This window comes from Gossypium arboreum, chromosome 5 (assembly GCF_025698485.1).
Source record: "Gossypium arboreum isolate Shixiya-1 chromosome 5, ASM2569848v2, whole genome shotgun sequence".
Classification (NCBI taxonomy): domain Eukaryota; kingdom Viridiplantae; phylum Streptophyta; class Magnoliopsida; order Malvales; family Malvaceae; genus Gossypium; species Gossypium arboreum.
Window position 1 is genome coordinate 52,914,640 of NC_069074.1, and position 72,089 is coordinate 52,986,728.

The following is a 72,089-nucleotide window of genomic DNA, read 5'->3' on the forward strand; positions in this document are numbered from 1 at the left end:
GAAGTCGATTGTGTGTTCCAAGAAATTCGAAACTTATTTCGATGATTTTGAGCAAGGCTCATAGCAATTAATGTCGGTTCACCCGTAGTAAGAAAGTGTATAACGATCCGTGTCGAGATTGGTGGCACGGTATGAAACTAGACATTTCTGACTTTGTCTCGAAGTGTTTGATATGTCAACAAGTGAAAGCGGAACATCAAGTGTCTTCGGGATTACTTCAGCCGATTATGAAAACCGAATGGAAATGGGATCGAGTCACGATGGATTTTGTATCTGGGTTGCCATTGTTACCAAGCAAGAAGGATGCGATCTGGGTTGTTATTGATAGATTGATAAAGTCGGCTCATTTTATTCCCGTACGTACGGATTATTCACTTGACAAGTTAGCCGAACTGTATGTTTCTCAGATTGTAAGGTTACACGGGGTACCTACTTTTATTGTATCGGATAGAGATCCGAGATTCACATCCCGATTTTGGAAGAAATTGCAAGAAGCACTGGGTACCAAGTTGCATTTTAGCACCGCTTTTCATCCCCAGACCGATGGTTAATCCGAACGGATAATTTAGGTACTCGAGGATATGTTGAGATGTTGCATCCTTGAGTTTAGTGGTTCATGGGAACGGTATTTGCCTTTGATTGAATTCGCTTACAACAATAGTTTTCAATCAAGCATTAAGATGGCACCTTACAAGGCTTTGTACGGTCGTAAATGCCGTACACCGTTGTTTTAGACCGAGCTCAGTGAAAGTAAAATTTTCGAGGTTGATTTAATTACAGATGCTGAACAGAAAGTAAAAGTGATTCGTGAAAGTCCGGAAACAGACTTAGATCGTCGAAGTCGATATGGATTTAAAATGAAAAGACATTGAGTATCGTGTCCTGAGACAAAGTATTTCTTAAAGTTTCACCTTGGAAAAGGTGCTCGATTTAACCCTAAGGGCAAATTGAGTCCGAGGTTCATCGGCCGTATGAAATATCTCGAACGAATTTGGCCACCGCATCTGATTAATTTTGCCCCGAACTTGAAAAGATTCACAACGCTTTGTCATGTCTCGATGCTTCGACGTTATAGATCCGATCCATCGCATATAATTAATCCATCCGAGGTTGAAATACAATATGATTTGAGTTATGAAGAAGAACCGATTCATATCCTGGCTCGCGAGGTGAAAGAGTCGCGAAACAAAAATGTTTTGTTAGTAAAGGTGTTATGGCTCAAGCACGGGATCGAAGAAGCTACTTGAGAACCTGAGAACTCTACGAAAGAACGATACCCAAATCTCTTTACTGGTAAGATTTTCGGGGACGAAAATTCCTTAAGTGGGGGAGAGTTGTGACAGCCCTAATTTGACCCCAATCGGAAAGTGGTTTCGGGACCACAAAATCGAGTCATAAAAATAATTAAACGTTATATTCTATGCTTATTATATGTGAAAGTGTATGTGTGAAAGTATCGTGTCTTAACTTTGTCATTTGAATGTGGAAATAGCTAAAAAGGACTTGTGTGTTAAAACCTAAAAATGTGATAGGAAGAATTTAGAGGGTCGAATAATGCATGGTATATAACAAAGAGGACTTGCATGTCAAATGGACCACTATTAAATTAGTGGACGACAATGACGAAAGTTGACAGGAAAAAATATGTATTTTGTATTGTAAAATAATAACCTAATGAATGTTATATGATTCCATGTTAGTAATATAATATTTAATGATATTATAAGAGGAATCATAGAAGGGAATAAAAGAAAAAGGGAGAGAAGAGAGCTTTATCTTCTTCTTTGTTTTTGCTGTTCATTCGAATGGAGGGAGAGACCATGACACCGGCTGGATGTAGGGAAAAACCATTGTTTTGGCTTGTTTAGAAGCTAAATTCTTCAAGCAATTATTAGTTCTTCAAGCAATTCGCTAAAGGAGAGGGAGACAACGGTAGTAAGAAGGGGAAAAAGCTTGCTTTAAGATAGGTACGGTTGGGAGAGAATTTGGGTAAGTCCTTGAGATTAATTTTTTTTTGTTTTATAATTTCATGCGCTATTTTAGATTTCTGTTGCAATTATGTTGTTAAAAAAAATGGATGGATTGAATGTGGTTTGGTAAGAATGATGGTTGCATTTTTTTTGCTAACTTATTTTTGGACAGATGTAATATGTTTTTCATGGATGCTTCACATGTTATATGTTGTCTCCAATATAGACATAAGGAAGGTAAATTAAAATCGAGCCACAAACTTGATTGATTTCTTATGTATTTAATGTTATTGATCTCCGAGTTGAGTAATTTCACGCTATTCGAACAAATAAGAATTTATTTCTATCCGATTTAATACTTTTTATCGCTGCCCAAATTTGTGCGTTCCTTTTCTGTCTGAATGAAATAATGTTCCATTTATGAGGTTTGAATACTAAAATACCGATGCTGGTTAGTTTGGTTAAGTCAATTTTGTTATTACACGTTAAACAATCAGTATATTGTCTCGATTAAATGTTGTCCAAAGTCGACAGTCTTATCATGTTTGTTAAATTAAATGCTTGAGATAATAGAGTGTAATGTCAGTCCGATGTGACATTTTGTTATCTGTTTCTAATTTAAATGCTTGCTTAATTAAAGATGCGATATTGTATAAAACATGAAAAAAAATTAAATTAGTACATTGCATGATCTTGAATGATTAATTAAATGCTTTTGATGGCTTTGATATATCATTATCAAACTATAAGACAATATATATACGAGTATTGTATGTATAAAATATTGAAATTTTATATGTAATGTGATGTTTGTTTGTGTGTTTAGAATGAAATGCTCTACTAGTGAGAACTCAATCATGTTTAATTGTGAGCCTTTCTTGGCCTTTGTCAAATTTTAATTGCTTAAATTTCTATATTTTCCTACTTATGGTTTCGGTTGAAGAGTTCATTCAATACAAGGGAAAAGGGAAAGTAGTTGAATAGCCGATCCGAGACTGTTCGAAAATATTCGAGGTAAGTTTTGAGTAGTCACCTTTAGTATATAATTGATGATGCCTTGATATGTGTATATTAGATGAATTGTGACCTTTCGGTTCTACTTGAATTAAGTGGTGTGATAAATAATTTATGTATATGACTTATAGTCCAATGGTCACTATGTGTTAAGCTTGAATGGCGAAATGGATATGTGATATTTATGTATGACTTTCGAATCGAAATGTAAATGATGATATTCATATGGAGCTTATATCCGAACGTAGCAAATGACTACTAATGTGATATGTTGAATAAATTGTGTTAATATATGATTAAATATGCATGATATTTGATGTGTATCCGGACTTAGGGTCCGCAGGCTATGTGCTGGAATTATATCCGGACTTAGGGTCTGCAGGCTTCGTGCTGGAAATGTATCCGGGTTAAACTCCCGCAGGCTTTGTGCTGATAATATAATTTCGGGTTTTATACCTAGTAGGCCAAGTGCCGATGAATTTGATAAAAGTATACAATTACAAGATCCTACACTAAGTTGACAAATTGAAAGTGCATTACATATTAAGTTGGCCAGGTATGTATCATGTACTCGTATGCGATTTTGATTTGAATTAAATTATAAATATATAAAGTGATGTGACATCCCTAAAGTGACCCTAGTCGGAAAGCGGTTTCGGGACCACTAAACCGAGTCACTAAATTATTTGAGTATGATAGTTACTGTCTAAATATGTGAAAATGCATGTGTGAATTTATTAAAATGGACTTATATGAAACATTGTTGAAAGGTGATAGGCTAATCTTTCAATGGTCTAATAGTATATGCATGCAAAAGAATGGTTTTGCATGTCAATTTACCCAAAGAAAAGGAAGTGGCCGGCCATGGTAATGAAGATGGGCAAAAGAAAACATGTCTTAAACATGTTTTGCTAGTGGTGGATGTTAGAAATAATAAAATAAGAGCATGGGTAAAGAAATGAAAAAAAATGAGTGTGGATGCTTCCCCCTTTGCAGTACATGAGAGAAACAAAACAAAGAAAGAAAGAAAAAAAAAGTGGTTGTTCATCCTTTGGTTTTCTTGGCGAATAGAAGAAAGGGAAGAAGGGGAAAGCTTGAGAAAATCAGCCATGGGAGTTTGCTAGACTAAGGTATGTTGAAGTTATCCATGAGATTCATGCATGTTTTAGTTGATAGTTTGAGTTCCACCTAACCCATGGTCTAAACCTTTACCATGAAATGGGGATGATATTCGCCATGGGTGTTGTCTTCTTGGTATCATTGATGTTTGATGTTTGATGTTGTGGTGGTGAGGCATGAAGATGAGTTAAGGTTCGCTAAGGTGGATTTGTGGATGTTATTTGCATGCTAAAAGTAAAGCTTGTAATGATGCATGGTATGGTGTTGTATGGCATTCGACCATGGTAGGAAATAAAAGGAAACTATGTTCGTTGTTCATGTCATTTGAATGAGAAGTGCTAGTAAGGTGAAGTACAAATGTTAGTGTTTGATTTACTAGTGTATATGTGCATATTAGCCTAGTTGTGAACTTGAATCAAATTGGTGTTTAGTCGATACAAGCGACCTTACTTGTAGAATGTATCAAGTGTGGAAATCGGCCTTAACATGGATGTATATGTTCGGCCACATGAACGAATACATATGTTGATGTGTATATTCGGCCTTAGGTAGCCTATTGATGGCCTTAGCTTTTCCTTGATGCTTGAATGAATTGTATTGAATTGCTTCATGTAATATAAAATGTGCATGACCATTGTGTATTCAAGCTAAAGGGTGGCCATATGACCATTTAAACTCCTTGTCATATTCGGCCATAAGCTAGCATAATGAGGTTTTAATAAGTTAAATTTGTGTGAACTAGCTCAAGAACTCAAAGGATCAAAGTTGGACAAGGGGAAAGACAAAGTAATTGAATAGCCGTTGAAAACATGCGACAACATCCGAGGTAAGTCATCAAGCACATATTTGATATTGCTTAAATGATTGTAAAATCTATGCAATTGTGTTTAATGGGATGATATACATATATAAATGAAAATGTATGTGTATGGAATGATGACATTTGTTGAATGTAAAAGAAATAGTGAAATGTGTAGAAAGTTTGCTTTCGGCACTAAGTGTCTTGGGCAATACGTGTGTACGGTGACTAGATTGGCACTAAGTGTGCATGCTGGAAATATATGGCACTAAGTGTGCATGCTGGAAATATATGGCACTAAGTGTGCATGCTGGAAATATATGGCACTAAGTGTGCGAGCTCGAAGGGTATGGCACTATGTGTGCGGGCTTAAATCGCATGGCACTGAGTGTGCGAAATCGAGTATTAAGCACTGTGTGTGCGTACTATATATATATATATATATATATATCTCCGATCGAACAATTATATGGAGGGTGTGTCTCCATCGAGTTGAGTATGGATAGCAGATCGGGTAAGTACCTTGAGCTCATGACGAATAGGAAATATGATCATGCTCGGGGTTGAGCTTGGTAAGCTTTAAATCTATGTGATGATTGCAATTGTATATTTGTGGTGTGAATGAGTTGGTGTGTAAAAATGCCTCAAATATCTCATTGTATAGAATATGAAATGTGGATGTATGACTTGGTATGAGATTGAACCGAAAGGTCCGAGGAATTATGGTATAGTTTTGATATGGATGAGTACCTAGCCTCGTATATTGTTTCATGTTGTGGTAACTTTATTAATGGATGGTTGTTGAATGCTTATGACTTACTGAGTTATAAACTCATTCGGTATTTTCTTGTCACCCATTTTAGGTCTCTTGGACTCATATTGTTTATGCGTTCGGAACCGTCGTTGAAGTCATCACACCGCTGGAAATCTCTTGGTATTGTCTTCGTAGTTGAAGAACATTTGGCATGTATAGGCTATTATGTTTTGTGAACTGGGTTGTAAACTTTAAGCCATGTGAAAATGGCCTATGTGGTCGTTGAGTGGGATGCGAGAACCTATAGCCACGAGTCTTAGAAACTTTAATTTTGATAAGGTGGCCATAATTTGTGTCATGTATGATGGATGATTAGTAAGGCCAAGGAAAGATTCATGAAATTGGCATAGTCATCTGCAGTAACTGTTGCGGACAGCAGCAGTGAGATGAGATTGAAAAATCATTAAAAATAGTAGAAGTAGAATTAAATAGTGAATAAATTATGAAATTGAACCTTGATGAATCTATTTTTATATGGATGAAACGAAACGACCATATGAGCAGTATACTGAGAGATAATAAAGTTCTCGTGAGACAGGGCCAGAACGGTTTCTGGGTCCCCTTTTGCGACTTTGAAAATTTACTATAAATTATCCAGAAAGAATTAGAAGTCATGCCTTATATGTTCAGATTCCATTTTGAGTCTAGTTTCATTAGAAACAAATGGAACCAGTATTAAAGCTCTGTACAGAGAGATATTCAAGTTGTAACGCGCAAAGGTCAGTGTAGTCGACTCCTGTAACATGGGTGACTTTAACTAATAAACTGTACCAATTGGATCGACCAAAAATTCTAGAAATAAATCCATGGATAGATATATGAGTCTAAATTCAGGGAAAATTTACGGAATCAGTTTCTGAGTTTTGAAACTCGAGATATGATTTTTAAGGCAACAGTGACGCAGTTAGCTAGCCTGCCTGGAACAGCAATCAGATATTACAAAGAGAGAAATAAGGGAAGTAAGCCCGGTAACACCACGTGTTCAAATCCGGTGACGGTCACGGGTTTGGGGTGTTACATTTCATTGGTATCAGAGCTATGGTTTAGTCGGTTCTAGGACTACCATAGCGCGTGTAAGTTTAGCTATACATGCCAAATTGTTAGTGCTAAAAAAATGTGATGACTTCTGACGGTTGAAATTTTTGTTTTGATTAGCAATGGAGCCCGGATAGAGACCCTTGGCGGATGACGTTGAAAGTGTAGCGGCTGCTCCGCGCAAGGGACACCGCTGTTGAGCCTCGATCATCCACGAATAATCAAAATGGAGGGCTAAACAAGCCTTCTTCACCATGATGAATGAGTGGGTCGCGAATATGCCCGAACCAATCCAATTGTCCAACCATTCCGAATTTAAATAATCCGCCCCAAGAGCCCGCAATGCCTCCGATTCATCGATCCTGTGAGGCTAAGCAAACCACCAGACCTGATTAGGAAGCGCTGGGCTGAGGAGTTCAAGGCCATAGTTACTTGATGATGCCGAAAAGGCCGAAGTTCGCTCGATAACACCATTCGGTGTTAGATGAACTGTCATGCACACCCAATGAATGTCTTAAGTGTGCTATATCCTTGTTATGAGACTCACTTACTATTGGTGGAGGACTTTAATTTCCATAGTCCCAAATGAACGAGTTACTTGGGATTTCTTTCAATCCAATTTCAAAGAAATACATTAGTCAACTGTTCATCGATCGAAGCGTAAGGAATTCTTGGAACTCAAGCAAGGCCGGATGTCCAGATTCAATACTGAACATGAGTTCGTAAGACTTAGTCGGTATGCCCGGAGTGTGTGGCTGATGAGGTTGCTATGTGCAAAAGATTTGAAGAAGGATTGAATGAAGAGTTAAAGTTACTAGTGGGAATTTTGGAGATAAAGGAGTTCGTGACACTAGTCGAACGAGCTCGCAAGGCGGAAGAACTTGGGAAGGGAAGAAGAAGGCTGAATTTGAAGCAAGAGATTATCGTAAAAGATCAACGAGTAAAGCTCCGTTATCGGCAAAGAGGTTCGTGGAGGACACCAGAAGTCGAGGCGACTACGGAATTTCCATTAGAGCCCGACTGTCGACAGACTCCCAAGCTACTTGTAGCTAGTGTGGGCAACAATCGTCAAGAGAGACTTGAATGCCCCCAATGTGGGAGACGACACCTAGGTGAATGTTGGGGTAAGTCTGTTAATAGGGCCTGTTATGAATGCGGTTCAAAGGACCACTTCATTAGAGATTGCACGGAGCTAGACGAGAAGAATAAGATGCAAGGTGCAAGACCTAGTGGAACAATGGCTAGAGGTAGGCCCCGAGAATTTCTAGAGGTAGGGTGGCAATCGAGAGGAGCCTCGATCACTACTGTTCGATCCGAGGCCCGCCCTCGCTAGAGCATATGCCATCCGCAAGACGAGAGGAGGCATCCTCCCCGACGTTATCACCCAGACTTTCACTCTTTTCGATACTAATGTGATTGCTTTGATTGACCCGGTTCTACTCATTCTTATATATGCGAAACCATAGCATCCAAGAAGACTTTGCCTATTGAGTCTCATCGAGTTTGTAATTCGGTGTCAAACCCTTGGGTCATTACGTGCTTGTCAACAAAGTGTGTAAGAAAAGTCCCTAGTGTTTCGAGGTTCTTGTTTTCCGGCGGACTTGATGCTTTTGCCGCTCGACGAATTCGACGTTATTCTTGGTTTGGATTGGTTGACCATGCACGATGCGGTTGTAAATTGCAAAAGCAAGACTATCGATCCGAGGTGCGCGAATAACGAGATAATTCGGGTTGAGTCTACGGACTTAAAGGGGTTGCCACCGTAATATCGCAATGTTGGCCCGTAAATATGTAAGAAAAGGGTGCGGCGTACCTTGCGTATGTGCTCGATGACAAGGAGTCGAAAAGAAACCCGAATCTGCGCGCTGGTTTGTGAATACCCGGATGTTTTCCTCAAGAATTGCCGGTTTGCCACTGCTCGGAAATAGAGTTTGGCATCGAATTGGTACCGGTACCACTCCAATTTCGATAGCTCCGTATCGTATGGCACCAACGAATTAAAGGAGTTGAAAGCTCGATTGCAAGAATTGGTGGATAGAGGTTTTGCTCGCCGAAGTTTTTCGCCTTGGGTGCGCCGGTGTTGTTTGTAAAAAGAAGGATGGAACCATGAGGTTGCAGATCGACTATCGTCGCCTTAATAAAGCGACGATAAAGAACAAATATCCGCTATCACAGATCGATGATTTGTTCGATCAACTGAAGGAGCCTCAAGTTTTCAAAATAGATCCGAGATCGGGCTATTATCGCTTCTAATTCGAGATTCGGACGTACCCAAGACCGCCTTCGAACTAGATATGGTCACTACGAGTTCCTAGTGATGCCGCTTTGGGCTTACTAATGCCCTGCGGTATTTATGGATTTGATGAATCGGATCTTCGCACCATATTTGGATCGGTTCGTAGTTGTCTTCATTGATGACATTTTGGTCTATTCACAAATGAGACCGAACACTGAACACCGAGGATAGTGTTGCGAATTTTACGGATAAGCGCTTATATGCTAAGTTCAGCAAGTGTGAGTTCGGTTGAGGAGGTTAGCTTCTTGGGTCATGTGATATTTGCATCGGGTATTCGAGTCAATTCAATAAAATTTCAGCCATACTTAATTGGAAGCCTCCAGAAATATTACCGAGGTTCGAGCTTTTTGGGGCTTGCTGGTTATTACCGACGATTTGTAAAAGGTTTCTTAACGATAGCCACGCCAATGACGGCTTACTCCAAAAGGATGTTAAGTTCGAATGGACGAGAAATGTCGAAGAGTTTCGATCAATCGAAAACTTATTTGACCGAAGCCCCAATCCTAGTGCAACCCGAATCGGGCAAAGAGTTTGTCATTTATAGTGACGCATCCCTACTTGGGTTGGGTTGCGATTGATGCAAGAAGGGCGAGTTGTGGCCTATGCGTCGAGACAATTAAAGCCACATGAGAAAAATTATCCGACCCATGATCTCGAATTGGTCGCCATTGTATTCGCTTTAAAGATATGGCGACATTACTTATTTGGTGAGAAGTGCCATGTGTATTCGGATCACAAAAGTCTCAAATATTTGATGACCCAAAGAGACTTAAATCTGCGACAAAGGCGATGGCTCGAGTTGTTAAAAGATTATGAGCTCGTCATTGATTATCACCCGAAAGGCTAATGTGGTTGCGGATGCCTTAAGCCGAAATCACCGTTTGCTTTACTGACGATGAATGTACACTTGTCTATCCTACCCGACAATGTGTTAGTAGTCGAATTAAAGGCCAAACCATTGTTGGCTCATCAAATTCGGAAGCTCGAAAAGTTGATGAGGAGTTGCTTGCAAAACGGCCGAGTGTGTTCGAACAAGGAATCGGAGTTTCAAATTGATGATGACGATTGTTTGAGGTTCGAAGTCGTCTGTGTGTTCCAAAGAATTGAACTTATTTCGATAATTCTGAACGAAGCCCATTGTAGCCGAATGGCAATCCACCCGGGGAGTACGAAGATGTACAACGATTTGAAACGTCGGTTTTGGTGGCATGGTATGAAACGAGACATCTCTGATTTTGTTTCGAGATGTTTAATATGTCAACAAGTGAAAGCGGAACATCAAGTGCCTTCAAGATTACTTCAGCCGATCACGATACCCGAGTGGAAATGGGATCGAGTCACAATGGACTTTGTATCCGGACTGCCATTGTCAGCAAGTAAAAAGGATGCGATTTGGGTCGTTGTAGATAGATTGACTAAGTCGGCTCACTTTGTCCCCGTGCGCATTAATTTTTAATGGACAAACTAGCCGAATTGTACGCTTCTCGATTGTGAGACTACACGGGTGCCTATTTCCATCGTGTCGGATAGAGATCCGAGATTTACCTCGCGATTTTGGAAGAAGTTGCAAGCTTTGGGTACCAAGTTGCATTTCAGCACCGCTTTCACCCCAAACCGATGGTCAATCCGAATGGATAATTCAAATACTCGAGGATATGTTGAGATGTTGCATCCTTGAGTTTAGTGGTTCATGGAACGGTATTTGCCTTTGATTGAATTCGCTACAACAATAGCTTTCAATCAAGTATTAAGATGGCGCCTTACGAGGCTTTATACGGTCGTAAATGCCGTACCCCATTATTCTGGATGAACTTAGTGAAGGTAAATTCTTCGGGTTGATTTGGTTAAGGATGCCGAGCAAAAGTTCGAGTAATTCGTGAAAGTTTGAAAGTCGCTTCGGATCACCAAAAGTCGATGCGAATTTGAAAAGAAAAGATATTGAATATCAGGTTGGAGACAAGGTCTTTCTCAAAGTTTCACCTTGGAAGAAGGTGCTTAGATTTGGTCGTAAGGGCAAATTGAGTCCGAGGTTCATCGGGCCATATGAAGTATCCGAACGAGTTGGGCCAGTCGCATATCGATTAATCCTGCCCCCTGAGCTCGAAAAAATTCACAACGTTTTCTATGTCTCGATGCTTCGACGATATAGATCCGACCCGTCGCACGTAATCGCTCCATCTGAGATTGAGATTCAGCCTAATTTGAGCTATGAAGAGGAGCCAGTTCGCATTCTGATGCATGAAGTAAAAGAGTTGCGAAATAAGAAAATCCCACTAGTGAAGGTGTTGTGGCATAAACACGGAATTGAAGAAGCCACTTGGGAACCCGAGAACTCTATGAAAGAGCGATACCCAAACCTATTTACCGGTAAGATTTTCGGGGACGAAAATTTCTTAAGTGGGGGAGAGATGTGACATCCCTAAAGTGACCCTAGTCGGAAAGCGGTTTCGGGACCGCTAAACCGAGTCACTAAATTATTTGAGTATGATAGTTACTGTCTAAATATGTGAAAATGCATGTGTGAATTTATTAAAATGGACTTATATGAAACATTGTTGAAAGGTGATAGGCTAATCTTTCAATGGTCTAATAGTATATGCATGCAAAAGAATGGTTTTGCATGTCAATTTACCCAAAGAAAAGGAAGTGGCCGGCCATGGTAATGAAGATGGGCAAAAGAAAACATGTCTTAAACATGTTTTGCTAGTGGTGGATGTTAGAAATAATAAAATAAGAGCATGGGTAAAGAAATGAAAAAAAAAATGAGTGTGGATGCTTCCCCCCCCCCTTTGCCGTACATGAGAGAAACAAAACAAAGAAAGAAAGAAAAAAAAGGTGGTTGTTCATCCTTTGGTTTTCTTTGCCGAATAGAAGAAAGGGAAGAAGGGGGAAAGCTTGAGAAAATCAGCCATGGGAGTTTGCTAGACTAAGGTATGTTGAAGTTATCCATGAGATTCATGCATGTTTTTAGTTGATAGTTTGAGTTCCACCTAACCCATGGTCTAAACCTTTACCATGAAATGGGGATGATATTCTGTAACACCCCGAACCCGAGACCGTTGCCCGTGTCGGACACGAGGGGTAACAAGCCAAAACCACTTATGGCACCGACTAATTTGACATTCCCAGGCAAGCTGGAAAACTGCGTCGCTGTCGCCTTAAAAAGTATATCTCGAGTTTCACAACTTGGAAACTGATTCCGTAAATTTTCTCTGAATTTAGACTCATATATCCATCCATGGATTTATTTCTAGAATTTTTGGTCGGGCAAATTGGTACAGTTTATTAGTTAAAGTCACCCATGTTACAGGGGTCGACTACACTGACCTTCGCGCGTTACAACTTGAATATCTCTCTGTACAGGGTTTCAATACTGATGCTGTTTGTTTCTTATGAAACTAGACTCAAAAAGGAATCTGCACATATAAGGCATGACTTCTAATTCATTCTGGATAATTTATGGTAAATTTTCAAAGTCGCGACAGGGGACCCAGAAACCGTTCTGGTCCTGTCTCACGAGAACTTTAATATCTCTCGGTATACTGTTCATATGATTGTTTCGTTACTTTCATATGAAAATAGACTCGTCAAGGTTCGATCACATAATTTATTCACTATTTAAAACAATTCCTACAAATTTTGGTGATTTTTCACATCCACGTCACTGCAGCTGGCAGCATCTGTTTTTAAGGTAGGATTTACCTATATTGTAGTTCCCATGGACCAACTATAGTCTAGTCATACTTAGGTCCACATATGATCATATTTAGCCATTCCAATGGCTGATCATGTGACCAACTCTCTCATTCCAAACCATAATCACATCATGAAACCAAATATAATTACAAACCACATATGGTCAAATTCCATACTCCACTTTTACGAACCATTTTCGCATGGCCGCACACATATACATCACAAAGTACTTAAAAACAACCGAGGGTAGTCCTATACATGCCATATCCAAAACTCAACTAAAGGAGTACCAAAAAGGGCTTTGATAGTGTGGTTGACTTCAACTTCTATGATCCCGAATCCGATCGCTAACGCAAAAAATCTATAAACAGAGAAACAAAGAAACGGAGTAAGCAATTTATGCTTAGTAAGTTTCGAGCCATAATATACACACAACCAAGCATAGCATTCAAGTAGCTAAACAATAATTCATATGCACAATTTCTCAAAGACATGCTTACTTCACAATCCCAACTCTTATATTCATACACTAATAACGGCTTAGTCAAGGTCGATAACTCATTTATCATCGGAGCGAATACGCACATACACTTACTCATAGTGTGCAAAGCACACACGAAACGTACCTTGTTGTTGGGAATTTCACAAGCGTATTAACTGAAAATTTTACAGCAAGTTCAAAGTTCTCGAATCACATACCTTCGGAGTTTATCAGGATATAGCTACTGCTCAAACGCCTTCGGACATAGCCCGGTTATGGTAACCCGCACAAATGCCTTCGGACTTAACCCGGATATCACAACTCGCACAATTGCCTTCCGCTTAGCCCGGATATCATAACTCGCACATTGCCTTCGGCTTAGCCCGATGTCACAATTTGCACAATTGCCTTCGGCTTAGCCCGGATATCACTCGAACATTTATACACATCTTTGTTTCAACTTCATAACACAACTTTTATGCACAATTCACTTAGCAATAATATCATTTCGGCTCAATGGCCACATACAAAGGCACAATTTCGATTGCTTATTACTTCATTCAATCGAATCAAAATCTAAGTTTCGATACTCGAAAACTTACCTCGGACGTGGTCGAACGATTTCGATGGCTATTCGATGACTTTTTCCTTCCCCTTATCGGATTTAGCTCCTCTTTGCTCTTGAGCTTAATCTTGATGCAAGTATAGCCAAATCTCCTTCTAGATCTCTTCTAAACCAAAAAATGGAGCAAAAATCCCTCCTTCTTCCTTAGTTTTGGCTCAAAGAAAGGATGAACAAATTTTTTCTTTCTTCCTTTACAACTCACGGCAATGGGGGAGATACCACACTCACACACATTTTTTTTCATTCTTTTCTTACCCATGCTTATTTGTTTATTATTTCTCCCTAATGCCCAACAAAACATGTTTCATGACATGTTTAGCCCATATTTCTTTGTCATGGCCGGCCACCACCTATAAAAAGGGGAATTTGACATGCAAGTCCATTGTTTTGCATGCATGCTTTAATTAGTCATCACACATTTCCCCTTCATACTTTCAAAGTTCACTACTAAGTCCTTTCTAGTGAAATTCACCTTTATAACACTAAATCAATCATCAAAAATGTCACACACAAATTAACACATATCATAGGCATCAAAATAAATTTTAAATTATTTTTATGCCTCGATTTTGTGGTCCCGAAACCACATTCTGACTAGGGTCAATTTTGGGCTGTCACATATTCGGCCATGGGTGTTGTCTGCTTGGTATCATTGATGTTTGATGTTTGATGTTGTGGTGGTGAGGCATGAAGATGAGTTAAGGTTCGGCTAAGGTGGATTTGTGGATGTTATTTGCATGCTAAAAGTAAAGCTTGTAATGATGCATGGTATGGTGTTGTATGGCATTCGACCATGGTAGGAAATAAAAGGAAACTATGTTCGTTGTTCATGTCATTTGAATGAGAAGTGCTAGTAAGGTGAAGTACAAATGTTAGTGTTTGATTTACTAGTGTATATGTGCATATTAGCCTAGTTGTGAACTTGAATCAAATTGGTGTTTAGTCGATACAAGCGACCTTACTTGTAGAATGTATCAAGTGTGGAAATCGGCCTTAACATGGATGTGTATGTTCGCCACATGAACGAATACATATGTTGATGTGTATATTCGGCCTTAGGTAGCCTATTGATGGCCTTAGCTTTTCCTTGATGCTTGAATGAATTGTATTGAATTGCTTGATGTAATATAAAATGTGCATGACCATTGTGTATTCAAGCTAAAGGGTGGCCATATGACCATTTAAACTCCTTGTCATATTCGCCATAAGCTAGCATAATGAGGTTTTAATAAGTTAAATTTGTGTGAACTAGCTCAAGAACTCAAAGGATCAAAGTTGGACAAGGGAAAGACAAAGTAATTGAATAGCCGTTGAAAACGCATGCACAACATCCGAGGTAAGTCATCAAGCACATATTTGATATTGCTTAAATGATTGTAAAATCTATGCAATTGTGTTTAATGGGATGATATACATATATAAATGAAAATGTATGTGTATGGAATGATGACATTTGTTGAATGTAAAAGAAATAGTGAAATGTGTAGAAAGTTTGCTTTCGGCACTAAGTGTGCGGGCAATACGTGTACGGTGACGAGATTGGCACTAAGTGTGCATGCTGGAAATATATGGCACTAAGTGAGCTTGCTGGAAATATATGGCACTAAGTGTGCGAGCTCAAGGGTATGGCACTATGTGTGCGTGCTTAAATCGCATGGCACCGAAAAGTGTAAATCGAGTATTAAGCACGTGTGTGCATTATTATATATATATATATATATATATATCCGATCGAACAATTATATGGAGGGTGTGTCTCCATCGGGTTGAGTATGGACAGCGGATCGGGTAAGTACCTTGAGCTCATGACGAATAGGAAATATGATCATGCTCGGGTTGAGCTTGGTAAGCTTTAAATCTATGTGATGATTGCAATTGTATGTTTGTGGTGTGAATGAGTTGGTGTGTAAAATGCCTCAAATATCTCATTGTATAGAATATGAAATGTGGATGTATGACTTGGTATGAGATTGAACCGAAAGGTCCGAGGAATTATGGTATAGTTTTGATATGGATGAGTACCTAGCCTCGCTTATTGTTTCATGTTGTGGTAACTTTATTAATGGATGGTTGTTGAATGCTTATGACTTACTGAGTTATAAACTCATTCGGTGTTTTCTTGTCACCCATTTTAGGTCTCTTGGACTCATATTGTTTATGCGTTTCGGAACCGTCGTTGAAGTCATCACACCGCTGGAAATCTCTTGGTATTGTCTTCGTAGTTGAAGAACATTTGGCATGTATAGGCTATTATGTTTTGTGAACTGTGGGTTGTAAACTTTAAGCCATGTGAAAATGGCCTATGTGGTCGTTGAGTGGGATGCGAGAACCTATAGCCACAAGTCTTAGAAACTTTAATTTTGATAAGGTGGCCATAATTTGTGTCATGTATGATGGATGATTAGTAAGGCCAAGGAAAGATTCATGAAATTGGCATAGTCTACTGCAGTAACTGTTGCGGACAGCAGCAGTGAGATGAGATTGAAAAATCACTAAAAATAGTAAAAGTAGAATTAAATAGTGAATAAATTATGAAATTGAACCTTGATGAATCTATTTTTATATGGACGAAACGAAACGACCATATGAGCAGTATACTGAGAGATAATAAAGTTCTCGTGAGAAAGGGCCAGAACGGTTTCTGGGTCCCCTTTCGCGACTTTGAAAATTTACTATAAATTATCCAGAAAGAATTAGAAGTCATGCCTTATATGTTCAGATTCCATTTTGAGTCTAGTTTCATTAGAAACAAACGGAACCAGTATTAAAGCTCTGTACAGAGAGATATTCAAGTTGTAACACGTGAAGGTCAGTGTAGTCGACTCCTGTAACATGGGTGAATTTAACTAATAAACTGTACCAATTGGCCCGACCAAAAATTCTAGAAATAAATCCATGGATAGATATATGAGTCTAAATTCAGGGAAAATTTACGGAATCAGTTTCCGAGTTTTGAAACTCGAGATATGATTTTTAAGGCGACAGTGACGCAGTTAGCTAGCCTGCCTGGAACAGCAATCAGATATTACAAAGAGAGAAATAAGGGAAGTAAGCCCGGTAACACCACGTGTTCAAATCCGGTGACGGTCACGGGTTTGGGGTGTTACAAGTGATGCATCTATGAATAAGTGTTATGATTATAAATGTGATTGTGATATATTCGGTAAATGTGTGAAGTTATGTGAAGTGATTCTATGTTTAAATTCAAATATAAACACTTGGTCCTTGTGGAAAGGTTTGTGGAAGTATATGATTTTATTTTTAGGTGATTACGATCTTGGAAAATTGAATGTGACTATGATATTGTATTTCATTCGTTTTAATTGAACTAAAGCTGATAGTGAAGCATTTTAATGCCTATGTTATATGAGTTCGATCTTGAATGACATGATATACATGTTTAGATAATTTGAATGTAAGGAATGTGTGAAAGAGCAAATTTGTAATAAATCTGCTTGGGACAGCAACTGTAGCGTGATTTTGGAAAATCACCATAAATTGTGGAAATTGAATTAGAAGGTAAATAAATTATGAAATTAAATCTTAATGAGTATAGTTTCTTATAAAAGAAACCGTGTAAGCAAAAGAATTTTTGATAATGAGATATTTGAAGTGGAGTGAGACAGAGTCAAAATGACTTTGAAATCCCCTATTCTGTCTTTAGAAAATCATTGTAAATTGTACAATGATGATTATAAGATAAAATTTATACTCTTAGACTCCTTAATGAGTCTAGTTTCAAATAAAGTAAACGATAACATATTTCAATTCTATATAATGAGAAAATTGATTTGTAGTGAAGAGTGGTCAGAATAGTCAAACAAAGGAAACAGGGAAACTTCAATAAAAATCTGGTATTGATTGGTCAAACCAAAATTCTGAAAATTTTATGGATGGATGATATATAGTCTATTTTCAGGAAAAATTAACGGCACTTTATTTGGAGTTTCTTATCTCCAGTTATAAATAATTTAGTGACTGTTGCTCAGGAAAACAGCTTGTAGTGAATTTGTGATTTTGTTGCAAACCTGGTTAAAACTAGTTAATGAGATACTTTTCGAGTTCTTATGATCTTATTTGTGATTTCAATATTTGGTTTTAATTGAGTTCAGATTGAAGTGAGGTGAATTTGCCAAATATGCATTATGTTCATGGATACTTGGCCGAAATGGCAATTACCTAGGAATGATTTCTTGAAAATTTGAAATAATCGATCTATAAGTAAATTAATTGTTTGCATTGCTTAAAACTTACTAAGCATTGAAGCTTACTCCGTGTTCTCTTTTCCATTCCTTATAGGTTTATCCTTTAGTTCGAGTTGGAAGAGCCGGAGATATCATCACACTATCGAGTCATTATGTGAGTTGAAAAGATGGTATATCATCATGATTTAAGGCATGTATAGGATAGACTATAGGTAGAATGATATTTTGACTTTGTATACATTATAGCCATGCGAAGATGGCTCACTTATTTTGTTTAGAGAAGCCTTATAATTGAACTAATGTGTTGAAATGTTTTAGTTAAAACTTGATAGTAGTTAATTTGTTATTAGATATTCGGTTATGTTTTGATAATTAGTCATTTTGGAAATTTATTAGAGCTCTTATGAAAAATCAATGAGACAGGTTGCATTGTTGATAATTTATGTCTGGTAAATATCTTTGACCTTATAGAAGTTTTCTTCAGTCAAGTAATACCTCATAACCTTATTCCGGCAACGGATACGGGTTAGGAGTGTTACATTTAGTGGTATAACGAACCTTCTTTCGTAGCTTAACTCGATATTCGCCGAAAAGCCAAAATGCCGAAATTCTGGCATTTCGAGGACTCTTGAGCATGCGAACGGTCATAGGTTCGTTAGATTCACTAGGTTCGACAATCGGGATCGTTGGAATAGGTAAGGGCACGGTTTGGTGCATGATGGTAAGTTGGGCCTCGAAGGGCTGAAATCGGGCCCAATGGGCTTCCGGGCCCATTTGGGTAAAGTTGGTAAAAAATGAAATCCTATTAAATTGCGTGTTAAGACTGTTAATACCGCTACGAAATATAGGCTAAATGGGCCTAGATGACTAAATCAGCTATATAGAGCCCATTAGGGGTTTTGGGCCCAAAAGGCCCGAATTTGATAAAGTGCGTTAAAATCATTGTTTAAACACTTGGAGTTATTGATAATTGTTAATGAACATGGGAACCCTGATATTTTGGTAAAATTACAAAATTACCCTTATAATATGAAAATGACTATTTTACCCCTAGGGTTTAATTATGAGTTTGATGCATGAGATTTTGATATACATGATTTGATATGATATGCACATGATATGTATGATATGCACATGATGTATTCATTTATGCATGGGTTGGGTTTTATATGAATGGAGGAAGTGCAAAAGGGCTTTGCCCCAGTTTACCGAAAAGGGCTTTGCCACAGTTTATCAAAAAGGGCTTTACCCCAATTATTAAAAGAGGCTAGGCCTCCAGTTATATGATAAAGCTATCTATGCCGCCAAAGGGAGAGTTTGGTTGGGTGGGTTGAGTTATTCCCCACATAGAGAGCTTGGTTGGTACGGGTGGAGAGTAACGGTTGGTGGGTTGAGTAGTCTCCCCAAATGGGCTTGCATATGTTCATTGATATTGTATGTATTATTGAAATGGGCCTATGGGCCATACCGTTTACAGTAAAGGCTTCGGTCTAGTGATATGAGTTGTGAATTATAAAATGCTTCGGCCCAGTAATGTGAATTATGAAGAGGCTTCGGCCTAGTATATGTTGAGATTGAATTTGGGCTTAGGCCCAGCAGGCTGATATTGTTTTGGGCTCTGAAAGGGGCTTGTTGCACGCTGAGTTTCCAAACTCACCCCTTCCTTAACCTTGCAGGTGAACCTTGATGGGGGGGACTTGGAGCCGGAGGGGATTCAAAGTGGCCACGGTGATCGCGTTTGGGCTTTTGAAGTAAATGACTAGTTTTCTTTAGTTTATCTTATTTACTATTTATCTTTGGGTTGTAATAAGGCCATTTTAACTTTATTTCTTTCTGGGATTATTTTATTTCCAATAAGTCTAAATTTTTGCTGATAATAAGTAAAATGTGCTAGACTTAGGGCGCGTTTTCAAAATGATACTCGTTTTCAAAATAACGTAACAACACGATTAATCGATTTATCAAAGGTATCTACCCAAATGAATTTTCAACTCGGTTATCAAAGTATGGCAATGGTTGTGGGCATGTCTAAGATTGGATCCAATCGAAGAGCTTGGTACTTAAGCAGCCTTCATGGCTCACCTCCTCTGTTTCGGATACCTACCTGGTGCACAGCTTCCATTCACTTTGTTAACTTAAGAAGGTTATTTTAAAATGCTAAAATGAAACGTGGGTTTTTAACTTCAATGTGGCACGTCGGATTCGGCCATAACGTCTGGGCCGGGTTTGGGGTGTTACAGAAGATTCCTATGAGGATGAGGTTCGTCAACTTTGGGAACTTAGTAAGGGAATTGTACCTTAGCGAATTAAGTTCTGGGATTGTGGTTTGAAGGAATGGGCAAATAGGATACGGAAGGAGAAGGGCAGAAGGAGGAGATTTTTTAGCAGAAGAAAAGAGGAGTTTAACTTAGGGGAAAGAAATGATGAAAATATTTTCAATCTTCTGCCAAGTAAGGTTGACTTGCATTTAGAGTTGGAAAATGAATAAATTTATAGGGAACAAAGGCACGTGTAAATCGGCTTAAGCAAAGGGATCAAAACACAATTTTTCTCCATAGAACTACGTCCCAAAAAAAATAGACGAACAAAGTAAAGGAGTTTTTTCAATAACCTCGCAATGGAGTATTTCATGGAGCTTTTTACTTCAAAAGGAGTTAGTACTTCTACCCATATATTGGAAAGGGTAAATAGGTTCATTTTAGATTAGATGAATAAGTTCCTCACAGACCGTTATGAAAGTGATGAGATCAGTTTTGCTTTGAAATCAATGGCGCTCACTAAAGCTTCAATTCTAATGGTTTTCTTACGTTATTTTTCCAATCCTACTGGCATATTGTGTGACACAATGTGGGAAATTTTTATCTTGATGTACTTAATAGAGGTATGTCATTAAAGGATATTAATCATACTTGTGTTAATTCTAAAAACCTCCAACCTCACTAGCATGAAGTTTTTTCATCCTATTAGTCTTTGCTCAGTTTTGTATAAGATTATCTCTAAAATATGGTTGCTTGTTTTCAGAAGGTGCTAAATTGTTGTATTGATGAGGCGCAAAGCGCTTTTGTTCCTGGTAGGCTAATCATAGATAATATATTACTTGCTTACGGAATTTTGGAGGTTTTCAAAAGGAAAAGATATGGTATGAAGGGGCAGTTCACCCTCAAGCCTGATATGAGTATGGCATACGACAGGGTGGAATGGGACTTCTTAAAGAAGATGCTCTTGAATATGGGCTGTGCAGCGAGTTGGGTGGACTTTATTTATCACTGTGTTAGTACAGTGTCTTATTCTTTAATTCTTAATGGAGAGGCAAGGAGTAAGCTCTACCCAGGGTGGGGACTTAGATAGGGTAACCCGCTCAATCTGTACTTATTTTTTAATTTGTAGTGAGGGTCTTTCTTTTTTTATGCGCATGGCCAATTAGAATAGAGTGATAAAGGATGCAAAAATTTGTAGGAGAGACCCTAAGGTTTCTTATCTCTTATTTGCAAATGATTGCATACTTTTCGGGAGGTGACAATAAGGGGAAGCTGTGACCCTCATACGGATCTTCAAGGAGTATGAGGAGTCATCGGGCCAATGTGTAAATTTTGAACAGTTTGCCACTTATTTCAGTGCTAATGTAAATGAGGAAGTGAGGTAAGGGATTTTACGATGTCTGAAGGTATGGGTTTCTACTGATCCTAAGTGCTATTTGGGTTTTTCTAGATATGATGGGCCGGAGTAGGAAAAGGCCTTTTTAAGGATTGAAGGATCAAATGAGATACTGCACTATTAATTAATGTAACATCCCGAATTAGGGCCTGTCGAAACAATGGTTTTGGGACCACAAATTCGATGTAAGAAAATTTTTTTTATTATATTTTTATGGTCTACGATTTTACGAAATGATTTCATGAAAATTTCGTTCGAAAATTTCGACGTTTGGGCACTCAATTTGGTCAAAAGGACTAAATTGTAAAAAGTGCAAAAGTTAAGTTCTACATGTTAGAGGTATCAAATTCTTATGAAATTTTAAATGGGAGGTCCCTAAATGGTAATTATACCATTTTATAACTTGTTGGACAAAAATGGTCTTGGATGGATAAAATTTCAAAGAAAGGCAAAAAGGGCATTTTGGTCATTTAGGGGAAAAATACATTAAAAGACAAATTTTAAAACCCAAATGTGTCCCTTTCTTCTTGCTTCAGCTGAATTTACCTAGGGCAGCCATGGTTAGGGTTTGTTCAAGCATCCAAGCTCAATAGTAAATGATTCCGAGCCCCGTTTTTAATGTTCTTTACATTTTTGAAATCCCGGTAACATGCTCTAGCTATTTCTACCATTATTTTGAGCTAGGGTTTGTGTTTAAAAATTTACCCATGAATGACATGCTTGTATTTTGATGTCTAATGGTAGAAAATGAGTGTTGGGTGTTTAATAAACGACTTTTACTAAGCGGTTTTCGATGAAAATGTCTGAAAGGACCGTTTTGTAAAAGTTATAAAATTGGCCATAAATGGGTGATTTAGTAGAAACTGGGGGCTGTCATAGTTATGAAAAATGATCAGCGTGTCATAAAACTTAAGAAAATAGGATGAAGTTTAATTTTCGAGCATTGGGGCAAAAGTGCAAATATGCAAAAGTTTAAGGGTCAAAATAAAAATTTGTAAAATATGATTTTTGGACCCCTATGAATAATGTGACTAATTAGTAGGCTAAATGTGATATTATAGATTAAGGAAAACAAGATTCGGGCTTAGAACGAGGTTAAACAAGGATAAGCACAAACACAAAATAAATAGTCGTACTCGAAACCGAGGTAAGTTCATATGTCAATGATAATGCAATGATGTTATTATTGTTCATACTTGAACTTAAATTGATGTGTTAACATTGTGTGATGGATATTTATTTAATTGATATGAAGACTATATATTGTAACAAATGCCAAATTATAATTACATGCAATACCATGTTTATCTTATGGACTAATGTCTAAATAAACATGGAAATGTGTTGAATTTGATTTACAATGCATGAGCGGCTATGCATAATGAGATACTTGATGAAAATAGAAAACTCTTGGTTGAATAAAAAGGGAAATTCGATGGATAAACCATGGCTTACATGACTTGAGATCCTGCATGTGTTGTAGAAAAGGATTTAGCCCGGACGGATAATCCGTTGATCTCAAATATAGAAAGGATCTAGCCCGGATGGGTGTTCCTTAAGTGATCGAGCCTCCCGAATAATATGTGTGCATTAAGGATTTAGCCCGGATGGGTAATCCAATTGGGGTCTGAATTTAGCCTGGATTGGTAATTCAAATCCGAGCTCATTGAGAGTGCTTGTCTTTACAAGGGATTTAGCCTGGACTGGTAATCCCGCCGTAAGATGTGAGGTTCGCAGGAGTGCACATATGAAATGATCACTTGTATGATTTGACAGTGAATAGGATATCCATTGAGATTCCGAGAAATTCAACGAGATTAATATGAGAAATGAAGTAAAAGGTTCTTGCCATGATACATAATGTATGTTATATGATAATATTACGATGCATGTGAGTTGTCATGTTTGGATGAGTGTAGTGCTAAATGATAGCACAGGTAAGTACTCGAAACCCATGAGCACGTGTTTGACATGTGAAATGAAATGGACTTATTACGATGGTGCAAATGAATGAATGATATTTATGAGAATAATTTCTATGACAAATTTGTGATGGTTATTATCTTGTTGCACTAAGACAGATTTGGTACAGCAGCATTGGTCTGACTTTGAAAATCCACCAAAAATTTTGGAAATTGAATTAAAGACTGAATAAAATATGGAATTAAAGCTTAATGAGTCTAGTTTCACATTCTGTATCATCAGATATTTGAATTATTGCGAGACAGAGTCGGAGTGATTCCAGACTCCCCTGTCTCAACTTTCGAAAATCACTATAAATTGTAAAAAAATAATTATGAGTTAAAATTCAAATGATTGAAATCCTTAATGAGTCTACTTTCAGGATAAAAAGACAAGAACATTATCCGAGTCTCGTACTAGGAGATAAATAAATTTTAGTGAAGAATGGTCGAAGCTGTCAAATAGTGAAACAGAGTAGAATTTGAATAATAAACTGTACTTATTGGCTAAACCAAAAATTCTAAAAATTTTATGATAAGAATAGATATGAGTCTAGTTTCTGGGAAAATTAACAGATATTAATTTGGAGTTCCTTGGCTCAAGTTATAATAATTTATCGACTATGACTCGAGTAGACAGCTTGACCAGAATATGAATAAAAGCATAATTATAGTTATTTTACCTAAGGAAACATGTTATTATAATGCTTATTATTTTCATATGGACTTACTAAGCGTAAAGCTTAGTCCCCCTTTCCATTTTTTTTTAGTTTTGATAGGTCAGCTCAGGGTTGGAGTCATCGGAGGCAGCATCACACTATCGAGCCTTTACCCTTGGAGTATTGACATGTATATGTTAAACGTGTTCAAGTGAGTGGCATGTATAGGGACTTAGTTTTTCTATGATCGATGTTGTTTTGATTTGCCAAATGTATTTTCTTATAATGATTTGTCATATGTATCCATGAGATGTGGCTTATAATGATTTTAGCTTGTATGCCTATTCATCCATGATATGTGTAAATGTCTTATGATGTGGGTATGTGTTTATGCTTGTTCACTATGTATAAGAAGTATATGACATATGTACATGGTGAATGCCTTAGGACCATTCGAGGTGGTCATGGCCATGGAATAAATGAGTGATATGGTAATAAGTTGTCAGCGCCCTGAACATGGATGTTTAATTTTAAGTTAGCATAGGACACGGGTAGGTCACACGGGCGTGTCCCATAGCCGTGTCCCAAAGTCAGTATTGAATAGGGGCAGACCACACGGGCATGTGCCATGGCCATGTTTAAAAGTCAGTGTTGCCCACGGATTAAGGACATGGGCGTGTCCCAAGCCACACGGGCATGTGAGTCCACATGGCCCATCTACACGGGCGTATGACACTTTGTGATAAGGAAAATTTTCTGAGGAGCCCAAAGTTTACCGAATGTTTTCAGTTTTGTCCCGAACCACCCTAATGTAGGTTATAGGCCTGGATGACTATATAAGGGACGATATGCATATATTCTAAAAGTTTTAATTTTGGGCAAAATTTGGTGACTCGGTTTTGTAGGTTTATGAATGTTTAAGTCTGGTAATGCCTCGAACCCTGTCCTGGTGTTGGATACGGATGAGGGGTGTCACAACTAGTGTGTGAGATCACTGTCCCAAAGGGGTAATAAGGTATTCATTAAAAATGTTTTACAAGCTATTCCCACTTTTAGAATGTCATGTTTCTTATTACTAGTTCCTTTTTGTATAGAATTAGAGCATATTATCTCTCATTTTTTGTGGAAGAAATTTGGGAGGAAACATGGGATTCACTGGCATGAGTGGTTAAAAATGTGCAAATCTAAGGACTATGATGGTATGGGCATTCGCAATCTTAGTTAGTTAATACTTGGCCTTCTGGCCAAGCAGGGATGGTGCCTTGCTAATGATCATTATTAGTTATTAGCTAAGTCACTTAAGGCAAAGTATTATCCTAATTTGGATTTCTTGTAAGCTAATTTAAGAGCTTACCCTTCATATACCTAGAAAAGTATCTAGTCTGCGAAGGGATTGCTTTTGGAAGGATTGGGATGGCAGGTAGGAATAGGGTCTAAAATTAACATAAGGGACGATTCTTGGGTCCTTGAGTTACAAACACAAAAAATTCAGGTTCCTGGTTCTATTGTGCCTTACAAAACAATTTTAGAATTAATATTACAGCATGACAGAATGTGGGATGTGGATAAAGTTACCAGTTGTTTTGATCCATTGGTGGCAAGGAAAATTCATTGTATTCCCTTGCTTCGCAAGCACAGTCAGATATGGTTGTTTGGCAAGCAGGGTCCTTAGGATTTTATACTGTTCGGAGTGGATGTAGAATATTACAAGAAATCAAGGAAGTAAATACAAATTATGTGGCTAATCGCCATACACTGTTTTACAAGAAAAATGTGGAAACTAAATTTGCTAGAGAAGGTAAAAATTACAGTCTGGTGTATTTTTCATAATCTAATTACTAATATGTACAATCTTTACAATAGAATATTGGTTGGTTCTGTAACTTGCCCAAAATGTTTGAGGGGAGTTGAGAATCTAGAACATGGGTTCGCGATTGCCCTTTTGTTGTCAAGGTATGGAATCTGTTAGACATTAAATGGGAGGGTCAGAGGGGTGATCAAAGTTTCCAAGCATGGATCCAATATATGTTTAATGTTTTTCCAAATGCTACCTGTAAAATGTTCACATGTGGGATTTGGTCATTCTAGTCTGCGAGAAACAAATGGGCTCACAACAGATTGTTTACCTCGCCACGACAAATCTCTAGTCAAATTGCAGCTTATTTGATGAACTAAATGAGATAGAAAAGAGGTTACTTGTATCGAAGGTAGGGTGCGAAAGGTGGAGACCACCAAAGGTTCCTTTCATAAAGATTAATTTTGACGCAGCATTCTAGGCTTAAACTTTAAAATCGTGTTCAGGGTTAATTGTCAAGGATGATAGACTTATATGCACCAAAGTAGTTACAAATGAGTGTGTACCTTAGTCCATTGCGGTTGAAGCCCTTACATGTCTCCAAGCTCTCAAGTTGGGGGTAGATCTGGGGTTGAGAGAGGTGGTGGTCGAAGGGGATTCTGTAGCTGTGATAATGAAAGCAAGTTCAATTAGTTGGAGAGATCGGTCATTGGTGCATATATTTTGGACATAAAAGCTTAAACAAAGAGATTTAGGGAGGTTCGCTTTACCTATGTTCCCCCTGATTAGCGAATAGATTCGTGCATTTTTTTAGCAAAGGAAGGACAGAATTTCGAGCAAAGTTCTTAAGCATTGCTAGTGGATCTAGTGAGTTGGGATGTTTACACAAGCACCGAAGAAGAAGATGAAAAGGTGCTTGCCTAGAAGATTTCATCTTCGATGCACGATAGAAAATGGAAAGGTTTTTTTATACAATTGGGTTCTTCCTTGGGGCAGGGATAAAAGGAAAGTTTAATTTCCAAGGTTTGTTGTTGACCTGCTCCTATCTGTTGGAGTTGTAACAGCCTGTTCTTCAGTAGTGTCAGTAATAGTGGTTTCGGGGCCAAAAATCCAACGAATAAGTTCGTAAATACTATTATTTAATATTTAAAATTCAAATCTTGAATTAAAATAAATTTTTAATTGGCAATTTATGCTATTCGAACGAACAATTAAGTTTAAGTGGTAAGACCCTTTAGTCAAGCGGTTTTAGAAAATGAGGTATCGGAACCTCGTTTCTATAAACTGAGCCGTAAATATTTTTATAAATATTTATGTAATGTTATTAAGGTTGTATTAAAATTTAGTTAAGAAATTTTAATGTTTAGATAGTTAATTAATTAAAAAGGACTAAATCATAAAGCATGTAAAGTTTGATCACTATTAGATTTGAGTGATTAAATCGCTTCATGAATAAATCTAAATGGACTTAAATGATAAATAAATCATTTAAGGAGTTAGTGAACAAATATGGACATGGATTTGGTGTTTTATTTAATTATTAACCAATGTTATAATAGTAATTTGGTTAATTAAATTAAATTAAATTAAAACATAAGCAAAAGATGAATGGTTGTCATCTTCTTTCCCACTTTTACAACCTATTCTTCCATAGAAACTAAGCTAGTTTAAGCCAATTTCAAAGTTTTGCATGGTATGTAAATTTAATTCTGTTTTTAATGATTTTTATGTTTTTGAAATCGTTGCAACTAGGTCCAGCTAGCTCGTACCTTCGTTTTTGAAACTGTTAAAGATTTTGAATTTTACCATTGATGAATCTTTGTGATTTTACACGTTTAATGATGAATTTGAAGTATTAGTTGTTATTTATGAGTATTTTGTTAAGTGATTTTTGATGATTTTAATGATAGAAAATATCGGCTATAGTAAGGTCCCAATAAATTTAGCTAAGCTTAAATTTGAGAAAAATGGTTAATTTGCATGTTTTAGGTTCAGAGACTACATTGAATAAAAGTAAAATGTGGGGGGAAATTTTGTAACAATGTTAAAAAAGAATAAATTGCATAAAATGAATTGGCTTTACTGTCTAAATTAACGAATTGAATGAAATTGTTAATTTAGATTAAGAACGAATGGAAAAGCTAGAAGAAAAAATTACCAAATAGCCCTTGTACTTAGTCATTACCGTAAGTTAGCCAGGTAAGTTCGTAGGAACTGTAACCGGTATAATGTTGTTTAAATTGAATGTAAATGAATCAATATATATATATATATATATATGAATGTATCCACATTATGATGAATTGACGGTTATCGAGTCCCGATTGAACCTTAGGAATTCATAAAATACAAATGACATGTCATTAGGGTTACCATGTTTCGGGTGCTAGTCTTGAATGTTCTATCGATGGCTGTAGTCTTGCATTTGTTGTGGATACTCAACAGCTTGTGTGAACAGCATTGCGTAGCTTATATTCTGACCGCCAGCTTATGTGAGCAAACTCATCTCATAGCTCATGTGCGCAACGATGTAAAGGAAAAGGAAAGGAAAGGTTATATGATTAGCACACTTTTTGTGAGCTTTCTCACGTATTTGATGTTATTCTAAGTGGTTTAACGAGCATGAAAAGGAAAGGAATGGTAAGTGTTCAAATGAACTATGTCATTAAACTATGAAAAGGATTGAAAAGGAAATGCTCAATAAAAGTATACCTATGTTCATGAAAATGATGATTTCAAATGAAGTTGTTCATGTATAATGACATACCTTATGCTACTTCAAGTGAATTATGAGTTAACGCACTAACATGTATTGTTGATGGTGCTTAGGCTTGTGTCAAGCTTAGGGTTGGATTATATCATGCTTATTATTAATGATATACGTTGAAATTGTAAGTGACCAAATGTAAAATATGCTTATGTTCATGAAAAGGTTGCATGAATCAAAAGATATATTTTCTTATGAAATGGCTTATCATGTGGTTAATCCTAAAAGAGTTGTGTACAAATGCACTAACCTGTGTATTGATGATGATATTTAGGATTGTGTCAAGCTTGTGCAATTGGTTGATGTTTATGTTTATATATTGTATTATGCCAATGATAAAGGTAAGAAAAGGTAATGAAATGGTAAGTTTACAATTGAGATGTAATATGATGATATAAAAGGATTGATGAGTTAAAGGACTTACTTATATGTGAGAAATTTACTTATGAAATGGATGAATTTATCTATGTCATGAATAAACATACTAATTCGTGAATTGATAATGTCATTTAAGTTTATGCTAAGTAAATGAAATGGAAAGTAAGTAAATTGAATGGTAAGTAAGTAAATGGAGTGGTTTATAATCTTATGAAAAGGTTAATGAATGTTCAATACGTCTTCTAAATCCTATTATGTTGGGAATGAAAGATATATGTGATGTTGATGGACTTACTCAATTGTGAGTTGATGGTTATATAGTTTGATAAATCTTGTGGCATTGGTATAGGTTTATATTTATACTACAAAGTTCATCATTGAAATGGAATATGATGTTTAAAGTTTTTATGAACTTACTCATTTGTGATATTGATAGACTTATTCATTTGTGCTTATGTAGTTTTCTTTCCTATATTTTATAGATAATCGGAAGCACAATCGGTTTGGAAGTTTGCCAGAGATCTATCATACTATCCGGCGATTATATCGATAGTTTTGATGTGTTGGTCAAGGTTATAATGGCATGTATAGGTGAACTTGTGTTTGAATGTTATTTGATGAAGTTGGCATGTATATGTTATTTTGGATTGATGTATTTTTGGTACTTTTGATGCCTTGTTGGAATGTATTAATATGGCTAAGTTTTGATGCATATTTTAATGGCCAATATGCTATGTGATGGAATAGTTACAAAATGGTTAAGATAGGTTATGGTTTGGAAATTTATTGGACTTGATGTGCATGAATGAAATATGGTATGTTTACATGTTTAAGTAAAATATGAATGAATTCATTTGTGGTGCCTTGTATGGCATATTGGTTGTATGGATTTGGTCTTTTGAATCAGTCATTTCATGCATGTTTTGGTAAGGTTTTGGAGCTTTGAAGTGGTGTACAAAATGCTTGTAGGTACATGTTTGGGTTGGTGATGGATGTAACACCCTAACTTGTATCCATCGTCGGAACAGGGTTACAGAGCATTACCAAAATTTATAGAACAATTACAGCTAACTCATGTCATTTACTATTCAAATCTGAAAATAGTCATATTGTTCCTTGAATGGACCCTCAAGGTCCAATTTAAGGATTAGAAAAAAATCAGAACTAAATCAGAATCTCAAAGAATTTTTTGCAAAATTTCAAATTTTTTCTTCTTTACAACGGTCACACACTAGAGTGAGTAGGCCGTGTGGCTCACACGGCCGGGTGACATGCCTATGTCTCAGGCCGTGTGGGCATTCAACGTTAGACACACAACCACGTCCCAGCCCGTGTCCTTACCCATGTAAATCTCTAACTTGTGGCACACGGCCTTCCACACACTCGTGTGCTAAGCTGTGTGGTCAATTTAATTTTCAAAAATTAGGTGCAAGATTCACATGGCCAAGACACACACCCGTGTTCTAGGCCATGTGTCACACACAGCTAAGACACACGCCCGTGTCTCTACCCATGTGCCTGATTTGAAGCATTCTATTTCTAAATTTTAAGATGTAGGGGACACATGACCAAACCATACACCTATGTGCCAGACACACGGCCAAGACACAAGCTCATGTGTCTACTTGTGTGGACAAAATAAGGTCATTTTCTAGCCTGACTTCTCACCCAAATTTGCCAACTACCTACACCAATACTTGCAATCATATACCAACCAATCCAAGCATTATAACCAAGCCAACTCTATTATCTAGCATATTATATCATCACATGCATTCATGTTTATAATCTTACCATTTATAAACATACATGTTTAACAAACTCAATTAAACATACTAAACACATATGTATTTATCATGATTTAACTTTCTAAATATACCAAAACCAACTATTACTAGCCATTCCAATAACTAGATTACAAACAACCATTTACAAGCCAACAATTATCCAAGTTAACCTGTAACACCCCAAACCCGACCTAGACGTTATGGTCAGATCTGTGATGTCACATTGGAGTGTTTTCCAAAACTTTAATTGATGTAAAATCCCTTTTTTTTTAAACACTTCTTTAGCTTCATAACTAAACGGTTAGGAGGCCTAGTGCATTATGAAAACTCAAGTTGATTAGGTAAAACATTATTTAAACCAGTTTATCACTAACTTTAAAGCTGTGTCAGTTACGAAAACCTTTAAAACATGTTGCGTGAGCGTGATGTTTTCAGAAAAACATTTGTTTATATTTTTATGAATACTAGTGTCCTATAACTAACAGATGAAATAAAATAATTAGATAAATAAATGTTCCAAATTAAGTAAAAATTAAAGCGGCCTTATTACATAATAAAAACCTAATATAAATTTAATTATAAAAAGAGAATTTACTAGGTCGAGTAGCCACCACTGAGTCCTCCGCCGCCTCGATCCGTCTAAGCTTGGAGACTTCCTACACAGATAGCAGATGGGTGAGTTTATGAAAACTCAGTGTACGAAATCCCAAAATATCAAACAATCAGAGTAAACACGATCTAGGCCAAGGCATGCTAGTTCCAGTTAGGGCCTTAGCCCCTTTTTCAGTAACAGTATCAGTCTAGGCCTAAGCCCAATTTAGTAATAAAGGCAGTCTGGGCCTTAGCCCATTTTAGTACAGTATGCAAACAAAGAATCCTACCAAATCCATCCGCTACAAACCATCTCCGTACTAGCCCTACACCCCATGTGGGGATAAAATTGACCCACCCAACCCTACACACCAGGTTGTACCAATTTCGGTACTACAACAGTTTTCACAACAGAGCTGCTAGTAATAGGCTTATAGCCTTTTAGTTCACTTCCTCCAAAATCATGTATCCCACCCCATGAAATGCAACATATTTCCATACGTGTATGTAGAAATGTCATGCTTAAAATAGTCATACATAATACAAGGGTATTTCATTCAATTTACCTTACAGGGGTATAATGGTCATTTCATTAGTATGTGGTCTAAGTGTACTTACTAACCCACCAGTAGGTCCACAGTAGCCTCGAGCGACCCGTGCAACCTTAACAATCAATCAGTGCTAATGGGCCTATAGCCCATGTTGCGGCCTATATGGGCCCACACTCTCGTATGGCCCACATAGCCCAAAAATGGCCTCAGCCATGTAGTTCACACAACCTCGCCCACAATTTACCATATTTAGTGCTATTTTTTTGTATGTGGCCCACAAGCCCATTGGGCCCACACGGCCCAGTTCAGCCTAACGTGGCCCAGTTCCATTTTGGTCCATGAGAATACTCGTGGCCATCCCAGACGGCCATGTTTAATTACACGTCCTGCCAAACGGGCGGCTACATGCCCCTAGCAAAAATCGCACGAAAAAGGAAATAAAAAGGTGTTCGATGAATAATACCCCATGGTAGGAAAGAGAGAAAGCAATTGTTCGGCCTAAGAGATGCCAAAAGCTGAACCTTTGAGAAGAAAACCAAATGAGATTTGGCTAGGGGGAGACAACCCGCAACCACTTACCCAAAAAACACAGAATTTTGATAGCACCCCAGCAAGAAACAGCTAGAAAAGAAAGAAGAAAAGAAGGAGTCCCACACTCAGGGTATTCGGCTAGCAAAGCAGAGAAACCTAGAAGAAAACTAAACTAGAAAAGAGGGAGAAGGAACAAGAATGTTCCGGCAAAGGCTTATGAGTGAAACAAGGGAATGCTCGATCAAGGAGAGGAACGATTGAGAGGCAGAAAAGAAAAGAAGGATATTCGGTTTGGGTTTGAAGAGGAAAAGAGAAGAAAATATGCGAAAGGTCAATTCAGCCGCAACTTCAAAATGCAAAGATAGGCAACAAAAACTGACGAAAGGAGAGCAATACCTCAAACCAATTTCGGCACTCCCCTTGCCTATGATCGAATTGGTACCAAGAAGACTCCCACTTTTGGCCACTACTACCTCTCCTCCCTCTCTTTGATCCACTCCCCTATCTCTCCACAAATCTCTCCTCTTTTTCCTCACTTGACTGAATCAAATTCCCTCAACAACTCCTCTATCGTCCCACCACTAGTGTCCCAATGCCATCCAACCTCCCACACAACCATTTGCAAAAAAGAACTCTCTTGCGTGCAACTGGACTTGAACTCTAGTCCCTTGGCAGAGAAAAACTCCACATACCACTAGACCAACAGGCCTTTCATGACACGATCTCCCCACAGTTATTTAAAAGTCTACCAACAGAAGACAAGGGTTTATTCAAATAAAAGCTTAAATTTTGCTCAAGCCCAAGCTTGAACCCACAACTTCCCAGATACCCACAGAGCACTAAACCACTAAGCCAGACATACTTTCACGTCGAAAACACACAAAATAATTTTAATAGGGTTTTCGAGATTTGGGGCATTACAATTCCACCTTCCTTAAAGAAAATTTCGGCCTTGAAATTTACATGGTCAGAATAGGTGAGGATATTGTTGCCGCACTGCCTCCTCGGGTTCCCACGTAGCCTCCTCAGAACTGTGATTCTGCCAAAGAACTTCTACTAGTGGGATTGACTTCCTTCTCAAGACTTTTATGTCTCGATTCAAAATCTGGACTGGTTCTTCGTCGAAAGTCAGATTTGGTCTAACCTCAATCTCCTTAACCGGTGCCATATGCATAGGATTAGAGCGGTAGCGTCTCAGCATAGAGGCATGGAACACATCATGAATCCGCTCTAATTCCAAAGGTAACTCTAACTGGTAGGCAACAGGTCTCAATCGTCTGAAAATACGATAAGGCCCAATAAACCTTAGGCGTAACTTGACTTTACGCCCAAATCTCAGTACCTTCTTCCATGGCGAGACCTTTAGAAAGACAAAATCCCTCACAGAATACTCAATTTCCTTACGCTTCAGATTCGCATATGATTTCTGTTTGTCTGATGCTACCTTCAGTCTATCTCGAATTAATCTGACCTTATCCTCGATATCAAATACTAGCTGAGGACCCAGAACACGCCGCTCACCCAACTCAGTCCAACACGACGAAGTGCAATACCTATGACCATATAGTGCTTCGTAAAGTGCCATCTGTATGCTAGACTGGTAGCTATTGTTGTATGCAAACTCTGCTAGCGGCAAGTGATCCTCCCAACATTCTCCGAAGTCAATTACACAACTTCTTAACATGTCTTCTAGTATCTGAATTACCCTCTCTGACTATCCATCTGTCTGAGGATGAAACACAGTATTGAAGTCCAATCGTGTACCTAGAGCTTCATGTAACTTCTTCTAGAATCGAAATGTGAAACGAGGATCTCTGTCAGATATTATGGAAACTGGTACCCCATGCAGTCTCGCTATCTCGGAGACATACAGGTTAGCCAGTTTCTGCAACGAATAATCTATGCGAACCAGTATGAAATGAGCAGTTTTGGTCAATCGATCCACTATAACCCACACTGAATCTTTTTTAGAAGGCGTTAAGGGTAACCCGCTCATAAAATCCATAATTACTCTTTCCCACTTCCCACATCAGCATCTTAACCGGCTGAAGCAAACTAGAAGGCAACTGATGTTCTGCTTCAACCTATTGGCAAGTCAAACATTTCACCACAAAGTCGGTAATCTCACGCTTAAGACCTAGCCACCGATATACCTCACGGAGATCTCTATACATCTTATGTTCACCTAGGTGCATAGCATAGGGGCTACTATGCGCCTCTCGCAGTAAAGTCTGCCTTAAATCAGTATCCTTAGGCACACAAATTCTACCTCTAAAATAAAGTACCCCTTCACTATTTAGCCCAAAATCTAGTGTATTACCATTCTCAATCTGCCGGAGCCGAAGACCCAATGACTCATCTTCCAACTGTTTACTCTTAATTGGTTCAATCCACACTGGTTTAACTTGGAGCTCAGCCAATAAACTACCATCATCAAATAAGCTAAGACAAGCAAACATTGCTCTCAGATCAGTCATAGCCCTACAGATCAGTGCATCGACCACCACATTAGCCTTACGAGAGTGGTATTTAATCGAACAGTCATAATCCTTAAGCAGCTCAATCCACCTACACTGCCTAAGATTTAACTCCTTCTGAGTAAGGAGATACTTAAGGCTCTTGTGATCCATGTAAATGGTACACTTTTCACTGTATGCGAATACTACTGTGGCCAACACCAAGTCATGAGTCAGATAATTTGCCTCATGCATCTTAAGCTGACAAGATGCATAAGGAACCACCTTACCCTCTTGCATTAACACACAACCCAAACCAACGTGTGATGCATCACTGTAAACAATAAATTCCTTCCCAGACTCCAGTTGAATCAAGACAGGGGCCTTAGTCAGAACTTTCTTAAGCTTCTCAAAGCTCTCTTACTGCGCATCATGTAACATCCTGATTTTCGGATTTATTCGCAGTTTTCAATATTTTGTAAAGATTTTAAAATTTTGTATTTGGATGTGAAATTAATATTTTGAGTAGGTAAATGGGCTTATAGAAGGCCCATGGGTTGGCCAAAACCCGGTTGGATTTTTGAATTTTGGACTTAAAAAGGGTAGAGGGTTCTGGCTAAGTGGCCCTTAAGTGGAGTGATGGGTAAATCGCATCACAAATGAGCCTCTGGTAAAGTGGCAAGGGTGACACCACTAGGCTCCTAGAAAAGTGGCGTGTGGAGCATTGGGGAAGGCATGGGATCGATTCCCTGTGTTGGCAAATAGATGCATTTATTTTTAAGTGCGGGAGGGGTAAGTGTTGGAGTCCAAGTGGATTCTGCTAAAGGAAAGTTTGAATCAGTCCAAATGCTTGAATTAAGGAGTGATAAGGGGAGAGATTTAAGGGATTGGGTGAGAGACTGAGAGTTGGCCAATTTAGGGAATTGAAGAGGAAAATTTGGCGAGGGTTTAGGTTAATATTTCGGCACCTGTGGCTTTGTGAGGTGCCGCTTTTCCTCGCTTCGAGCACCACAAGGGTTTTCTTTTTCTCTCTTTTCCTCTCTAGCTGAAACTTTCACCTATCCTGTTCTTCTTTCTCTACTTCCTTCTCCAAAGCCGTCCATCAAACCTGCTATTCATCAGCACCCTTGCCAAAGTCTCAAAAGCCGAAATCCTGTGATCACTGCTTGTGCCGATTTCTTCAAAGCCAGGTCCTTCTATGTTCTTTTGTTTTTATTAAATCTACGATTATCTTTTCTTAGTCCTAGAAACCTGACGGCAATTCTACTTCAAGGTCATAGCCTCATATCGTCATCTCCTTCACCACCCAAAAGCCGAAAGTACCATTGGTTTAGGGGCTTATAGCCGAAACTTCTTCAACCCCTGGATTCGGGTTTTACCATTGTTCTAAGGATAAATCTACACTAGATTGCGTGGAAATCAAGTAGGAGTAAGGGGTAAGTACTTATCAACTCGAGATCCGTTTTATTTTACGATGTTAGAAAAGTCAAGTCCCTAAAAATTAGGGAGGTCATCGATTTGAGCATAAGGCTTTAAGGGTTTGCAACTGATGTTTTATTTCAGTGATTAGAGTCTTCTTAAGTGTTGGATCAAAAGCGTGAATCATTGGAACAATCGGATTCGGAGCTAGCTATCGATTTTGGCAAAAAGGTAAGGGTTCAAAGGCTTTTTAGGAACATGGGTCGACTTTGGTTGAGCAAGTTTTGGGTTTAGTGATTACGGTTTGTAAATAAGAACTGTGCTAATCAATTGTAGGACATCGAAGGGATCTCAAGAGCGATCGTCATGAATCGTGTGTACCGAACACCCTTTCTTAGTTCAATTCGGCAAAAGCCGAAATGCCGAAATTCCGGCATTTCGTGGGCTTGTGAGTATGCGAATGCTCTCAAGACGTAGAGTAATTGTTAGATCTAGCACCGCAAGGTGGTAAGTAAGTTTGTGTGACGTCTTAATGTACTTCGGAAAAAGAGGGCCTCGATGGGCCAAAACTGGGCCCAATGGGCTTACGGACCAATATGGGTAAGAGATGGGCAAATTAGCATGTTAGTTAGATGGTGGAACCAAATTACATAAAACGGCTAAAAATTTCTAAAATAACTTGTGTAGTTGCGTAAGTACGAAATTACCCCTAAAGAGCATAATTACCGAAATACCCCTAGGGTTTAAATTAGCTAAACCGCATGATTGATTAATACTTGTATTGTACATGATATGCTTTATTAAAATCATTGCATGGGATTGGGGTATTGATGGAGGAAGTATTGAAAGTGGTTCATCCACGTCTCGGAGGCTTTGCCTCAACTTATCGATATTTGAGTGCGCTGTTTAACCGTGGAGTGTAGGTTGGGTGGGTTGAGATATTCCGCATATGGAGTGTAGGGTGGTACGAGGCGGTGTAGCGGTTGGTGGGTTGAGTAGTCTCCCAGATGGGTTTGCATGCATTACTACTATTGTTACCTATGTTATCGAACCGGGCCTATGGGCCACATTGTTATGTAAAAAGGGCTAAGGCTTTGCTATCAGATTCTAGAAAGGGCTTGGTCATCGTACTATTACCCGAATGGGGCTTAGGCCCAATGGGCTCGAGCTGATTTGGGCTTTGGATGGGTTTCAGATACACCGAAGTTTTCCCAAACTCACCCTTTTTCTTCCATCCTCGCAGTGAGCCCTAGTTGGTGGACTTGGAGTCAAGGGATTCGGAGTGGCTACACGTTTTCGAAATTCGCTTTCTTCGTGAACTAGATTTTCCATATTTTCGCTTATGGTTTTGGGTTTTTTTGTAATAAGGTCGCTAATTATTTTTATGGTTTGGGTTGTTTCTTTATTATTTAATTCTATTATGATAAAACCGAGCTATGATAACTAACTAAATAGATTAGCTCTAGGACGATTTTCAAAAACATTAAGTGATTTCAAAATAACATGAATACGAGTAAGACTTCCGCTAAGCAAACGTTTTCAACCTTAATCATTTTCTTAAGATGGACCTAACCAAACGGTTTTCTCAAAATTATACGAGATGTTAGAGTGTGGCAATGGCGGTGTGCATGTCAGGATTGGATCCGGCGGAGCTTGGTACTTAAGCAACCGACGGACTCACCTCCTCTTCTTCCTGGTTTCCTACCTGGTGCACAGCTTCCATTCACTTTAACCAACTTTTAAAAGTGTCTTTTACAACACCCACTAAGTTTTCCAACTAAGTAACACGGAATGTTTTGAACGCTTCGATGTGGTGCATCAGATCCGGTCATAACGTCTAGGCCGGGTTTGGGGTGTTACACATCAGTCCAGCTAAAAGGTATGCCCTTACGAAGTAGCTTAGTTAAAGGCGCGGTAATCAATGAGAACCCCTCTACAAATCTTCGATAGTATCCAGCCAGACCCAGAAAACAACGAATTTTCGACACAATCTTAGGCTGCTTCCAAGCTAAAATAGCCTCAACCTTCCGAAGGACAACCCTAGTCCCCTCAGCAGATACCACATGATCAAGAAATGTTACCTCACGTAACCAGACATCACACTTGCTGAACTTAGCGAACAGTTGCTTCTTCTTCAAAATTTGCTGAATCACTTGTAGATGTTCATCATATTCACCCTCAGCCCATGAATAAACCAGTATATCATCGATAAACACTACTACAAACCAATCCAGATAGGGTTGAAAAACTCTGTTCATCAGATCCATAAAGGTTGTTGGTGCATTTGTCAGTCCAAAAGGCATAACCAAAAACTCGTAATGACCATAACGAGTCTGTGACAGCCTTAAAACGACCCTAGTCGGAATGTGGTTTCGGGACCACAAAACCGAGGCATAAAAATAATTTGATATTTATTTTGATGCCTATAATATGTGTTAATTCATGTGTGACATTTTGATGCTTTAATTTAGAGTTATAAATGTGAATTTCACTAGAAAGGACCTAGTAGAAAACTTTGAAAGTATGATGGGGAAATGTATGATGACTAATTAAAGCATGCATGCAAAACAATGGCCTTGCATGTCAAATACCCCTTTTACAAGTGATGGCCGCCATGACAAGGAGTATGGGCTAAACATGTCATGAAACATGTTTTGTTGGTGCATTAGGGGAAACAATAAACAACTAAGCATGGGTAGTAAAGAAAGAAAAAAAAAATGTGTGTGTGAGTGAAACCCCCCCCATTGCCGTACATGGAAGAAAAGAAAAGAAAAAAATTTTGCTTATCCATTTCATTCTCTCTTGACCGAAAATACTAGAGGGAAGGAGGAATTTTGCTTCATGCTTGGGTTGGAAGAGGATTAGGAAGAGGTTTGGCTATATTTGCATCAAGATTAAGGTATGTTTGATGTTGTGCCATGAGATTCATGCATGTTTTGGTTGCTAACTTGATGTTCTTATTAGCCCATGGATCAAATCTTTGTTATATCATGGGGATGGTATTTGGCCAAGGTGGATTTTGAGTTAATGCCATTGCATGTTAAATATGAAGCTTGATGATGATACATGTGATGGTGGATTGAGGACTCTTAGATTTTCTTTGAGCATTTTGAATGATATACTAAGTTCTTTGTGTAATCGTGACTAAAATTATGGTGTTGTGATGTACTCGCCATGGTACATCCCCAAGTGTGATTTATGCTCTTTGCATGGAGAGTAAGATTTGTGTTTCAAATCATGTTCATGTTTAGTTACAATCAACTTGAGATTCGGCTCTAGCATACATATATGTATATATGTTTGAGCATGATGTATTGGTATGACGATATACTATCTTAAGGTATATACTTACTTATGATGATGTTTTGGTTATGAAGGAAATGATAGATGTGTATTGAGTTACAATATGGAAAGGTATTAGTTAGTAAAATGTATGCTGTTTTTGTGTGGTAATAAGTGCATAAATGGCCTCAACATGGACATGCATATTCGCCACATGAAGGGAAATTGGTGTGCATGTATTCGGTTAGAGGCAACCATATTGAAGCCTTATCTTGGCTTAGATTGTTGACTAAATGGGTAATAAGTGAGGATGGTTGCGAATATACAAACATACATATGCATGTGTAATTGAATTATGAATGTTTAGCAAGATGGTTAAACTAGTTGATTTATTGATTAAGCTCAAGGAGTTAAAGAAGGAGAATCAAGCAAGGAAAGGCAAAGGTCATTGAGTAGCCGACTTGGACTATTTTACCCAACACAAGGTAAGTCATTAAGCATATATTTGATATTGCTTAAATGATTGTAATATCTATGCAATTGTGTTTAATGAGATGAAATATATACAAATGTATGTGTATGAAAAGATGATAATGTTGAACGAAAAGAGATAGTGAAATGTGTAGGAAGTTTGCTTGGCACTAAGTGTGCGAGAAATAGATGTGTACGGTGATGAGATTGGCAATCGAGTGTGCGAGCTTGTAATGTACGGCACTAAGTGTGCGAGTTTGGACTATATGGCACTATGTGTGCGGGCTTGAATCGCGTGGCACTAAGTGTGCGTGATTGAGTATTAAGCACTATGTGTGCGAACTCTACATATATCTCCGATTGAATATTTATATGGAGGTGTGACTCTATCGAGATGAGTATGGACAGCGGAAAGAGTAAGTACCTTGAGTTCATGGCTAATAGATGCTATGTTCATGCTCGGGGTGGAGTTGGTAAGATTTAAATCTATGTGATGATTTCAATTGCATGATTGTTGCGAAATGAAATGATGTATGGAAATTGCTTCAAATATCCTATTGAATAGTATATGAAATGTAAATGTATGACTTGGTATGAGATTGATCCGAAGGATCTAAGGAACTATGGTATAGTTCGCACGGCTAGAACACTTGGCCTTGTTTCATTATTTCATTTTATGATAATGTTATTAATGGATGGTTGTGGAATGCTTATGACTTACTAAGTTATAAACTCACTCGGTGTTTTCTTGTCACCCATTTTAGGTTCCTTGGGCTCGTCTCCTTTTGGGTGTTCAGAATCACAACTAAGTCATCACACCGGCGAGCAATTTTGGTATTGTCTTCTTAGTCGACTTAGGAGAACATTTGGCATGTATGAGCTATTTTGTTTTGTTAAATTTTGGGTTGTAAACTTTAAGCCATGTGAAAATGGCCTATGTGGTCGCTTGAGTGGGATGCTAGAATCTATAGCCACGAGTCTTAGAAACCTTAATTTTGATAAGGTGGCCATAATTTGTGTCACGATGATGGATGAGTAGTAAGGCTAAGGAAGGATTCATGAAATTGGCATAGTCTCATCGCAGTAACTGTTGCGGACAGCAGCAGTGATATGAGATCGAAAAATCACTAAAATAGTAGAAGTGGAATTAATAGCTAAAAAAATTTATGTACTCGAAGCTTGATGGGTCTATTTTCATATGGATGAAACGAAACGACCATATGAGCTGTATTTTAAGAGATATTAAAGTTCTCGTAAAACAGGGCCAGAACGGTTTCTGGATCCCCTGTTTCGACTTTGGAAAATCATTGTAAATTAACCAGAGATAATTAGGAGTCATGCCATATATTTGTAGATTCATCTCTGAGTCTAGTTTCTATAGAAACAAACGGCATCAGTATTTAAGCCCTGTACAGGGAGATATCCAATTCGTAACGCACAAAGGTCAGTGTAGTCGATCCCTGCAACAGGGGAGACTTTAACTAATAAACTGTACTAATTGGCTCGACCGAAAATTCTAGAAAAAAATCTGTAGATGGACATATGAGTCTAGTTTCAGGGAAAAATTACAAAACTGATTTTCGAGTTGTAAAACTCATGTTATGATTTTTGAATCGACTAGTACACAGATTGGCAGCTTGTCTGGGAAATTCTCAATAAGTGGTTTGAAGTCTGTTAACACCTCGTGTTCGACTCCGGCGACGGTCTCGGGTTCGGAGTGTTACAGAGTCTTAAATACTTTCTTGTGCACATCGGCCTCTTTAACTTTCAGTTGGTGATACCCCGACCAGAGATCTATTTTAAAGCAAACTGTCGCTCCTCGCAGTTGATCGAGCAGATCATCAATCCTTGGCAGAGGGTATTTGTTCTTAATAGTCAACTTATTCAATTGTCTATAGTCAATGTAGATACACATGGATCCATTATTCTTTTTCACAAATAAGGCTGGTGCTCCCCATGGAGACACACTCGGTCAGATAAACCCACGGTCCAGTAGTTCTTGAATTTGGGCCTTAAGCTCTACAAGCTCTTTTGGTGCCATTCTATAATGGGCGATGGACACCGGAGCTGTACCAGGAAGGAGCTCAATCTCGAACTCCACTTCACGTTCTAGAGGTAACCCCAGTAACTCTTCTGGAAGGACGTCCAAAAATTCTTTAACAATCCTGATATCCTTTACCGAAGAGTCCCCAACATCTAAAACACTAACGTAGGCCAAGAACGCCTCACAACCCTTGCGAACCAACTTCTTGGCCCTAAGTGTAGAGATTACATTACTTAAATAGTTTCATCGTTCCCAAAATACCACTATCTCCTCACCAGCTTCAGTTCTTAGCACACTCACTTAGTGGCACAATCCAAGCTTACTTGATGTTTAACTAACCAATCCATGCCCAATATTAGATTGAATTCTCCGAAAGGCAGCTCTATAAGATCGGCCAAAAAGATAACTCCTTGTATCTCCAAAGGAACATCTCTAAATACCTTATCTATCAGAACGGACTGCCCCAACGGATGTAAAATAGTAATCTCACTCGTAGGTTTTTCAGCCATAATACTCAACATCCTAGATACCGAGCATGATATACATGAATGTGTAGACCCAACATCAATCAATGCAGTATAAGGTACATTATGGATAAAGAACGTACCAGTAATAACATCTGGAGAGTCTCCGTCCTCTTGGCGACGTGCAGCATAAACCAGTGCTGGCTGCCTCGCCTCAATATGTCCAGCACCTCTGTCCGGTGCTCCACGACCACGGCCCATACCATTTCCACCCCTGGCCTGACCTCAGCCTCTCGGTGGCTGCTGACCACCCCGTTAAACATTACCAAAACCAGTAGCTTGCACCTGCTTGGGCCTCCATGGAAAATCCTTGACACAATGCTCCAACGATCCACATCTCAGACATACTCCCATCTTCTTCCAACATTGGCCCTGATGGCATTTCCTACAATCAGCACAAAACTATCAAAAAGTAGCAGCAATAGCTAGGGTCTTAACTCTGACTAGCTTATCAGGTCTGGGGCTTTTTTTAAACCTCTGAAAAGAATTTGAGGGCTCAGCATCCCCCTTATCTCTGCCTTTCTCTCTGTTCTGGTCCTCAGCGCGCGACACATCCTCTGTATTTTTTACCTTGTCAACAAGTGCGGCAAAATCCCGCTCCCTCTAAAGAGCTATTAGAACCCTTCGACCATCCCTGAGGCCATCCTCAAATCGAACACATTGCTCATATTCTGTTGCCACCATCCCACGGGCATAGCGGCTCAGTTAAAAATTCGGCCTCATATTTAGCCACTATCTTCTCCCCCTGTGTTAAGTTTAGAAATTCCCTTCTACGGGCATCCACATAACTGGCACCCACATACTTAGCCTGAAAAGTAGTCCTGAAAAACTCCCAGGTCAATCGATCAACTTGAGTACCTTCTTTGACGGTAAGCCACCACTAGTAGGCCTCATCCCTCAACAATGATATTGCATCTTTCAATTTTTGCTCGGGGGTTCAGTCGAGGTCGTCCATGATCTTCTCTATGGCCTCGATCCAATATTTAGCCACATTAGGGGCAACGCCAGCAACACTCCTGAAAATCTCTGCCCCATTAGAACTGAGTTGTTCCATAACCGACCCACGGCCCACATTACAAGCACCAGGCCCAGTGACCCTTTCCAGAATCCTCAACATTTCTTGGGACAGTGCATCGTCCCCAGTTGCTCGATTTTGAGACGAAGCTGGTGCCTCTCTAACTTTCTCATTAGCCTGGTGTCCAGAAGACAAAGACCCAGCCCTAGCACCTCCACGGTCTCTGCTGCGTCCTCTACCACGAGTACCTCTAGTGCTCATTATCCAATCGTGCCTTTGTCTGTATTAACAGTTTTATGCCAGTTAGTTTATTATTCCAGTATTTATTACATATATTTTATGAAAAGTATTATCTCAGAGTTTGTTTTCGCAGGTCGCAATCTTGCCACGGTTTGAAGTTTACTCTAACTAAATAGTTTCAGTACAGTTTTACTACCTAAACTAGTCTCAATAATATTTGAAATATAACTCTTTCAATATAAACAGTCAAAAAACTTACCGAATCGATGCGGAGACTCGATGTACCACTCCTTCAATAAAACATTTGTAATTTATACCAATCACTTTAAACCATTTAAAAACTATTCTGTTGAAATTTCTACGTTTTTGAAAATCCAAATCCACAGCCAAATTTTGTAACATGGCTCTGATACCACTAAATGTAACACCTTAAACTTAACCTAGACGTTATGGCCAAATCTATGATGTCACATTGGAGTGTTTTCCAAAACTTTAATTAATGAAAATTCCATTTTTTATAAACACTTCTTTAGATTCATAACTAAAGGGTTAGGAGGCCTAGTTCATTATGAAAACTCAAGTTGATTAGGTAAAACATTATTTAAACCAGTTTATCACTAACTTTAAAATCGTGTCGGTTACGGAAACCTTTAAAACATCTTGTGTGAGTGTAATGTTTTCAGAAAAACATTTGTTTATATTTTTATGAATATCAGCATCCTATTACTAACAGATGAAATAAAATAATTAGATAAATAAATTCCAAATTATGTAAAAATTAAAACGTCCTTATTACATAATAAAAACCCAATATAAATCTTAATTATAAAAAGAGAATTAACTAGGTCGAGTGGCCACCCCTAAGTCCTCCGTCGCCTTAATCTATCTAAGCTTGGGGATTTCCGGCACAGATAATAGATGGGTGAGTTTACAAAAACTCAGTGTGCGAAATCCCAAAATATCAAACAATCAAAGTAAACGTGATCTGGGCCAAGGCCCGCTAGTTCCAGTTAGGGCCTTAGCCCCTTTTTCAGTAACAGTATCAATGTAGGCCAGAGCCCAATTCAGTAATAAAGGCAGTCTGGGATTTAGCCCATTTCAATACAGTATACAAACAAAGAATCCTACCCAATCCATCCGCTATACAATCTCCGTACCGGCCTTACACACCATGTGAGGATAAAATCGACCCACCCAACCCTACACACCAGGTTGTGCCGATTTCGGTACTAATACAGTATTCGTAGTAGAGCTGCCAGCAATAGCTTATAGCTTTCCAGTACACTTCCTCCAAAATCATGTATCCCACCCCATGAAATGTAACATATTATCATACGTGTATGTAGAAATGTCATGCTCAAAACGGTCATACATAATACAAGGCTATTTCAGTCAATTTACCTTACAGGGGTATAATGGTCATTTCATCAGTATGCAGTCTAAGTGTACTTACTAACCCAACAGTAGGTCCATAGTCGCCTCGAGTGACCCATGCAACCTTAATAATTAATCAGTGCTAATGGGCCTATAGCCCATATTGCGGCCCATATGGGTCCACACTCTCGTATGGCCCATATAGCCCAAAAATGGCTTCAGCCATGTAGTTCACACAACCTCGCCCACAATTTGCCATATTTAATGCGATTTTTCCATGTGGGGCCCACAAGCCCATTGGGCACATACGGCCCAGTTCGGCCCAACGTGGCCTAATACCATTTTGGTCCATGAGAATGCTCGTGGCCATCCCACATGACCATGTTTACTTACATGGCCTACCACACAGGCGTGTGGCCGCCTGTGTGGTATCGTCAGCCCACTTTTCTATTTTTCGGCTTTTGCTGTTACACATCTAATGGTAGTGTTCACACACCTGTAATGCAACTGTAGCCTCAACACTTTCATGATCAAAGCACCTATGAGCAACCACAACAACCCCACCATCAATCATATTTACGGTTAATCTAAAAACTAAAGCATTGCAGAAAAGTTTAACCGAATCATCACTACTTACCAACATATTGTAGAACCCCTCTCACTCCTAAAATCCACGTATTCTTCCTAAAGCTTCAACCTTCACACAAAACAGTTAACCAATTCATCAAACTCTACAATCCCACATTATTGTATCTAAGATTTAAAGTACTTACCAATAAAGAAGGCACCACCTCTAGGGACAGGGTAATCGGCTTCGCACCTTGATTACCGAAATCGAGCCCCTAGTAACAATCGCACAAAAAAGGAAATAAAAAGGTGTTATATGAATATTACCCCATGGTAGGAAAGAGACAAAGCAATTGTTTGACCTAAGAGATGAACCTTTGAGAAGAAAACTAAATCAGATTCGACTAGGGGGAGACAAACCGCAACCCCTTACCAAAAACCACAGAATTTCGATAGCACCCTAGCAAGAAATGGCCAGAAAAGAAAAAAGAGAAGGAGTCCCACACTCAGGGTATTCGGCTAGCAAAGTAGAGAAACCTAGAAAAAAATTGAACTAGAAAAGAGGCAGAAGGAACAAGAATGTTTCGGCAAAGGCTTATAAGTGAAACAAGGGAATGCTCAGTCAAGGAAAGGAACAACTGAGAGGCAGAAGAGAAAAGAAGGATATTCAATTAGGGTTTGAAGAGGAAAAGAGAAGAAAATATGCCAAAGGTCAATTTAGCCGTAACTTCAAAATGCAAAGATAGATAAGAAAAATTGACGAAAAGAGAGTAATACCTCAAAACCAATTTTGGCACTCCTCTTGCCTATGACCGAATTACCAAGAAGACTCCAACTTTCAGCCACTACTACCTCTCCCCCCTCTCCTTGATCCACTCCCCCTATCTCTCCACAAATCTCTCTTCTTTTCCCTCACTTGACCTATTCAAATTCCCTCAACAACTCCTCTGCCGTCCCATCACTAGAGTCCCAATGCCATCAAACCTCCCACAAAGCCATTTGCAAAAAGGAACTCTCTTGAGTGCAACTGGACTTGAACTCCAGTCCCTTAGCAGAGAAACACGCCACATACCACTAGACCAACAGGCCTTTCATGACATAATCCCCCCACAGTTATTTAAAAGTCTACTATCAGACGGCAAGGGTTTGTTCAAATAAAAGCTCAAATTTTGCTCAAGCCCAAGCTTGAACCCACAACTTCCCAGATACCCACAGAGCACTAAACCACTAAGCCAGACATACTTTCACTTCGCAAATGCAAAAAATAATTTTAACAGGTTTTTCGTGATTTTGGGTATTACATAACCTATACATGCCATTATACCAAAATAAGTTTACCATTTAAACCAAAATGAGCTGGTGGATAGTGTGATGATACTCCGAATATTCTCCAGCCTTTGAAAGCTTTCAAGCACTATAAAATAGAGAAAAGAAAACCTAGTAAGCATTAAATGCTTAGTAAGTTCGTATAACAGAAACTAAACTTACCAATAACAATAATTAAAATAAGAATTCAATAATATGTTCTCCAATAATTTGGCAATTTGCCTAATTACATACACTCAATTAAGCAAGTTAGTCACATAATTCACGCCTACATCAAATAGTCATGGATGATACTACTAACTTTCGAATATTTCAAAAGTATTCGAGATATAATTCTTTTAATTTCATAATTTCTCATGTCAGGAGTTTTACCCGTTGAATTATTGAAATATCGATGGATATTCAAATAGTATACTCCAGGCATACAAATCAGTAATCTGTCAATTCATGTTCAGGGGCACCCGTTAGGGCACATAATCAGGGATCACATTCTCGAGCCTCATATCAGGATGCTCAAATGAGCCATGTAACAGGACGCATATCTGAGCTAAATAGGAAACTCATAAGAGTTTTAATCAGGAAGCTTATAGAGTTTAACAGGTAACTCTGAAGAGTCATTATCAGGGAGCTCCAGATAGTGTAACAGGGAGTTCAAGCGAGGCATGTCAGAAAGCTCATAAGAGCCTATGTCAGGATACTCACATAGAGTTGCGTTTGTGTCCGCAATAAATGCTGCATCACAACTGATTGAATCGTGTAATAGGACACTCACAAAGAGCTGCAGTAGTGCGCAACACATGTAAGATCACTACCAATCAGGATGCTCGCAAGAACCATGTAACAGGAATGCTCGATAAGGCTATTCACAGGATGCTCGTCTGAGCTATAATGTCCGCAACATATGCAAGACTATAATCAATATAGAAAAAACCTGTATCCATCGAATTTCTTTTATTCAAATAGGACTTAACACTTATTAGATATTTTCAGATATGTGATTGTTGTTTATTCATGACAATCATACATTTCACAATCATAACATTCAATTTAAACATATAAGCATACATTTTAGTTACACGAACTTACCTCGACACTTGTTCGTATTTAAAAGTCTACAATCCGACACCTTTTCTTTTCCTCGGTCTAACTCTTTATTTGATCTTTTTGGATCCATATAAATGAATTTAACGTCAATTTAATCCAGTTCATACTCAATGTAATTCAATTCACGTCACTAGGCAAAATTACCATTTTACCTCTATACTTTCCATAAATGACGATTTCATCCCTAGGCTCGGAAAATGAAATTCATTCAATTTAATCATTATTCTAAGACTAACCAATTTTTACATATAACATTTACAGCGCATATATTTCATAAAAATAAAAAATTTTCCAGGAATTTTACATTTTTACAATTTAGTCCCTAAATCACAATTTTATGAAAATTCACTTTACAAAAGTTGTTTATCTCTCAACAACCTTTCATTTTCTACCATAAATTTCAAAATTTCATCATATTCATCCATGAAAAAACTTTGATACTTTGATAACTTTACAAATTAAGCCCCAAAATAGATAGATTAAGCTATTACGATCTTAAAAATATAAAAATTACTAAAAACAAGACAAGAATACTTGCCCAATTAAGCCAAGAAAGCTTGCTTAAACACTTTTCTCTTTCTTAGGTTTCCATGTCTTAATTTGGGGAAGATGATATAAAATGATGATATTTTTCTATTATCATCTTTTAATTATTTTAGTTTCCAATTTAGTCATTATCCTTTTTTAATTTTTCCGTGGATGATCCATCAAAAATATCTACTAACTTTTCTTTAATGGTCTAATTATCATATAAGGACCTCTTATTTTGAATTCCATAGCTATTTGATACTTATAGCTACTAGAATTAAACTTTTGCATTTTATGCAATTTGGTCCATTCCATAATTAAACACATTGTGACAGCCCTAAAGTGACCCTAGTCGGAAAGCGGTTTCGGGACCGCTAAACTGAGTCACTAAATTATTTGAGTATGATAGTTACTGTCTAAATATGTGAATATGCATGTGTGAAAATTTCTTAATTGAATTTTTGCTTAATTATAGGTGAATTTTAGTGATTAGGACTTATGTGAAAAAAATTAGAAATGTGCTAGGCAAATGTAAGGTGGCCTATTAATACATGTGGGAAAATGGTTGTCCTTGCATGTCAAATAACCCCTTTCCTAAGGTGGGTGGACGGCCATGACAAGTTATGGGCAAAAGGGAACATGTTTCAAACATGTCTAGTAAATGGATCATGTTAGAAAGAATAAAGAAATGGAGAAAAAAGGGGAAATGATGAACAAAAAAAAAAGAGTGTGGATGCCCCCCCTTGTTGCCGTGAGTTGAGGAAAAAGAAAGGAGAAAAATTTTGTTATTCATCCTTTCTCATTTTGTTGCAATTGCCATGACTTGAGAAGAAGAAAAAGTGTTCATGTTTTCTTTCTTTTGCTATTGCCGAAATTAGAGGGAGGGGAAGAAGGGAGTTTCGGCCAAGGTGGTCTTCTAGATCAAGGTATGTTCAAGGGTGCCTTTGGATGTATATACAACCTTTAGGTGATGAGCCTAAATTTTATCTATTTCATGGTTGGGTTTGGGGTTGATGGAGAGTTAGAATTGGCTAAGGAGCCTAACAAAAACATTTTTGGTTGATACCTTGATGCTATTATCATGCTAATTATATGGATGGGTTAAGTTGCTTGAGATGTAGAACTTAAGAGAGGTAGTTATATGTGATTTCACATGATGATACAAATGGATGTGAAAATATATGCTAGATTAGGAAAGAAAAAAAAAATTGATTAAGTGTTCATGAGGTGAAATTAGGTGTTTAAAAGATGTTATAGTTGACATTGTATATATATATATATACATACATTCGGCCATATGGGGTATAAATGGGCATAGGTGTTAAATACCTTGTATTGGAAATTTTGATAAATAAGTAGCAATAAATTAAGATGAGATTGAGTAAATTTTCAGCTTAGTTGTGTTAAGTATTCGGCAATAATCATAATAATGCATGTGAATGCCGTATGTTTGTGTTTGATGGATAGGTAAATTGTTTGATTTAGCTCAAGAGCAAAGGGGAACTAAATCGGACAAAGGAAAGGAGAAAGCAAACGAGTAGCCGATTTGGAACCGTTCTACCCCAAACAAAGTAAGTCATCAAGCACATATTTGATATTGCTTAAATGATTGTAAAATATATGCAATTGTGTTTAATGGGATGATATATATATAAATGAAAATGTATGTGTATGGAATGATGACATTTGTTGAATGTAAAAGAAATAGTGAAATGTGTAGAAAGTTTGCTTTCGGCACTAAGTGTACGGGCAATACGTGTGTACGGTGACGAGATTGGCACTAAGTGTGCATGCTGGAAATATATGGCACTAAGTGTGCATGCTGGAAATAGACGGCACTGGGTGTGCGAGCTCGAAGGGTATGGCACTGTGTGTGCGGGCTTAAATCGCATGGCACTAAGTGTGCGAAATCGAGTATTAAGCACTGTGTGTGCGTACTCTATATATATATATATCTCCGATCGAACAATTATATGGAGGGTGTGTCTCCATCGAGTTGAGTATGGACAGCGGATCGGGTAAGTACCTTGAGCTCATGACGAATAGGAAATACGTTCATGCTCGGGGTTGAGCTTGGTAAGCTTTAAATCTATGTGATGATTGCAATTGTATGATTGTGGTGTGAATGAGTTGGTGTGTAAAAATGCCTCAAATATCTTATTGTATAGAATATGAAATGCGGATGTATGACTTGGTATGAGATTGAACCGAAAGGACCGAGGAATTATGGTATAGTTTCGATATGGATGAGTACCTAGCCTCGTTTATTGTTTCATGTTGTGATAACTTTATTAATGGATGGTTGTTGAATGCTGATGACTTACTGAGTTATAAACTCACTCGGTGTTTTCTTGTCACCCATTTTAGGCCTCTTGGACTCGTATTGTTGCGTGCTCGGAACCGTCGTTGAAGTCATCACACCGGCTGGAAATCTTTTGGTATTGTCTTCGTAGTTGAACTAGGAGAACATTTGGCATGTATAGGCTATTTTGTTTTGTTGAATTGTGGGTTGTAAACTTTAAGCCATGCGAAAATGGCCTATGTGGTCGGTTGAGTGTGATTCTAAAACCTATAGTTACGAGCCTTAGAAACCTAAATTTTGATAAGGTGGCCATAGTTTGTATTATGTATGATGTAATAGTTGGCCATGGAAGAATTATGAAATAGTCATTGTTTGCTTTAGTAACAGATGCTGCCAGCAGCAGTGAGGTGAGATGGAAAAATCACTAAAAATACTAGAAGTAGAATTAAATAGTGAATAAATTATTAATTTGAACCTTGATGAATCTATTTTCATATGGATGAAATGAAACGACCATATGAGCAGTATACTGAGAGATATTAAAGTTCTCGTGAGACAGGGCCAGAACAGTTTCTGGATCCCCTGTCTTGACTTTGAAAATTTACCATAAATTATCCAGAAGGAATTAGAAGTCTTGCCTTATATGTACAGATTCCCTTTTGAGTCTAGTTTCATTAGAAACAAACGGCATGAGCATTGAAGCTCTGTACGAGAAGATATCCAGGTCGTAATGCGAAAAGGTCAGTGTAGTCGACCCCTGTAGCATGGGTGAATTTAACTAATAAACTGTACTAATTGGCTAGACCAAAAATTTTAGAAAAACATTTATAGATGGGATTATGAGTCTAGTTTCAGGGAAAATTTACGGAACTGATTTTCGAATTCTGGAACTCGAGATATGATTTTTAAGGTGACAGTGACGCAGTTAGCTAGCCTGCCTGGAACAGAAATCAAATATTTCAAAGAGAGAAATAAGGGAAGTAAGCCCGGTAACAGCACGTGTTCAAATCCGTGACGGTCACGGGTTTGGGGTGTTACACACATAATCGGTAAAATTTTCTTATCAGAATTTTCATATAACATTCCTATCATAATGCAGACCATGCAATAATATTAAAATAAACTTTCTTTCTAACTCGGATTTCTGGTCCCAAAACCACTGCTCCGATTTCACTGAAAATGGGTTGTTACAACTCTCCCCCTTTTAAGAATTTTCATCCTAGAAAATCTTAACAGTAAAGAGATTTGGATATTGCTGTCTCATGGTATCTTCTGGTTCCTAGGTAGCTTCTTCTATTCCATGTCGTTGCCAAAGAACCTTTACCAAAGCTACCATTTTATTTCTTAACTCTTTTGTCTCACGTGCCAAGATTTTAATTGGTTCCTCACTGTATGTCATGTTAGGCTGAATCTCAACTTCTGTCGGAGAAATTGTAATGCCCTAGTTTTTGAGATTTTTCGGGTTTTTGTGATTTTTGGTAAATTTTGAAATTTTGGTGTTCTGAATATTGGAATTGTGTTTAAATGTGTTAGTGGGCCTTTAGAAGGCCCAAGCCTAAGTTAAACATGGTAAAATATCAAGGTTGGATTTTAAGAGAATAGGAGACTTGGTTAAGTGGGCTTTTGAGAAGAACTTTGTAAATTACGACACAAATAAGGCCTTTGTAAAGTGGCAAGGTGGCGCCACTAAGTTCCTAAAAAAATGGCGTCTGGGAAGGAATTAAAGGTCCAGGGTTCAAGTTGCAAGGTAGGCATATTGTTACTTTTAATTTTAGGCATGTGCTGGGCATGTGATCACTTAAATGAATTTCGACAAGGGCCTTAGGGAGGTTGGGCTGATTGTTTTAGTTGATATTAGGGTTAGGTTCTTTTCTTTTTCTGTCTTAGAGAACTAAGGTGTGACAGCCCTAAAGTGACCCTAGTCGGAAAGCGGTTTCGGGACCGCTAAACCGAGTCACCAAATTATTTGGATGTGATATTTATGGTATAAAATATGTGAATATGAATGTGCGAAAATCTTAAGCTTCGATTTAGTAAATTGCATGTGAATTTAGTCAAAAGGACTTGTGTGACACTTTTGAAATGTGATAGGCTAATCTACAAGGATCTAATAGTGCATGTAAACAAAAAGGAGGACTTGCATGTCAAATTCCCCCTTTTTAATTGCTAGTTGCTGGCCATGACAAAGGATGATGGGCAAAACATGTCTATGACATGTTTTGTTGGTGCATCATGGGTGGAAAAAATAAATTAAAGAGCATGGGCAAAGAAAGAAAAAAAAAATGGTCTCATCCATGCTCCCCCCTCCCCTTGCCGTGAATGGAAAAAAGAAAACAAAGAAGAAAAAAAAATGTTCATCCTTTGATTCATCTTTTGGCCGAAAATTTGAAGGAAAAAGGGAAGAAGGGAGTGAAGCATTCGGCTATCCTAGGTCACTATTAAGGTAAGTTTGATGTTTTGCCATGAGATTCATGTATATTTTAGTAGTTAGCTTGAGTTCTAACTAGCCATGGTTCCAATCCTTACTATGTCATGGAGATGATATTCGCTAAGGTAAGATTGTGTTGATATCATTTGCATGCTAAAAGTGAAGCTTTGTAATGGTGCATGTGATGGTGTATTGATGATGAATGTGTTATGGAAAGAAATCGTTCTTCCTAAGAATATATTTGTGAATGTTTATATTAGTAATAGCCAAATTAAAGTGGTTTGATGTCTTGAACAAATGTTGATTATATGATTCAAAATGAGATATGTCAATGATGAAGTATAATCGGCCATGGAGGTAGCTCATTTTGGAAGTGTGATTGTGGTATATTTTCTTTGTGATTGATTATAAAAAAATTTGGCTTAAGTGAGGTAATTGGTAAAAGATGTGTTTATGATGTAATACATATGTTCTCATAAGCTAAGTTACGATATGTGATATCTTGCATATTGGTTGTTATGGTAAGGTTTGAGATATTGACGTATGAATATGTTTTGTTTGTGGTTCGCAACTAATGGTTAAGTTGTTAAGTTACATGCTTGAGTAGTAAATATGTTAAGAATGGTTCTAAAATGTATATGGATGCCGTGTGATGGTGTTTGATTGGGAAGTAAATTGTTTGATTTAGCTCAAGAGCCTAGAGGGTCAAAGTCGATAAGGGAAAAGAGGAAGTAAACGAATAGCCGTGGATATCTAGTCGTCGACCACTTTCGAGGTAAGTTTTAAGCGATAAATCGTTGAGTAAATTCAATCATAATAGGGCATAATGAGTTGATTTGATAAGATATGATGTGGCCATGATATGTCTTAAACCCAAATGGTAAGTTCATAAGTGTTTGGACTTGGAAATTTAAGAGCAAATTGTAATAAATTGCTTGGACAGCAGCAGTAAGGTGATTTTAGAAAATCACTATAAATTGTTGGTGTGGAATTATAGGCTGAATAAAATATGTAATCAAATCTTAGTTGGTCTAGTTTCTTATAAAAGAGACTGTGGAAGCAAAGAAATTTCCTATAAAGAGATATTTAATGTTGTGCGGGACAGTGTCGGAATGACTCCGAAATCCCCTGTTCTGTTTTTGGAAAATCATTATAATTCGTACAAAAATGGTTATGAGATAAGATTTATATGCTTAGACTCCGTAATGAGTCTAGTTTCAAATGGAGTCAAATAGAACACATTATGAATTCTGTACAATGAAAAATTTGATTCGTAGTGAAGAGTGGTCAGATTAGTCAAACAGTGAAACAGGGAAACTTTAAGAAAAATCTGGTATTGATTGGCCAAACCTAAAATTCTGAAAATTTTATGGGTGGAAGATACATGAGTCTACATTCGGGAAAATTAACGGCAATTGATTTTGAGTTTTGTAGCTCCAGTTATAAACAACTTAGTGACTGTTGGTCAGAAAAACTGCTTGTAGTGAATATGTGATTTTGTTGTAAACTCTGATGAAACTATTTGAGTTGCTTATAAGCTATTGCTGAAATTGATGTACAAGAAAAATATGAAATATGTATGATATACATATATGTGTGATAAGGCCTAATGGCCAATGCGATGAATGTGAAAGTGTATGTATATGTGATAAGGCCTAATGGCCGATGTGATGAATGTGAAAGTGTATGTATATGTGATGAGGCCTAATGGCCGATGTGGTGAATGTGAAAGTGTATGTATATGTGATGAGGCCTAATGGCCGATGTGGTGAATGTGAAAGTGTATGTATATGTGATAAGGCCTAATGGCCGATGTGGTGAATGTGAAAGTGTATGTATATGGCCGATGTGGTGAATGTGAAAGTGTATGTATATGTGATAAGGCCTAATGGCTAATGTAAAATATATGTGTGATATGCATATGTGGTAAAGCCGAATGGCTAATGTGAATGTTGTAACATGTGATTAAATGTACATGAAACTTGAATATGTTCCGGTGAGACCCGATGACTACGTGTGGAGATTATGACCGGGTAAGACCCGATGACTACGTGTGGAGATTATGTCCGGTAAGACTTCTTTTATAAGAATTGCTTATAAAAATACGCAATGCTAAAGGTTAAACAGTATGTACTCCAAGCTTATATGTGAGCTTGATTTAAACTAAACCATAAGGTAGTTATGTGATGTATACGAGAGCAATCTATGAGACTATTCCTATGATTACGATGAGATGTGCATATTTGGATAAAGGGGTGGTATGCTAGAAGGAAGAGTGAAATAAAAATACGAACAACTATGTTATAACTTGATTGTTATCTGTTGACACTGCTTGAAACTTACTAAGCATTGTAATGCTTACTCCGTGTACTTTGTTTCCTCTATTTTATAGATCTCATTTGGAAGCTACAGGCTCGGGGATCGTCAGCAACTAGTCACACTATCACTATCCACCGTTTGGTACTGCTATGTTTTGGAATATCTTATGGCATGTATAGAATAGACTAGTAGTGAGAGGATATCTTGGTTAATGTATAGGACTACCCTTTTGGTGTAGGTCATGTACCCTTCGATTTTGTGTAAATTCGGATAGCCATGCGAAAATGGCTTAGATATACTTTGATCATAGCATTATAATCATTGTATGTGTTTGTCAAGAGGTATGGAAATGTTGGTAACGGTTAGCCATGGGAATGGTCATTCATGATCACTTTTGGTATATGTATGACAAACTCTAGTTGATCCATGGAGGATCATGAAATAGGTAAAGTTTACCTTAAAATTAGATGCTGGTAGCAGTAGTGACGTGAATGTGAAAAATCACTAAAAATAGTAGAAAGGGAATTAAATAGTGAATAAATTATGTCGAACCTTGATGAATCTATTTTCGTAGGAAAGTAACGAAACAATCATATGAACAGTATGTTAAGAGATATTTAAGTTTTCGTGAGACAGGGCCAAAACGGTTTCTAGATTCCCTATTCCGACTTTGGAAATTCATTGTAAATTATCCAGAGATAATTAGGAGTCATGTCATATATGTATAGATTCCTCTTTGAGTCTAGTTTCTATAGAAATAAACGGCGTCAGTATTTAAGCCCTGTATAGGGAGATATCCAATTCGTAACGCACGAAGGTCAGTGTAGTCGATCCCTACAACAGGGGAGAATTTAACTAATAAACTGTACTAATTGGCCTGACCAATAATTCTAGAAAAAAATTTGTAGATGCATATATGAGTCTAGTTTCAGGGAAAAATTACGAAACTGGTTTTCGAGTTTTTGAACTCAAGATATGATTTTTAAAGTGATAGTGACGCAGTTAGCTAACTGCCTGGAAAATTTTTAAAATGGACTGTGAAAGTGAATGGTTTAAGCCGTTAACCCCTCGTGTCCGATTCCGGCAGTGGACTCGGGTACGGGGTGTTACATAAGGTTACCCACCTGAAAGCTTTCACTATCATTCATCCTTTCTGAGTTCTCACAAAAGCCGAAAACGCAAATTCCTTCTCCTTGGTGCCGATTTCTTCTTCCTCTCTTTCCGAAACCTTCTGATCACCTTACTCACCTCCTCTGTCAATCCCATCCTCCACAAAACCTCCATAGCCGATTGCCATAAAACTTGAAATCCCAAAAACTCACTTCTTGTGTCGATTACTCCAAGCCAAAATCCTTTAGTTATTTTTGTTCTTTTTGATCAACTTTCATCTTCTCTAAACCCTTAGTATCTTTCGGAAACATTACTTAAAAGTTATAGCCTCAAATCGTCATCTTTTTCATCACTTAAAAAGCCGAAATACCATAGATTTAGGGACTTATAGCCGAAACTTCAGATCTCCTGGATTCAAGTTCTACTATCATTTAGAGGATAGATCTGCATCAGATCTGTGTAGAAATCAAAGAGGAATAAGTGGTAAGTGCTCATCACCTCAGATCTAGTCTTATTTTACAATTTAGAAAAGCCGAAGTCCCTAAAATCTAGGGAGGCTATCGATTTGGGCATAGGGCTTTAAGGGTCTTTAACCGATGATTTCTTTTAGTGATTAGTGTCTTCTAGAAGTTTGATCGAAGGCTTGGATCTTTGGAACAACTAGACTTAGATCTAGTCATCGGTTTTCAGCAAAAAGGTAAGATTCTAAAGGCTTTAGGGGCATGGTTGGAATATGGGTTGCTGAATATTGGGATTGGTTGTTGTGGGTTGCAATCTAAGAATTGTGGTAATCAATTGTAGGACATCGTAATAGATCTCAGTAGCAGTCGTCGCGAAACAGGTGTGTATCGAACACCCTCTCATAGTTCAATTCGACAAAAGCCGAAATACTGAAATTCCGGCATTTTGTGCGCTTGTGAGTGTGCGAGTGCTCGCAAGATGTTTAGAAATCATTAGATCTGAAATCACAAAGTAGTAAGTTAGTCGTGTGTGAAATTTCATGCACTTCGGTATTTGGGCTTCGATAGGCTAAAACTGGGCCCAATGGGCTTACGGGCCCATACGGGTAATAATAATATAAAAAAATGTGTAATATAAAAAAATAGGCAATAAGTATGTTACATTAGATCAGAGAATCGAATTGCTTAAACCAAAACCGGTCATAAAACTTGAATTAAATGGGCTTAAATTGCTAATGGACACTGTAGGGCCCATTAGGGGTTTTAGGGCCCAATGGCTAAAATTGTGAAATTGAGATAAATAAATTACTGCGATGACAAATGGGCTAGTAAGGACCGTAACATTCATGAGAACCCTTAAAACTGATAAAATTACTGAAATAACTTTATAGGTGGAAAGTTTACAGTTTTACTCTAAGGAGCAAAATTACTGATATACCCCTAGGGTTAAGGTTGACCTGAATGCATGTTTGACTGTTACTATTTAGTGCATACCATGTTATTATTATCTGATGATGGGACTGGGTTATTGATGGAGGAAGTACTGAAAGTGGCTTGACCACGTACTAGAGGCTTTGCCTCAACTTACTGATATCTGAGCAGCTATGCTGCAACTGTGGAGTGTAGGGCTGGGTGGATTGAGCTATTCCCTTCATGGAGTGTAGCGGTTGGTTATAGGCTGGGTTGGGCTTGAATACACGAATATGTCTGTTCTGTTCTAGAATGGGCCTACGGGCCATACTGTAATCTGAAAAGGGGCTAAGGCCCAGTTTATCGTATTCTGAAGAGGGCTTCGGCCCAGTACCCGCGGTATCTGAATAGGGTTTAGGCCTAGTGGGCTTGAGCTGACTTGGGCTTTGGATGGGTTTTCCATATACACTGGGTTTCCCAAACTCACCCCCTTTTCTCTTCCATCCTTGCAGGTGAGCCCTAGTTGGTGGACTTGGAGCTGGACGGGATTCAGAGTGGCCACGAAGATTAAATTTCTGGTTTTAAATAAGTTTCAAGTAGCTTCCTTTTAAATTTCGCATTTATTTTTTATTATTTCTAGGTTAAAGTTGTAATAAGGTCACTCTATTATTTTTATTTTGGGTTTTTAAATTACTTAAATCATTTTCAACTTGAGATTCACATCACTTAAATTGATTCCCTGAAATTGGTTAACTCTGGGTTTATCAAAAATTACTTGTTTCAAACCAACACGACAACCAAACGTCTTCGAAATGAAAATTTTCAAAGTACAACAAAAGTCACGTTTTTTAAACCCTTAACAATCGAAAATGGATAGGACTCACACTAGTGAATCAGAATATTTCTCTTAAAACTTCATTAATGGTTTTTGTAAAGCTCACGCAAACTTTAGTAAACTAGGTAACTTGGTTAGTGGTAGGTAATATGACACACCGGATTCGGCCGTAACATCTAGTGCGGGTTTGTGGTGTTACATTTAGTGGTATCAGAGCCAAGTTGCAACAACTCAGCTGTGGATCGAGTCCAAAAAGGTTTTCAAAACTTTAAGCCCAAAGAGGGTATTTTTGGAAAAATATGACTTTTGAAAACAAATTTTCTGTTTAAAGGAGGTAAATTTTCAAACTTGGTTTCTTTAAATCAAATGTTTGAGAAATGGATTTTAAAAAGGCCTAAATCTTTTACGTTTGTCTGAAATCTGATAAGGTGGCACACTGAATCCCCGGCACCAAGTCTGTAAGTATCTTTCTGCTCTATATATATTATGTACTGTACTAAAAATAATACTATAGATAGTACTGAGCCTTAGATATAGTACTATAGATAAGGTAGTATTAAGGCTACAAAACTGAGACTGTAGGGTAAACTAAGCCCTAGGAAACTGAGACAGTAGCTAAACTGCGATTGCGCGAGAACAACTCTGAAACTTTATTTGTTCATAAGATATTCTGTAAAAAACAATTGAAACAGTAAACTAATGTCATAAAATTCGTAATCAGATAAATCGATATGAGTACGAGAGTTGTTCGTGGAAGAGGCCGTGGTCGCGGTCGGGGTAGTACTTAAGCTGGATCTTCGTCTTTTGAACAAATGCCAGCTAGTGAGGCACGACCACCACCGGTGGATGATAATGGGCCATATGATCGGGCCGCAGGGGACGACGCTCTGTCCCAGGCTATGTTGAGAGTTTTGGAAAGGGTGGTCGGAGCTAATGTCGAGCCCATGAATAGGGGGTCCATTTCTGAGCGACTCCGGGCCAACGGAGCAGAGTTTTTTAGGGGCGTATCTGGAGTAGCCCCAAATGTGGCTGAGTACTGGCTAGAAGCCATGGAGCAGATTATGGATGACCTGGACTGCTCAATGGAGTAGAAGTTAAAAGGAGTAGTGTCGTTGCTGCGGGACGAGGCGTATCAGTGGTGGATCACTGTGAGAGAGGGTTACCCAGCGGAGAGGGTAACATGGGAGTTGTTCAAGCAGTCCTTCAAGGCAAAATATGTTGGAGCTAGCTATGTGGATGCACGAAGAAAGGAATTCCTGAACCTGACCCAGGGTAGTAAGACCGTTGCTGAATATGAGGCAGAGTTTCTGCGATTGAGTCGGTACACTAGTGGCATTGTCTCCACCGAATATGAGCGCAGTGTTCATTTTGAGGATGACCTCAGGGATGAGTTAAGGGTGCTGATAGCTCCACACAGAGAGCGCGATTTTACTGCACTGGTAGAGAAAGCTAAGATAGCCGAGGAGGTGAAGTAAGTCAAACAAAAGAACCGCGATAGAGATCGAAACCGATTCAGAAGGCATGGACTGGTTGACCAAGCATAGGGCAACTCTGGATTGTGTAGCGAAGAGGATGGTGTTAAGGACTGTCGTGGATGAAGAGGTAATGATTATTGGAAAACAAAGAGATTACTTGTCCAATGTAGTATCAGCTTTGGGGGCTGAGAAACTGATGCGTAAGGGATGCGAGGCATATTTCGCTTTTGTAAGCCAAGTGAATCGAGGATCTCGATCGTGGAGACAATCGAATCTGATCGAAAAAAATTCGAGATGTTTTCCCGTAAGAGCTTCTGGATTACCTCGAATCGAGAAGTCGAGTTTGGAATCGATTCTTTGCTCGAATAGACTCCGGTGTCCATCGCACCTTATAGGATGGCACCGAAGGAGTTAATGGAACTGAAAGCCCAAATTCAAGAGTTGTTGGATAGAGGCCTCATTAGACCGAGTGTGTCTCCATGGGGAGCACCAGTCCTGTTTGTGAAGAAAAAGGATGGGACGATGCATATCTGCATCGATTATCACCAGTTGAACAAACTGACGATAAAGAACAAATACCCACTGCCTAGAATTGATGATCTATTTGACCAACTTAGAGGAGCTTCGGTATTTTCCAAGATTGACCTTCGATCTGGATACCATCAGCTAAGGGTAAAGGAAGTGGATATTCATAAGACAGCATTCAGAACTCAATATGGTCATTACGAGTTTCTGGTTATGCCATTTGGGTTGACGAACGCACCTGCAGCTTTTATAGATCTAATGAATCGAGTATTCCAACCTTACTTGGACCGATTCGTGGTCATTTTTATCGATGATATTCTGGTATATTCAGACACTAAGGAGAAGCATGATGAACATCTACGTATTGTGCTGTAAGTGCTGAGAGAGAAGCAACTTTATGCGAAGTTTAGTAAGTGCGAATTTTGGTTACGAGAAGTGACTTTTCTAGGTCATGTGGTTTCTACCGAAGGAATTAGAGTGGATCCTCGAAAAATTGAAGCAGTTTTGGGATGGAAACCACCGAAGTCAGTATCGAAAATTCGGAGTTTTCTGGGTCTGGCAGGCTATTACAGAAGGTTTGTAGAGGGATTTTCTCTTATTGCCGTACCATTGACGAAACTATTAAGGAAAGGAGTAGCATTTGTCTGGACTGAAAAACAGCAGAAAGCTTTTGACCAATTGAAAAAGGTATTGACTGAGGCGCTAATGTTGATTCAACCAGAGTCTGGGAAGGACTTCACTGTGTACAGCGATGTGTCGTATGTGGGGTTAGGATGCATACTGATACAAGAGGGTAAGGTGGTCGCTTATGCTTCGCGACAGCTTAAACCTCATCAAGTGAACTACCCTACGTACGATTTAGAGCTAGCAGCAGTGATCTTCGCGTTGAAAATCTGGAGACATTACTTATATGGAGAAAAGTGTATTATATACACAGACCATAAGAGCCTAAAGTATCTGTTGACTCAGAAGGAGTTAAACCTTAGGCAACAAAGATGGATAGAGTTGCTTAAGGATTACAACTGTTCGATTGAGTACCACCCAGGTAAGGCTAATATGGTGGCTGATGCTTTGATTCGAAGGGTTGTTGCTGATTTAAGAGCCTTGTTTGCACGTTTGAGTCTGTTCGACGATGGAAGTATGTTGGCAGAATTGCAAGTGAGGCCTACTTAGACTGAACAGATTAAAGAAAACCAGTTGAAGGATGATTCGTTAGTTCTTCAGTTTCAGCAAGTTAAGAATGGCGAGAATGAGGATTTTGGACTGAATACTGACGGAGTTCTGTGCTTTCATGGAAGAGTTTGTATTCCGAAAGACCCTAAATTGAGGCGGTCAATTCTAAAAGAGGCTCATGGTGGACCTGGTGCTATGCATCTTGGAGGAAATAAGTTATAACGAGACCCGCGAGATGTGTACTGGTGGCCTGGACTAAAACGAGAAGTGACTGAATTGGTTGGGAAATGTCTGACTTGCCAGCAAGTTAAGGTCGAGCACCAATTGCCTTCTGGATTACTGCAACCGGTGAAAATTCCACTATAGAAGTGGGAGAGAGTAACTATGGACTTCGTGAGTGGGCTACCTTTGACACCCACCAAGAAAGATTCTGTGTGGGTAATTGTGGATAGGTTAATGAAATCTGCCCATTTCATACCTATTCGTACTAATTACTCACTGCAAAAGTTGACCAAGTTGTATGTGGCAGAGATAGTGTGACTGCATGGGGTACCAGTGTTGATTATTTTTGATCGAGACCCTAGGTTTACATCTCGGTTCTGGAAGAAGTTGCAGAAGGCATTGGGTACACGATTGGATTTCAGTACTGCTTTTCACCCTCAGACAGATGGATAGTTGAAAAGGGTTATTCAAGTTTTGGAGGATATGTTAAGAGGTTGTATCATTGATTTTCGTGGTAGTTGGAAGGACTACTTGCCATTGGCAGAGTTTGCGTACAACAACAACTACCAAGCAAGTATTCAGATGGCTCCATATGAGGCATTTTATGGGCGAAGATGTCGTATGCCTACGTGTTGGACAGAGTTGGGTGAACGACAAGTGCTTGGACCGGAATTAGTGGCAGATACTGAAAGTAAGGTTAAGTTGATAAGAGATCGATTAAAGGAGGCATCTGATAGACAGAAGTCGTATGCAGATCTAAAGTGTAAAGAGATTGAGTTCGCTGTTGGGGATATGGTTTTCTTGAAGGCTTCACCTTGGAAGAAGATCTTGAGGTTCGGTAAGAAAGGCAAACTGAGTCCGCGGTTTATAAAGCCTTATCGGGTTCTTAAACGGGTAGGGCCAGTAGCATATTAGTTAGAGTTACCACCGGAGTTGGACAGAATCCATGACGTCTTTCATGTGTCCATGTTGAGATGATATCGATCGGACCCTTCACATGTTGTGCTAGTGGAGGAGATTGAAGTAAAGACTGATTTGACCTTTGAGGAGGAACCCGTGCAAATTTTAGATCGAGAGGTTAAAGTTTTAAGAAGGAAGTTGGTTCCATTGGTGAAAGTACTGTGCGTAATCAGGGAAGGGAAGAGGCTACTTGGGTGTTAGAAGAGACTATACGTCAACAATACCCTCAATTATTTGGATCAGGTAAATTTCGAGGCCGAAATTTTTTTAAGGGGGGTAGAGTTGTAACGCCCTGATTTTCAGGATTTTTTGGGTTCCTGTGATTTTTGGTAAATATTGAAATTTTGGTGTTCTGAATATTGGAATTGTGTTTAAATGTGTTAGTGGGCCTTTAGAAGGCCCAAGCCTAAGTTAAACACGGTAAAATATCAAGGTTGAATTTTAAGTGAATAGGAGACTTGGTTAAGTGGGCTTTTAAGAAGAACTTCGTAAATTACGACACAAATAAGGCCTTGGTAAAGTGGCAAGGTGGTGCTACTAAGTTCCTAAAAAAATGGCATCTGGGAAGGAATTAAAGGTCCAGGGTTCAAGTTGCAAGGTAGGCATATTGTTACTTTTAATTTTAGGCATGTGCCGGGCATGTAATCACTTAAGTGAATTTTGGCAAGGGTCTTAGGGAGGTTGGGCCGATTGTTTTAGTTGTTATTGGGGTTAGGTTCTTTTCTTTTTCTGTCTTGGAGAATTTGGGTTAGCCACCTAAAAGCGTTCACTGTCATTCATCCTTTCTGAGTTCTCACAAAAGCCGAAAACGCAAATTCCTTCTCCTTCGTGCTTATTTTTTTTTCCTCTCTTTTTCCTCCATTTTCTTTCTTCCTTTTTGCTTTTTCTTCTAGCCGAAACCTTCTGATCACCTTACTCACCTCCTCTGTCAATCCCATCCTCCACAAAACCTCCATAGCCGATTGCCATAAAAGTAGAAATCCCGAAAACTCAATTCTTGTGCCGATTACTCCAAGCCAAAATCCTTCTGTTATTTTTGTTATTTTTGTTCTTTTTGATCAACTTTCATCTTCTCTAAACCCTTAGTATCTCTCGATAACATTACTTCAAAGTTATAGCCTCAAATTGTCATCTTTTTCATCACTTAAAAAGCCGAAATACCATAGATTTAGGGACTTATAACCGAAACTTTAGATCTCCTGGATTCGAGTTCTACTATCATTTAGAGGATAGATCTGCATCAGGTCTGCATAGAAATCAAAGAGGAATAAGTGGTAAGTGCTCATCACCTCAGATCTAGTCTTATTTTACAATTTAGAGAAGTCGAAGTCCCTAAAATCTAGGGAGGCTGTCGATTTGGGCATAGGGCTTTAAGGGTCTTTAATCGACGATTTCTTTTGGTGATTAGTGTCTTCTAGAGGTTTTATCGAAGGCTTGGATCTTTGGAACAACTAGGCTTAGATCTAGTCATCGATTTTCGGCAAAAAGGTAAGATTCTAAAGGCTTTAGGGGCATGGTTCGAATATGGGTTACTGAATATTAGGATTGGTTGTTGTGGGTTGCAATCTAAGAATTATGGTAATCAATTGTAGGACATCGTAAGGGATCTCAGTAGCAGTCGTCGCGAAACAGGTGTGTATCGAACACCCTCTCATAGTTCAATTCGACAAAAGCCGAAATGTCGAAATTCTGACATTTCGTGGGCTTGTGAGTGTCCGAGTGCTCGCAAGATGTTTAGAAATCATTAGATCTGAAATCACAAAGTAGTAAGTTAGTCGTGTGTGAAATTTCGTGCACTTCGGTAATTGGGCCTCGATAGGCTAAAACTGGGCCCAATGGGCTTACGGGCCCATCAGGTAATAATAATATAAAAAAATGTGTAATATAAAAAAAATAGGCAATAAGTATGTTCTGTTAGACTGTAGAATCAAAACTACTTAAACCGGTAAACTGGTCATAAAACTTGAATTAAATGGGCTTAAATTGCTAATGGGCATTGTAGGGCCCATTAGGGGTTTTAGGGCCCAATGGCTAAAATTGTGAAATTGAGATAAATAAATTACTGCGATGACAAATGGGCTAGTAAGGATCGTAACATTCATGACAACCCTTAAAACTGATAAAATTACTGAAATACCTTTATAGGTGGAAAGTTTACAGTTTTACTCCAAGGAGCAAAATTACTGATATACCCCTAGGGTTAAGGTTGACCTGAATGCATGTTTGACTGTTACTATTTAGTGCATGCCTTGTTATTATTATCTGATGCATGGGACTGGGTTATTGATGGAGGAAGTACTGAAAGTGGCTTGACCACGTACTGGAGGCTTTGCCTCAACTTACTGATATCTGAGCAGCTATGCTGCAACTGTGGAGTGTAGGGCTAGGTGGGTTGAGCTATTCCCCACATGGAGTGGAGGGCTGGTACGGGTGGAGTGTTGCGGTTGGTTATAGGCTGGGTTGGGCTTGCATACACGAATATGTCTGTTCTGTTCTAGAATGGGCCTATGGGCCATACTGTTATCTGAAAAGGGGCTAAGGCCCAGTTTATCGTATTCTGAAAAGGGCTTCGACCTAGTACCCGCTGTTATCTGAATAGGGTTTAGGCCCAGTGGGCTTGAGCTAACTTAGGCTTTGGATGGGTTTTCCATATACACTGAGTTTTCCAAACTCACCCCCTTTCTCTTCCATCCTTGCAGGTGAGCCCTAGTTGGTGGACTTGGAGCTGGCCGGGATTCAGAGTGGCCACGAAGATTAAATTTCTGGTTTTAAATAAGTTTCAAGTAGCTTCCTTTTAAATTTCGCATTTATTTTTGATTATTTCTATTTTGGTTGAAGTTGAAATAAGGCCGCTCTATTATTTTTATTTTGGGTTTTTAACTTACTTAAATCGTTTTCAACTTGAGATTCACATCACTTAAATTTATTCCCTGAAATTGGTTAACTCTGGGTTTATCAAAAATTACTTGTTTCAAACCGACACGACAACCAAACATCTTCAAAACGAAACTTTTCAAAGTACAACAAAAGTCACGTTTTTTAAACCCTTAACAATCGATAATGGATTGAACTCACACTAGTGAATCGAAACATTTCTCTTAAAACTTCATTAATGGTTTTTGCAAAGCTCACCCAAACTTTAGTAAACTAGGTAACTTGGTTAGTGGTAGGTAATGTGACAGACCGGATTCGGCCGTAACGTCTAGGTCGGGTTTGTGGTGTTACAGAAAAAACATGTGAAAGATTTGAACGATATTTTTGTAACATAGACAAGTGGAAAACATTATGAATTCTGTCAAGCTCTGGTGGTAATGCCAACCGATATGCAACAGGCCTGATTCTTTCAATAATCTCATATAGCCTGATGAACCGTGGACTCAATTTTCCTTTTCGACCAAACCGAAGAACTTTCTTCCAAGGTGATATTTTAAGAATACATTGTTGCTGACATGAAATTCTATTTCTTTTCGTTTAAGATCAGCATAAGACTTTTGGCGATCAGAGGCTGCATTCAAACTATCTTGAATTACTTTCACCTTTTCTTCAATTTCATTAACTAAGTCAACTCTATGTATCTTTTTCTCACTAAGTTCAATAGAGTTCTATGTAACACCCTGAATTTGGGCCTAGAAGTTTGGGCCTTGAGCATGGGAGCTGTTGAAGGCAGCTTATAATATTTTGTTGTGCTTGTAAATTTCGTTAATAAAGGCTTGTTTTGTGGTTAAGCGTACTGAGAAGTGTTAGAGAAGTCCTGGGTTCAAACCTGGACTCTAGCAAAAATTTTGGTTTAAAGTGAATCAAACCCTGGGTGTAGTAGGTAGGCCTTAAGAATATTGTTGGAGAAATTGTGCCACAAAAAGCCTTGTGGTCTAGTGGTAAAGTAGCGCCACATAAGAGGTAGGAGGGTGGCGTCAGAGAGTTGGTAAGGAGGTCCAGGGTTCGAAACTCATGGCAAGCAAAGAGCATTTATTTTGCTAACAGGAGGCGGCAAGAGTTGGTGTTGAATTTAAACTCTGATGATGGAGGGATCCCACATCAGGAAACTAACATAAGAGTGGATGCGAAGGTGGCTTTAAATAGAGAGAACCATGAGGAGAGTAAAGGTACCTTTCTTGCCTGATCCCTTTCGCTTTATGGCGTGCTCGTTTGGGTTGGGCGTCAGCTAAGAGTGCTCGGAGTGCGGATTAACTCTAGTCTCCTATCAGGTGTGTATTTTCTTGCTACTCTAACTGTAGGATGGCTACTTCAGGCCGCGATAGGCCGAAAAGGGTCATGTGGGCCCAATGGGCCTACAGGCCCAATTGGATAAATAGTTTGATTGTGTAGTAAATATTGGACTAGGCTAGGTGAATCTCATATCTGTGGCTAGATTTGGGCTAAAAGGGCCACACGAGCGTGTAGGCCATTTAGGCCGAGAATTGGCTTTAGGCCCATTCGTGTTGTTATCCCTGTTTAGAATACTTTAGTTTACCAAATTACTAAAATACCCCTGGTTTGTAAAGTTATCAAAATACCCCTGGTTTGTAAAATTACCAAAATACCCCTAGTTTGTGAAATTAACAAAATACCCCTAGTTTGTGAAATTACCAAAATACCCCTAATTTGTGAAATTACTGAAATACCCTCAACTTGTAACATTACCAAAATACCCTTGGTTTACAAAATTACCAAAATACCCCTGGTTTGTAAAATTACCAAAATACCCCTAATTTGTGAAATTATCGAAATACCTTCAGTTTGCAAAATTACTGAAATACCCTCGACTTGTTAAAATTACCAAAGTACCCCCGATTTACAAAATTACCGTTTTACCCTCGATTTACAAAATTATTGAAATACCCCTATAGGGTAGAATTACCGAAATACCCCTATAGGGTAGAATTACTGAAATACCCCTGTAAGGTAGAATTACCGAAATACCCCTGTAGGGTAGAATTACTGAAATACCCCTGTAGGGTAGAATTACCGAGATACCTTTGTAGGGTAAAATTACCATTTTGCCCCTAGGGTGTTAAATGATTGTTTTGCCCTTGTGGGCAAGTGACTGACTTGGACTGTGTGGTTAACAGATTTGATTGTGAATATATGTTATGAATGACTTGACTGTGACTGTTTGATTCAAATATGGGCATGACATTCTGCATACCTGACATGTTGCATGGGTTGGGTTTTATAAAAATGGAGGAAGTGCTAAAAGGGCTTTGCCCCAGTTTACCGAAAAGGGCTTTGCCCCAGTTTATCAAAAAGGGTTTTGCCCCAGATATTAAAAAAGGCTAGGCCTCCAGTTATATGATAAAGCAGCTATGCTGCCAGTGGAGAGTTTGGTTGGGTGGGTTGAGTTATTCTCCACATGGAGAGCTTGGTTGGTATGGGTGGAGAGTAACGGATGGTGGGTTGAGTAGTCTCCCCAAATGGGCTTGCATACATTCATTGGTATTTCATGTGATAGTGAAATGGGCCTATGGGCCATATCGTTTACAGTAAAGGCTTCGGCCCAGTGATATGATTTATGAAAAGGCTTCGGCCCAATAACCGTTAAACGAAAGGCTTCGGCCCAGTATATGTCGAGATTGAATAGGGCTTTGGCCCAGATTGTACAGATACCGTGTTATTCACTATTTGTTTGTTATTGGGATTATACACTGAGTTTTTGTAAACATACCTCGTTTATTAACCTTTCAGGTAATTTCCAGCCTTAGAAGGATCGGAGCTGCGAGGGGCTCGGAGATGGCCACACTACTGTTTCTATTTCTTTTAATTGCAATTAGATTTCGTTTTGGATTTTTTTTTATGTAATAAGGCCGTTGGTGGCTTTTAAGTTTTAATTTGGATTGTGATTTCTTATACTAAACTACTAGTCTAGGAAAACTCGAGATTTCAAAATGGCATGATTTTTCTAAGGAATACGAGCTTCCAACAACAAAGTTTTCAAAATGCTTCCGCCAAAGGCAAAAAAATTGGTAAACGTTTTGATGGGAACTGTGGTTTAATAAATTTAGATTCAGTAATGGATTTTCACTGGAAAGATCAAATTTGAAAAATGGTTTGATGTGACGCACCAGATTAGGCCATAACGTCTAGGTCGAGTTTGGGGTGTTACATTCTACATTTATGACCATACAGAGCCTCATATGGAGCTAGTTTAATATTGGATTGGTAACTGTTATTATAGGCAAATTCGACTAAATGCATATACATTTCCCAGTTACCTTCAAATTCTAATAGTCAACATCGAAGCATATCTTCCAAAATCTATATAACATGTTCAGATTGTCCATTATTTTAAGGGTGGAATGCAATGCAAAAATGTAACTATATACCCAAAGCTTCTTGTAACTTGTTCCAAAATCGGGATGTAAACCGAGGATCTCTGTCTGAAATAATGGAGACTGGTATTCCATGTAGTCTGACAATTTCAGAAATATATAATTCAACCAATCTATCTAGAGAAAAATCCATACATACCAAAAAAAAAGTGTGTGGACTTTGTTAACCGGTTGAAAATTACCCAAATAGCATCTTTCCTCTTCGGAGACAAGGGTAATCTCGATACAAAGTCCATGGTAACTCTTCCTATTTCCATCCTGGTATTGTAATTGGCTGTAATAATCCTGAAGGAAACTGATATTCAGCTTTTACTTGCTGGCATATCAAGCATTTAGATACAATTTCAAAAATATCTCGTTTCATTCCTGGCAACCAGTACATCTTTTTCAAATCATTGTACATTTTGTTACTACCAGGATGAATAGACATGGTACCATTATGAGCTTCATGTAAATCTTCTGTACCAGTTTCGAGTTCTTCGGTACATATATTCTGCCTCTGAATAACAAACAAATATCAAACCCAATCTGAAATTCTGAATCAGAATTGAATTCACATTGTTCTCGTTTAGCTTGTAATTCTTTATCATCCTTCTGAGTTTCACAGATTTGTTGCAGATGTGACAGCCCTAATGTGACCCTAGTCGGGAAGTGGTTTCGGGACCACAAAACTGAGTCATAAAAATAATTAGCTGTCATATTTGATGCTTATTATATGTATATATGCATGTGTGAAAATTTCATATTTGAATTTTATTAATTGTAGGTGAATTTTAGTAAATAGGACTTATGTGAGAAAATTTAGAAATGTGCTAGGCAAATGTAAAGTGGCCTATTAATGCATGTTATAGAAATGATGGGTTTGCATGTCAAATTGCCCAAAATTTGAGCTAGTGGCCGGCCATGCTATGGGTCATAGCATATTTTAAGCATGGTGTGTTAATGTTTCATGTTGGAAAGAATAAAATAAAAGAGTTAGTAATAAAATAAGGGGATGAAGGGTGAAGAAAAGAAAAAAGGGTATCACCTTGTTCTTCTTAGCCGCACAAGAAGAAGAAAAGAGGGGGCATTCACCTTTTGAATGAAGAGAAGGTTAGTAAATTTTGTTAATCCTTCTTTTGAAATCTTAGTTTGTTCAGTTAATCATCATGTTTTTCTTACCTAGCCATACTAAAATTTTGAATTTAGAGGGTTGGATGGAACTTTCGGTTATGGTATGTGTGAGAAGAACTTGATTTTTTTTTCTTTCTTACCCTTAAGTTTTGATGGATAAAGAAACAAAAAGATTGTTGATGAAGGAAATTAATCTTGTTAAAACTTTAAACTAATAACACCCATGTGTGTGATAGCCGAACATAGACTTTGTTTAAAGTCTTGATCAAAGGCCGGTTAAGTGTTTTGAAATGGATATCTAAGGTGTTAAATAATAAAACTCTTGATGACTTGGGTTAAATAGCATTCGGTCATCTTAGGTTGATATTAAGGTAAGGAGCTTATACTAGTGATAGCCGAATTAAAAAATCTTGATGTCATGAGTAAGTATTGTTCATGTTATTTGGATGAGAAATGGTAGTTAGGTGAAGTAGAGTCTAGCAAATGAGCACATATGTGCATTAGTTGCTAAATGGAGAAAAATCGGCTAACAAGTGTGTACTAAGGCCGAATATGACTTGGAATATTATTGAGTGATGTATGTGTTTTGAATTGATGGAATGGAGAGGATGCTTTAATTGTGTTATGAACAATTATATGTTAAACTAAGGTTTGCTAAGCTAGCTATTAAGGTGAAGTGAAAATGTTAGTATTTGATTACTAGTGTATATATATGTGTATTCACTTGAGTTTTGAACTTGAAACAAAATGGTATTTAGTCAATACAAGTAACCATATTTGTGGAATGTATTAAGTAAATAATCGGCCTCAACATAGACATGCATATTCGGCCACATGAATGAATACATAGATT

General features: G+C 38.3%; 2 protein-coding genes across 2 annotated transcripts; one reads left to right on the forward strand and one right to left on the reverse strand.

The window, feature by feature from the left end:
- The first annotated feature begins 20,671 nt into the window (after nucleotides 1-20,671).
- LOC108451569 (uncharacterized) lies at nucleotides 20,672-21,402 on the forward strand. Its single transcript, XM_017749242.1, has 2 exons — nucleotides 20,672-20,737; nucleotides 21,076-21,402. The coding sequence occupies exons 1-2, from the start codon at nucleotides 20,672-20,674 to the stop codon at nucleotides 21,400-21,402; spliced, it is 393 nt and encodes a 130-aa protein (XP_017604731.1).
- A 12,293-nt stretch (nucleotides 21,403-33,695) lies between these two features.
- Nucleotides 33,696-34,313, reverse strand: LOC108465366 (uncharacterized). Its single transcript, XM_053027568.1, has one exon. It carries the CDS (start codon nucleotides 34,311-34,313, stop codon nucleotides 33,696-33,698), a length of 618 nt encoding a protein of 205 aa, XP_052883528.1.
- Nucleotides 34,314-72,089: the final 37,776 nt, after the last annotated feature.

Coding starts and splice junctions, on each gene's coding strand:
- LOC108451569 (XM_017749242.1), top strand. CDS start 20,672: ATGGAGTATTTCATGGAGCTTTTTACTTCAAAAGGAGTTAGTACTTCT. Junction 20,738..21,075: donor CTACCCATATATTGGAAAGG/GTAAATAGGTTC, acceptor GCTTGTTTTCAG/AAGGTGCTAAATTGTTGTAT.
- LOC108465366 (XM_053027568.1), bottom strand. CDS start 34,313: ATGGCACTTTACGAAGCACTATATGGTCATAGGTATTGCACTTCGTCG.